This window comes from Rhea americana, unplaced genomic scaffold, assembly GCF_003343005.1.
Source record: "Rhea americana isolate MKP2758 unplaced genomic scaffold, rheAme1 scaffold_14, whole genome shotgun sequence".
NCBI classification, from domain to species: domain Eukaryota; kingdom Metazoa; phylum Chordata; class Aves; order Rheiformes; family Rheidae; genus Rhea; species Rhea americana.
Window position 1 is genome coordinate 5,031,385 of NW_028185483.1, and position 72,089 is coordinate 5,103,473.

A 72,089-nucleotide genomic window follows, 5' to 3' on the forward strand; every position below is an offset into this window, starting at 1 on the left:
ATGAAATTTTAATTTTTGTGTATYTAAAATTGACGATAAAATTTTCAGCATTTTTAATAGTAGACTCTGTTCTGACCTGTCCTAAGTGTTAATTTCCTTTTCCATTTAGCAACAGAAAAACCGTTTACACCCAGGTAGTAGGCAATCAGTATCTGTGCAATATCTGCAGTCACTTCCCCTTCCACCCACAACCTTTTGCAGGTAGTGAAAGAAGGCTGGAGTGAGTGCTGATAGGGATCTGGTGTATTGGAGCTATTCTGGGGCTAACTCTGAGAGGCAATGAACACATAATTTCTCTTTATTTGTTGTGATACTCAGAAAGTTACGATTAGCCTCGTACTGGATGAACTGTGGAACCTGACAAAGCCCTACCTTGGGAAATGAGTGAGCCCTGCAGCTTGCCCTGGCTCATTTTAGGCAGGGCCGTGGGTCAGGTTTCTCTTTCAGAAGGAGTAGCTTTGACAAGCTACAGGGACAAAAGCTATGTATTATTAAATTGGTCAAATGAAATGTATTGCATTCATGCACTTTTTTTTTTTTTTTTAGAAAGACGAAGAGGTCACACATTATAACATAAATTTATTTCTGAATAAATTGCAACATTAAGAGCTACTGTACAGAGGAACTGCATCACACCGTTACAACTCAGTCATGATATTTGTGCTTTGTAGGATAAGTAAACATTTATTCTATCACAGCAAAAATTTGAATACTGACAGCTAACTAGATTTGGTTTAAAAATAAATACACTTTCCCATTTACTAACTCAAACAAAGCACTTTCAGTCTATAATACTTGGTGCTTTTTATTAAGTTTCAGCCTCAGAAATGCTGAGCACTCAGTTACCACTCGTGTTAGTGGGAGTTATGGGTATTCAGCAATTCTTAGGAATAGGCCCAGTGACTGCATGGTTAAATTTAGTGTGTAGAATAAGTTGACCTTTATCTTGACAGTAAAGTGACCTTCACTGTTTTGTATGTACTGCAGAGCAGATGTAGAATTAGCCGTATTATTTCATCTCCTATGTTAGATTTTTGACTCTCTGATGATTTGCATTTCTTAACAAATGAATGGGAGGGAAGCATGCAAGTTTAGGAATGGGTTTAATGATAAAATTGAGAATATATGGCTCTTTGTCATAAATTATTCAAAACTACTTCAAAATCTCCAAAAATACTTAGTGCAAAACGATAGTTTTTTTTTTCCAAGAAATATTACAGAAGCATATACTGTTATATGGAAAATAAAACATCTCTTAAATATTTTATAGGGAAAGGCAGGCAGATTTTCTATTACATGGGTGCGTAGAGACAAAAGATAAATATATTTTCAAAGAAGCAAATCACAGAAAAGCTTTGATGTGATAAGTTATATTTATCATTAAATTCAAAACCAATCTCTTTGGCAGAGTCAAAAGAATGCATCATTAAGTGCATGAAACATCTCAACAAGAAGATACCATAGTTATATCTTATCAAACAGTTATATAAATGTTACAGTAACGTGAACTATCATATATAACCCAAACATTTAGATCCAAAATGAGTAATTATGTATGCTGAAAGATGTTAACAATCATTTTGTTTCCTTGTAAGTTATAAAAACTAACATTACTAAGGTTTTTATTTATGCCAACACAATTCTCTTTCTGGATATTTATTCACCTTCTCTTATTAACAATTGATTTGATTAAACTGAAATTAAAATAGTATTTATTTTTCCAGTGCTTTTAACTAACACATAGTGCTTTACATAGAAGCACTTTATATAACAAATTTACTATCATTACTCCCTCTTATCAGATAGGGACACTGAGGCACAGAGGTGAACTGGCTTGCTCTGGGTCACGTGGCAGATCTGCGGGGGAACAGGGATCTGAACCCAGCTGTCCCGATCCCCAGAGCTGTGCTCTGGGATCTACCAGTTGCAGCTATCCTAAATTGCACTGCCTCCAAGTGAAAAGGAATTCATATTTTTGAAGGGTATACTTGAGAGTCTAGATTTTAGCTCCTTGAAAAAAAGAAAGGAATGGGCAACAGCTATGGAATAGAATCACATGGAAATAAACTGAAACATTTTCACATTTTATATCACATTTTATTGTATTGTCTAACTGCAAACATCTTAAAAAGTTCAAAACTTTTTACCCCTTGTAAGGCTGTAGGGATCAAAAACAATTATGTATTTTTGTATTACTGATCTAGGGATCTAAGTCTTCCTAGGCATCCTGGAACACACTCATGTTCTAATAGACTGTACAAAGACTGGTGTTTTAAAACTGCATTTTGGTGTACTATTTAAATGTCAGCTGGCTGATTTAATCCAATTGATGAAAATGGAACATTAGATATTAAATTAAGCTTTTACTGTATAGTCCATTAATTCAAAAGACTAAAATTCATCCCCTCCTAGTACAGTACATCCTATAGCAGAGTATGTCGAGAGTCTCTCTTGATACAAAAAGATACGATACACCTTGATTTCACTTTGCTGGGTGTATAGTTGTGGAACAGATGTGTGCCGTTTCTGTAGAGTTTGTATATCTTTGCCCATTTTATTCAATGATGTTTGGAAATCAGAGCACTACACAAACCACTGCTTATTTAAACTGGATTAAAACAGGAATGCTGAATGGGTGAATTTCTTTAACCCAATTCGAGAAGCCAGTCAAACAGGCTTGGTGTCATCTCTCTGCCTTCCTCACTGAGCTTGCAGTACTGCACCACAGCATGAAAGATATCCCCCACTTTCCAGGACTTCCGTTGAACTAATTGCACAACATCTAAAAACTAAATAAAGAAAACAACACACTTAGGATTTGGTCAATGTTGTGTTTAGTTTTTGCTAAGTGGATACATGCAAACTGCTCTAAGACCATCCTTTGTAAGTGCACTACTGTATCATCATGCAGTGGATGCACATCACAACAGAGGAGCATAAGGATTTCCACAGGCTCTCACAAGACTAGTCTAATCTCATGGCATTTTCTGAATTAGCTGCTCTCATCAATTATTTCTTATTTATTGCAATGAAAGGGAGAACAATGCAAGTGAGCGTGATAGAGAATTACAAATTTCCTCATTATCTACAGCTCATTATCAAAATAATAGAAGTGTGACTATTCATTTTTTTAAAAAAGCATTCCTTCTTCATTAGTTTTAGTTGTATTTCTGTTATATTAATTCCTCTATTTCCTCATACACATCCCATGGAATTTTAAATACTCTCACAATACTAGTGAGAGAATTCTGGGTAAACTTCCTGCACATGAAGATGTTTGTCACAGTATTGGCTGAATCACAGAGAGGATCTGTTCTATTATTTTTTTTCTTTTCTTTTACCCCCTTATAAACAAGGGGTTAAATACATGTTCTTAAGCAGCTGGCAGAAATCCTGAATTTTGTCCACTTTGTACTTAATAATGGGCTTCACAATGTCATGCATCTGGTCCAATTTTTTTTCTGAAGCTTAGCAATGAAAATCAAAGCTTTTCATTTCCTTGAATTTCACAATCAATATCTAATTAGCTTGCTCCTTCTACATTTCCAGTTTTAAATCATACAAGAAAATATTGTGTCTCTCTAGTTAGTGTAGCTGTTTGCTATTTACATACTGAAGCCTAAACTTTTAATATGTATTTTAATGATATTTAATAGGCAGACGATTTCCAAGAGCACTGTTGTAGGCAGGATGTGCTTCATTATTCTCTAGTGTATTTTTGCAATTGAATTAACTGTTTGCCAAAGCACATGGGTAAAGCTGACAGCTGTTTCTTTAATTAGATGCAATTTGGACTGTTGCTGCTGAATGCATTTTAAATTATGTTTATGATTCCCAAATGCATGTACTCAAGAAAAATCAAACAATATCTCTGCTGCTCAAAATGATCTTCCCATAGATATTATTTTAAAAGACCAAAATACTGATTTGTAATACTTTTTTAATTAATCTATTTGAATACCATGACACTTTTTGAAAGCCTTAAAGCCTAAGTCATTCTTGCTGACTATGGAAAAGGGGCAGCTTTGGTCATCCCTGAAATGGTGTAGGTGGCATCTGATGGTATCTACAACTGAGCACTAACTAATCATCCTTGAATAGGTAGTGTCTGTTTTTCTTGTGGCCATTTTGGACTTCAGTGCTGCTYTTGGTGCTCCGACTTGGACTAATACTTCAAAAGGGTTTTCTGTTCTGCTAGTCTGTCTCTCTCTTTGGAAATAGATGCTGCTTTCAGAACAGTGACTGATCTGTGACGTCTGCCACAGATCAAGAGAGCACTGGGACACATGCTCAGCACTTTTTATTGCAGCAGGGGTGGTGATTCATAATTTCTATGGCACGATGCAAAATATTTCGGTCAACAAATCTCATTTTCCAAGTGAGAGGTGTCTGATTGCAAATATGGCTCCTGTAGAAACACTGGCTGGTCACTGCTTGTCCTAAAACTGTTTCTTAGGGTAACAACAGTACAAGGATATGCCTACGTGGATGGGTCCACCCTGACTGTCCTTTGAACTTTCAACCAGCTCTGGTGCAGAAGCCTTCTAGTCTTGTTACATGCCACCCTGAACCTGAGTTAATAGGTTCTCTTTATTTTGCAGTTAGTCTCTACTGTTCTTCTGACTGGTGGGTCTACTCCTTGTTGAGCAGCAAGCTCTTTCTGCTACCATAAAGTGGCTTAAATTCAGTGTATTTGGCCAGAGTAAGTTTCACTTAAATACAGGAGGAGCTGTGAGGTGGCTGCTGTGCTCTACTKTATCCCCAGCTGTAGCAATTTATGAACAGCCAGGTAGAAGTTCAGAGCTGCCTGAGGCAGTGTTGCAGGCAGAGGGAGATCCTCCATAAGGACTAAGGAGTCTCAAAGCCAGTGCAAAGCCCCTCTGAAATTTTAAGTACTACTTATGTCTCATGTCATAGTCTGTTGTTATTATTATTGATAAGTCATCCACAGTAGAACTTTGTATGTGTGATGTCTACATTGAGGTGTTTTTTTTAAGCTACATGTTTAAACGCCAGGTAAACTGTCTGTAACCCCTCAAATGCACCTATATAAAGGATCTTTTCTATTAATTCTGTCTTTGGCATTGCTAGCTGATCTGAAAAAGGGAACTCTGTTTCACCAAAGCATGTACCTTTCTTTTTGGCTATATTATTAAAAATTTTCTTTCATGTGCCTTAAATTCTGAGATATTTAATTTTCTCCCTCTCTAATTAACAGCTGCTTTGCCATCTCCCTGTAATGCGGTTCTCTTGCTGGTTTTGCATGTTTTTAAAACTCAAATACAATCACAACTGCTACTATGATTTAAGTGATTTAATAGCATGTGCAATCCGGTAGATACTACCTTTTCAATTCTGTTTTCCTGAGATTTCTTAAAATAGATGGTTGGAATTCCAAGCTCAGAAGCAGCTATCCACTGAAGAGTGGCTCGCAGCTCTGCGTCGGGGCGTTCTGGTTCCAGATCAAAGTTGATCACCAGTAGGTCCTTCTGACAATGGGCTGTTCCCACTGAGAGCCCAGAAGTACTTTCTGGGGGGAAAAAAAACCAAAACCAAAAAACCAAAAAAACAAAAACAAAAAAACCCACAAACCCGTTACTGGGTAGTTACTGTGTAATTGTTTTAGTTTCAAATTCTAATCTATAATTGATATGGTTCAACTTACCCTCTATATTTTCTGTCTGTTCTTTAAGGAAAACCTTTTCTTCTACTAATTCACTTAGAAACAAACAACAACAAAGCTTATTAGTGATACTTAGGAACAGTCTACAACATTGCTTCATGGTGGATAAACTTCTCCCCCAATGTAAGACTTTTCACCTAGAAAACTGCAAGAAAAAAATGTACAGAAGATGAAACAGGATGAAATGCTGAATATACTACAATAATTTCATCTGTAAATCAGGAAAAGCCTTGGGAATTGCACAATGTTACTCCCACAATAAGATGAACTGCTTGTGCTATATGCAGTGTGTATTACACTTCATGAGGATCTGTGTATCTTCACAGTTTAGATAATGCGAAAGCAAGAGGCAAGGGGGAAGCAATAAACTTCCAAGGTGTGCATTTTGCAATGTTACAGTCTCTGGCTTCATCTTTTTTCAGTCTTGCTTGCTTTCTAATTGTGTGTGTCATAACTAGCAAGGACTTCGACTACTGCTGGTTTTAAATATATTAGCTGTTTGGGTAAATAATCTGTTTACACCTTGTAAAAATTTCAGAAGATCTTCATTTCCTATGTACTACCATTTTTCTTGTTGAACTACAGGAAACAAACTCCAGACATGCAGTCACTGCTTTATGTTCCCTTTCTGAAGACTGTATCCATGTACACGTAGCAGAAGACTGCGAATTTGGTGGTGATGACATAGCTATTTCATCACTCCTGGAGGGGAYAGCACTTACAATACACATTTTCAGACTCTCCCATTCTGTCCTCAGTCAAGAGGAAGAGCGTAAGTGTGACATTACGTTTCTAGCATGGGAAGACACTGCTCTTATCACCCTCTTTTCAGGATTTCAGAATCTCCCCCAAGGTTTCAAAGGATCAAGATTATATATACTTCTATAGTGGTTGCTGCCACTATAGTAAAGAGGAAAGAATTAAACGGCAGCTTGCAAGGTATGGTATGTCGTGACTTAGAATCTTAGGTGCTTAACAACATCCTTCACATCAGTACAAGCTGCACTGAGTGGTGCTCTTGCCTTCCACAACATCTGTCCTACCAGGATCTCCAGCCTATTGGTTGTCACCAGAGAATATCCACTGGTAGTGCACTAGGGTTCAAAAAATTAACTCCTTTGYCTTTGGAAATACAAGGAAGAGGAGTCATCTTTAGGAATGTGTGTAGGAGCTAGTACTGCCTACTGGGAAGACAGGAATGTTTTAACAAGCTTAAAGTCCTAATCAACAGCTGAAAGAGAATGCATGTAACTCTACAGAAATATGGATGCCTACATTGCTTACAAAAAAGAGCTTTTAGAAAGCAGGGTGRTATGTTGCTATAGTAGAATCAAGTAACAAGGTGTGAAGATTTTCTGTAGTCACTGACTTCACAAGGTTCTCATTTTCTCTGCATAAGGTATAGTACACACACGTCTGCAGTGGCCATGCCGTGATTGCATCAGTCGGTTTACCATTCAGTAGCTGGCAGGTTATACCAAGTTTCAGGGTACCAGAATCTTTAGGCAGGTACTTGCACATCTCTTGATAGCTTTACTGCTATTGAGCTATTGCTCAATAGCTCAGAAACAACAGATAAGGCCAACCTTGGGCCAAACTATTGGCCCATCTTGAAAAAGAATGTTGCCGCTTTTTTTTCCCTTTTAGCTTAAACTAAGTGATCTTTCTTTGCTTGATCTTACTTGCTGTTACAGTAATGTTTTGGTGATATCTGAAGTTATTTACAAAAAGTGCCCACAGAGTGGGAAATGGATAGCTCAGCAAACTGTCTTTTAGGCAAAGCAGTTGGTGGATCCTTATTCTCTTGAGAGGCCCACCTGGGTGGGCTTTCCCATACTCTTTCACTCTGCAGTGCCGTCGCTCTGCACAAGGACACATGCATGTGAATTTAGTTTTCTGAAAGTGATGGCAGGTTAAGCAGCAGGTGCAAAGCAGGGCTTGGCACATTTTAGATRGCATAAATGAATTGCAGTTAAAAACATCAAATCTCACTTCAGTGACTACTTACTTAATCATAGGAGAAGATGGCATGTTCTCCTGATAAATTTCCAGGTCCATAATGCCAAGACTGCTAGTTGTACTGCTGTTGCCATTGCTGACAAAGCAAAAGTTTAAATATTAGTGCCAAGCTGCACCCAACATGTCTCCGTACATATTTACTTATTTACGTACAAAGCAAAGTGTGGGGATGTCCCCAGTATGCAGGGTTCCACAGAATCAATTGTGCTCAACAAATGGTTCCCAGGATGAAGGATACTAATATGTGCAAAATAATGAAGCTTTTCTTAAAATAGTTCTAGATGAATCATGTATCAAGTGATGTTGTGAACTGAAAACAACGGTGGACTATCTTGTTGTGAATAGTTTATTCAGTGAACATTTGGCCTTCAACGGAGAAAAAATCAGCATGAGTCCTTGGAAAGAAAGACTGTCAAGCATAGAGATGTCCTGGAAAAACCTGCAGAGATTCAGATACCTCTGAACGTGGTGAATTATAGCAAGGTAGTTGACTGCCCACTGCATACTTACCTATTGGGTTACTCCCTGCCCRTAACCAGGAGCAGTTTCAGCATATGACATCATACCCCCAAGTAGTGTCAGAAATCTGACAGAAAGGTRCAGCAATGGTCCCTTACATTTCTGCTACTCTGAAAGACTGAGATTTCAATTCATTTTTTTTTTAATGGTGACCCAGTGCTCACAGGGACCAGTAATATTCAGAAGTATTCTTTTTGGCTACTTCACAAGAAGTGTTGCATCTGAGAATATATGGAAGGAATAGTACTAGCTCACCTTGTGACATCGCCATAAACTAGACAGTGAATGTTTGTGTGGATTTCATAAAAGTCTGATAAACAGGTTGTGAATTTACGAGCTACAAGCTGATTAGCACCAACAAATTCTGTGTGGTAATTAAACTTGAACCACTTAATTTTTACTAGAAAAAGATTAATAATATTTTTCCTCACATCAGAGGCATTGACTAGATGGTTTCTTTCTTCATCAGGTTTTTCTAAGTTAGCATCAGTACCTAATGCACTCATATTTGCTGCATCAATTTCTGTTTCAATGCAGAGCCAAAAGGCACAATACACGAGCGCTCCCAGATTGAGTTTGTTAAAGGTTGATACTATACGTAATGGGATGACCAGTCACCCACATGGTGAGACAAGTTTCTTTGACTGTATTTTAAACTAGCCAATGAGATGCTCTGCCATGCAGAGACTCCTTCCTTTCTCTGCTTCATTATCCTACTTTCCCCCCCCCCTTAGATTCAGAATACCCAAGAGAATGACGTAATTAATTAGCTATGGCTACACTAGAAAAACTTAATTTAAGGGCACATGAAGAAAAAGTCTTGCTCCATGTGAAGTCGTGAAAGGGCTAAGGTCAAACTAGCATCACTTTATATAAGCTCTAAGGACTAGATGACAGCTTTAAACACCCAACCTGACTTGAGTAGGGACAAAAAGCAAAATACTGCAATGTTAGCAGTGGAATTTATGCCAACTCAGGGAGAACTCTGTCTCCCGTGTGCCAGCCTGCTCCCCTGTGCTAGTACGAGCAGAAAAGGGCTCTGCCCCTGCTCTCATTGCAGCGGTACCTGTGGGAACAGCAGTCTTGCCAGCCTCAGCCAAGGAAACACCAAAATAAGTGTTATGCAAATAGTAACAAATAATGCAAATTAAAGATCACAGCAATTAACTTGTCTGATGGCCCTTTTGCTGTAGGGCTGTGAGGCGCTTGGGTGAYGTGCAGTAGTTTTTTCTTTGAATTTAGCTGCTCACCAAGGCATAGACCTGGCTGAGAACCAGAATACGGCTCCCTAGTTTTAAAAATGAAGAGGTGAACACTGTAACTGAGCTTTTTTTGCTGCATTCTGAATATACCTTGAGCCACTGCCCCGCATTCCCAATGCATGGTAATCAAACCTGTGGCTTGACTGATTAGACTGTAGTGTATATTGACCACCGGCAGAACATGGGTACCTCAGGGATCTCTCGCTGAGCTGCAGGTAGCTACTTGTGTCGTCAGGGTTGTCCTCTTCATTAGCTAGCTGGGACCAGCTGCCAGTGCTTTCTTCACTGCTGCTGTGATGGGTTGGAAATTCTTCAGCTGTTTTTGTYTCTACTACGTTTTCAGCATCTGGTCTGCTCTGAGTACTGTTGCTGGTAGGGTGAGAAGGAAGGCACATTGATAATGTAAATAAAAATACAGGCAAATAACTAGTATCACCAATCTTCAGGAATTGCTGGTCATTAAAGTCAATTAAGTTGCAAAATTATACATTTGCAAGAGATTGGATAAGCTTATAATTCATGCACAAAGTCCACTTGAACATATGGTCTGGGATTCCCTTTAAAAACAGCCTTCTTACGGCTGCTATAAATAAACGCAAAACAAAATTAGCCTTCTACTGAAATATGCATAGAAAAGGCTTAACTTGTTCAAGCAGCTTTTACCTGTGCAAAAAGAATTGCTCGCTGCATAGGCCTATTCCTTAAAGAAGTTTAGTCGCTCGGTGGTCGAAATGGCTGGTGTCTGCTAACGCCGACTAACAGCACTCGCTGGCACTCGATTCCCATCCTTCTGCTGGGTAACTTCCTTGCCAAGGCTTCCCCCYGGCTTCTGAGGACCTTTTATTTCTATTTCACCACTCTTTATCATTAGGTACGTTATTAATGTAAACATTAATAAAGGATAAAGGCTAAAACATGCATTACTCCTTGCCTGACTCTTCTAATGTCAACAATAATCCTCAGCACTTCAGTGATGCAGCATTTTGTATTTTCAGAGTTCTGCACGCTCTTTTTTTGTCAATACTTTCAGATTTTTTTTTCCGATTTGCGGTATACAACAGTAGTGTTAAATTTCAAAAAGTACAATTAAAAATGTATTAATCAAGAAGYAGAAATGCAAAATATATATTTTATAATGGAGTATGCCAGCAGAAGAAGACAATATAAACATATTTAGAAGTGAAATACTAGCAAATAGATGGATCCCATTTCATCTCAAATGAGATCTGCAGGATCTCTGAATGGAGAATGAGTGCCTTCCAGCGTGATAGTTATTTTCATATCCCTAACTCAAAATGACATGAAKAATACCAACTTTTTGTGCAGAGCCTTCACTGGTAATGCTACTTGTTCTTTTATTTCTGTTTGTGTATGTTTCCCTGAATTGCTTAAAATGCATTTTGCTTCATTTAAATACAGCAGAAACACTCAGAAAACTTAATACATTTTAAACAAAATGTAGTGATTTTAAAAAATACAGGGAAAAAATCTACAACATTAGGCATTTATGGCAACACTGAACCTGTTTATAAGAAGTTAGAAAGTAAATAAAAAAAACAAAAAAAAAACCCCAAAAATTGTTTCATCATGCAAGACCAGAAAGCATCTCACTGACTATTTAACACACTAAAATCGTCCTCACTCTCTTATTTGTACACGGCTGCAGAGTTTGAAAGCAAACAATATAACAGCCAGTGAAGGTAAGTTCTGCTGAAGTGCTGCAAACRGAGCCTCCCCCAGCCCCTGCGCTGGTGTGCTCTGCTGCAGGCCAGGGACATTTTATACTTTCTTTCCTAACAGGACTTTTGCAGGCACCCACATTCATRTACCCTTAGCTTCCTGCACTTCTCTGTTAGCACTGCAGATCCAAAAGCAAGTTGAAGTAAAATCAGGAAGTATTGAGAGTCGCAAATCATCAATGAATTTTTACCTTCTGTGCTTCTTGGTAGCTTTCTTGAAAAGGAAAGGTGTGTTGCCTAKGTTTGGGATGGACAAAAAAGCATAAAGGTATGCTTTAGGCAGTAGGAACCCAAGCTGAATTTGCAACTCAGACTGCCTATGGTGGCCATATGGTTGGGTTAAAAAAAAACAAAAACAAAAACTTCATAATTCTGCATACTTGACATCTCTCTCTCTCTCAGATAGATCATTTTATATTTTGTTTTATTTATTACAAAAACTATTTATATTAATATTTATTACCATAACTTTTCAGAGCCAGWCTGGACTTTGTAAGACTTAACAGGGAAATTCAGAAATGCAGGCAGAAAAGAATGTAATATAAAAAAGCCCCTTCTCAGATGGTAAGAAAAAGGCAATTACACCACTGCAGCAACCAAGATCTAAAGCAAAACTATAGTTGTGTTATATTTACTGGATGGTCTGCATTTGCAACTTTGTCATTAAAAAATGTGTACTGGCAACCAGTGTCTAGCTGAAGGCTGTAACATCTGTAGACTTTCACCTATAGCTATGGCTGAGGAACTCTGTCCTCAGTTAGAACAAGAGATCACGCCATTGCTCCCAAATAAATTAACTTGATTAAGAGAACCCTTAAACTATATCACTGTGGATATCTCCTTTTGCCATGCTCTAACTGTCAGGATACCTTCTGAGAAGTTGCTGCAGTAATGCTAGATGTAACAGAGAGAAAAGGTACTTATTTGCCTGAGGGCTTCTGATCTAGCAGGCACTTAACACCTGCCAAATAACCAGACCTCCATTCCCTGACCGCTCCGGCACAAAGCTCATCATCCTAAGTAACGTAAACCCGCTATGAAACCAGGTACCAGGGCACCTGGTTATCAAGATGCTTTTTAATACAGGGCAGGTAGCACCTCGTATTTAGTTCAAAACATATATGACATTTTGGGGAGTTTTCTTTGCATTTTGGGGTTTGTTTGATTCATTATGCAATTACACAGTAGAAATACATCAGACTGTGAGTTCCCTACTTTGAACAGGCTGTTGGAACATCTTCTGTGAATCTGTGACTGGACTGGGTCTGATGCGTGCCTGCGTGTATGAAACAACTCTTTTTCCTCATTGAAGACCTTTTCCCATACCTGTATAGCTTTCATTTTTTGCTAATGAGTATATCTATCTGCCTGGTGTTTTGCCTGGAGTCCTGTCTGCTTCTATCTACACTAATAAATAATTTCATGTGGTAGAAGCGAGTCAGTAGATCAAAGCAACTGGTGCTGATGCTTTTATATCTGTATTATACCTATTTTGGGGGGGGTTACTTCAGCCTAGGCTTGGGCCAAATGTCCATACTACATGTGGTTCAAATTGACATGAAAAACCAGTGGAAAGYGTGTCTTCCCGTGGGGGGTGAAAGCCCGCTTGGTGCGTGCGTGGAGCCAGCTTCTGGTTTAGATTTCTCCCAAAGGGATCTAATTGCACTCTGCAAACAGGACCGAGGCATGGAAATGGGGACAAGCTGTTTCAGAACTGCACTGCATCGCCATACCAAAACGCTAATGCAGGTGTAGCCTCTGGGTACTAATTCTGATCTACCAATACTATTACTTTAAAATTCCAAAAGCCATTTCAGGAACTCTGCACCAAAAGCAGAGGAAAAGCTGATATTTAAAGGGTTCATAAGCTGTGCGGAAAGTAACTTTATTTTCAAACAGTCAAGATTTCAAACAGGCAGATTTCTAAATGTGTCTTACTAAAAGCAGGTTGCATGTGAAGGAAGAGGAAGGCTAGTGGGGGATAGTCAGCATGAAATAATAGAGGCACTATGCTAATTATCCACCTAATTGCTACCACACACAGGGAAGTACATGCTTTCTCTCTTCAAGCAGAGCATTGTCAAAAGCCAAAACACAGCACTGTATAGAGTAAGAGGAGCTACAAAATAGTTCCTAACACTAGCACCTGCAATCTTGCTAGCACTCTGAGATAGTGGGGTGCTGCGATGCTCCAAGTGATTGGCTTTTTAGATACCATTAAAGTAACAGATATGATTAAAAAGTGCAGTTAAAAATAGGCAATGCCTTGAAGGAGATTACTGCTCTTAACATCCATAGCAATCCTCTACATCTGCAATCCACTGTAATGCAGCAGGGTTTTCATTTTTCCTTAACCAAAATAAGCTGCAGCTTTTTCAACAAAAGAAGCAGCTACAAGGGCAGCATGGTAGGTTACGGTATAAATGCCATAAAATGAAATTTTATTCTTTTCTCSCTCTGCATTCTGCCAAAGCAGTCTTGAATCAAAGGAGGTGAAGAATGTTTTTAATAAAAATTATTTAGTAGAAAAAAAATTTACTTCTTGTTCCAGACTGTAAACACAAAGTGGAATTTCAAGTTGTAAGAAGCCTTGCCTGCTTTCCAGGTACATAAACACATGAATAAGTACAGTAGAAAACTAAAGGTAAAATGGCAGGAAAGGAGAAGGAATAGCAGGCTATTTTTTGTTTTACAATAAAACTGATTTTTTTTTAAATTATTAGCCAGTTGCATCCACCCATGCCTATAGCTGATGCTTGGTAGAACCACCACCACTGTTGCTACGAGTGAGTTAGTGAGATTTTTTTTTTAAAGCACAGCTTCTTCAGTTGGACTTTGAAACACCTATTAGTAATTTGAAAAGCACTGGACATAGATGGTGCCATCTATGAGAGTCTGGAGAGCAACACAAATGAGGCTAGAAAGTTCATACTTTTTCAGACTCTCCTGTCTTGACTGTGGAGGACAAACATCTGTACGGTAAAATTTACTCATCTGTGTGGTATTAGACTGGGACCTCATAACAATAACATTGGCATGTTCAGTGCAAATCTGCTCCAGAAATCAGTACTGCAATATATGACTCAGTGATTTTATGCCATTCAGAACCTGTAGTGAGAAATTACCCTGATTATTTCTCAAAAAATGTTTATCTCCTTGTCTTCTTCCTTCATCAAAGTCGTTTTTACTAGGAAGTTAAAACAAACAAACACTAAAGCAATGTGCTGGTGGTTTTGTTTGTTTGTTTGTTTTTGTTTTTTTCTTTTTTTTTGTCACTTACCTATTTGGTAGGGAACTTGAAACCATGTGCTTCCCAGCATATGCTTCTGGAGGCTTTTCTTTGCTTATCTGCTCCTTTTCAGAAGGCCCACATGAAGTTAAGGACTCTTCTGGTTCATCTCGCTGATCAGTTTCTATCTGAATTAACGGCACTTCCCTGTGCTGACTTGCAGGGAGGGATCYGGGGCCCCCAATAAGCCCTTTTTTCTCATCCAAACTTACTCCCTCCCCTTTGGGTTTTGACTGAATCTGAGTGGCACTGTGGCGATGCTTGCTTTCCAGCACGTGTCCTTGGCTTGTGTAATCAAAGGAATCTTGCTGGACAACAATGAAATTTTTACCACTTTCAACAATATTTGCAGCCAGTCTGTTTGCATATTGTTCCACATGTGGTGGAGAATCACTGTGAAGCTGATCTGCCTCTGCAACCTCTGCCTCATCTGCTATAATTTTGTTTTTGCGCATTAGTGATTCAATAGAGTTTGCCCATGTCTCGTGAATCAGCATGTCTGTTATCTGGTCAGTCTTGCACCTTTGGTACAGGCATGAGTCAGACTTGCAAAGACCTGAAGAAGCCACGGTACTGACTGGCTGTACACTTAAGGAATCCTGGCGATGACGGGCAAATCCGTCTAATGAGTTTGCTTTAACTGGGGTATTTACTGTTAGTCTAGAGCCTGATGACCTGCTGTCAGGCATGGAGGATTGTCTAAAACAGAAGGGTGTTCGCAGAGAGGGTGACAGCAAACTGCCACACCAGTCCATTGAATTCCGAGGGGAATTTGCATTATCTTTGTTTTCCTTTTCTATTTCTCTTAGCATATACCTATAGAATTCTTCTGTTATGCTTTCAGTGCTGGACTGTTTAGATGGACAACTTGGTTTTACATTAAGATGACCATTTTTCTTGGCTACCTGTTGCAAAGCAGAAGTTAAAATGTTGTTTGCATTCTTTCCTGCATAGTAATCCAGTAATAAATCAAAGCCTCTTCCTTCATTTTCCATCTGATTCACCATAAATCTTGAAAATTCATCTGTAATGCTTTCACAGCTAGACTGCTTAGAGACAGAACTCGTCTGGCTTACAGGCTGACCCAAAGCGTTCATCAGGCCTAGGGTATGAAGAGAGCCTTTGGAATCCGCATCTTCCTCTGGTATGCTCTCGCAGCTCGATGCCTTGCCTCGACTCCATCTTTCACAGTGCAGCCTGTTCCTGGGATGGTTTGGACCTTGCCAGAGGCTATCAACCACAGAAAGTTCAGTGAGGTTCATAATCTTGGCAGCCACTTCATTTGCAAAGATACTGACAGAATCTGGTGCATCCTCAAGGTTTATAGATTCATCCACTACTCGATTCATCAGTCTTTCTTTTAGCTCGGGATGCTCATCTGTTTTCCTTTTGATCTCACTAAGTCTAGGTGCCCTGTGTTTCCGAACAACTGAACCGTTAGGCTGGGTTTCCTTTTTCCTTTTCATGGTTCGGCATGATAAACTCTGGGTGACCAGATATTCATTGCCTCTTTTCCATGCACAGAACCAGGGTTGCTTTCCATTTGAATTTTCAAGACAAATGGCAGCTATTTCTGTTGCCATAGAGACCACAGTTTCTGCCAATTCTTCTGCAAAATCTGTTATACAATATTTGTCCCTTGAATGTTTTACCTGTAGTACAGGCTGAGAAGGGAGTAAGACGTGGTTTCCTACTAAAGACAAGCTAACTTGGACATCATTATTTAGCACAGCATCACATGTATGCTTGGCCTGGTTTTCTGCATTTACAGTGGCATCGGAAGACAGTCGTTCTTGGACACCATGCTTGCATTCAGTGTCTGTAAAGACATTCCCTCGGTCTGAAAATGATCTGTAGTCTTTCTTCTTTTGATTGTTACTCTGATTTGGTGACTTGTAACAGTCTCGTGTGGTTCTTTTCAAATATCTCTTCTTGGGAGATGTTTTTGCAACAAGTGCATTATGCCCAGTAGCTCTGCTTGTTGGTCCTGAATGCAGTGGGACATTTTCCCTGCTATTTACATCTCTCATATCACTTTTCCTAGTGCTTGTGACATTTCCAAGATCACTGCTAGCACTAGCACTGTAAGAGGTATGCAGTGGCTTACTAGCAGAGTGATCGAGAGGCCTGCAAGGTGTTTCATGTGGCGTCGCTTGTGTTGGCCATCCTTCTGCTAATGTTACTTTCTCTGCTTTTATGCCCTCAGAAGAGAGAGGAGAACACTCATCAGCATGTCTTACATCATTCATCTTCTTRCAAGTGAAATATATCACGTTAAAAAGCAACTCATTTGCAGTCTCCATGAAGATGTCTTGTGTACTTGAGCTGTTTTCTGAATGCGGGTGTAGCTGTCTCTTCTTCCTAACCTCTTCAACAGAATGTCGTAGAATAATGTTGGATAAGTTTTGTGCAAGTTCATCCCTCATTACTTCATCAGTGTGTGGAATTCGTGGCTGTGCTGCTGTTTCAATGATTCTTCCATTTATGGACTCCATAAAGTGCCCTACATTTTTATATGTATTAGGCTTTGTCAAAATTATTGATGCCTCTTTGAGAAGGGTCTCTGCAATGCTATCATTCAACTTATCCATGCTGCTTCCTACAGCTATGCTACAATGAAGAGTAATAGCTGCAGAAGTCTGAGCAGCAGACAGGAGCCCACTTGAAGTTGCAGGGTAGTTATCTTCTTTTGTTTCCCCCAGACCGCAGACTGCTACAGCGCTTGCTACTTGAGTCATGCCACACAGAGCAGATGGAAATGAATATTCTGTGCCAGCACAGTCATCAAGTAGCTGTGAAGACACTGTCTGTAGCACTTCATTATCAACTGCTCTGCTTTTAGAGTCTGTGGCTTCTTGATCTCTTCTGAATTTCTCTGCAGCTTGGGGACTTGAAATAGTTCCAATAACAGTAGCTGCACATGCCAGAGCCACTTCCAATGCACTCTGGTTTTGTCCGTTTGAATGTTCTTCCTCAAAGTAATCTGAAACTTCTGCAGAACTTTCTGATTCAGTCCAGTGGCAAAGATTTGGGAATGCAGATCCTGGCCATTCCGATACACTCTCACAGCTATCTGGACTTTGCACTATGACAATCTTTGGAAGTTCATTCCATGATCGAGAAGCAGTTGTATCCTCTATCTTACAAGAGCTTCCTACGGAGATGCTAACAGCAGCCTCATCAGTAAAAGTGGGTTGAGACTGTGACAGTCTAATAAATGCATCTTGCAGAACAGATTCRGCTAAATTTGTGGCATACTGACCTGTTGTCACTTGCTCATTTTGCAAGGGAGGATCAGCTTTCCTAACACCTGCACAATTTTTCACATCTGTCTTACTGTCTTGTTTTGTGGCTGGGCCATACAGAGGCTCCAGCTCCTCTTTAGCTGTTTCAGTTAAAGACACATCTAACACATGCACTGAGCAGGAATTTCCAGTCTTGCTAGCCAAATCATTACTACTGAGAGATGATGTAGCTTTTCCAGCTAATTCCTTCTGCCAGAGTATTTCCTGGGCTGACTTATCTTCAAGTTCTGTCTCCTCAGCCACAACATTCACAGCTTCAGAGACTCTGGTAGCTATGTTATCTTTATTAATGTAGTTCCCATCAAGAATAAATGGCAATTTGACTTTTCTGTAGTAGGGATTTTCAAAACCCCTTCCTTTACTTTTTTTGAGATCTGAAGAAAGTTCAGAACTGTTTAATTTCTCATGACCTATTAAAAGAAAAACAAGACATTAGTTTTTGCAAAGCATCTTGTAACTTTGAAAAGAAAATGGCTGCATAACTGCGTATCTCTAAACTACTGCGCAGCCATCCTTGTCTTTGAACAACAATTTAAAATATGAATGATTATGTATTTTCTAAATTACAATTAAATATATGCATGCATTAACATCAAGTGCAATTTATGTGAGCACTGCCATGGCTGTTTTGCAGTATGAACACTAGCAAAATTATGCTTTGTCTCATTGCTTTTACCAGCTTTATATTCATCAGCTTCGTTTTCATCTTCGAGGTGCTCAGATGCAGTGAGGAAATCTTCTTCTATTGAGGACACTGAACAGTTTGTGTCATCCTCCGGCTTTAAGACATTAGCTTCTATCTGCAGCTGTCTCTCCTGAACAAGCTCAAGTCCAATCAGAAACTTGTTTATTTCGAAGATGATGCAGCTTGTGCTAGTTTTCCTGTCCCCCCGTGCACACTGAACCAAGCAGACATCTGCCAGCCAAGGACACTAGAGGGGAAAAGAATCTCGGAGAGTTATTTAATTAAAAAAGAAAAAAAACTTATTTTAAGCCTCCCTCTCTATAAATACCTCAGGAATGTTCTACTGCGAGGATGCAATACAATTTGTCATTTAGCTGTTCGTAACACGGTGTGCAGTTACATATATGCTGAAATAAGACCATTTGGAATGATACTGTCCGATATACAAGCATTTTGGTAGGCAACCCTGTTGTATCACAAGGCTATCTTTATTTTGTTAAAGTTATCAGGTTGTTTGTTTTTAATGAACTTGTTTAAATGACGGAGCCTTATCTGCCTTTAGCTATGTCATGTTGAGCTATTTGACATACTGTTACGAAGGCCCTTACACCACCTGGTGTTACCTGGGTATTGAGGGAATAGTTTGTGAGCCTGAATTTCTCTTTGGGATAATTTCTGTGGCAACACTTGTTTGAAGGCAGCCTTGTAAATAGCGGCTGTTGTTCAGAACAGGTCACCTTCAGTTGTTCTTACAGACCATTTTAAAATACTGTATTTTAAAATTCCTGTATTTGTGCAAAGCCCCATCATCTCAGCCAAGTGTAACTCTCAGCCGAAACTGGGGCTCCGCTGTGGGCCGTGCAGAGCATTTGGCCACAGAAGCAGTGCAACAAAGCAGAAAGTGGGACAGAAACTGAAAGGAAGGAATCCTTACCCCTGCTTTACTGATATTAAAGCCTTTGAATGTTTATACCACCACGGAGGTAAGTCAGTGTCTCCGCACGGAACCACCTTTGGGGATCTGGGGATCTGAAGCAAAGCCAAACGTCGGCAGCTTGCCATCTCGTGCTTTAACTTGGGACCTGCCGGATGGAGGCAGCTTTGAGTGGAAACCCTGCTGGATCGAGGTGCTAGATTTTAATCTATGCAGAAATAAGCCCCAAACAGGCTGTACGTTTGCATGGTACCTAGCATAACGTAACCCCAGCCCAGATCTGTCCCTTCGGGTGGAAATGCAAGSCACATCTCACGTAATAGTGTGGGATGAGTATTACATGGGAATAACGTGTTTTATTAGCTTGCTCTTCCTTTCCAACRATAAATCATCTCTGAACAGAAAACCAGATGCATTAGTCTGTCAGAAGTACACTATAAAAGATGGATTTTTGGACTAGCTGCTAAGGAGAGGTTGCTGAATCAGACTCGAGCGTACACGGTGCTGTGCAAAATGTTACTAAATAACCAGATGCAGTCCTAAATGAAACTGCAGTTTCCTCAGTCCACGGTCGGCGGGGTTGTGCTTGTGAAAATGGCCCACAGGGGGAAAAAAAATCAAAAAATCCAAACCTCTGCAAAACCGTTGACGCTCCTGACAAATGAAACTCTCCGGCAAGCTGAATAATATACAGATAAACAGTGCAAGCCCATAAACCTCGCTCAGCCTCTACGCGGAAGCTCCATCTACTGTGCAGGAGGGAAATTTGGGTTAGTTCTCACTTGCATCACGCTTGCGCCCTCTTTGCGAAGACCGGCAGTCCGAAGGGCCGCAGTCGATCGGAGATGTGGGCAGCTGCTCGTTTGCTCAGGCTCAAAGCAGCCCTGTGCGCACCTCAGTGCCTTCCCGGGGCCTCTCCGGAACCCCACTGCTCCCACCACAGGTTTGAGCGTTATTTTAAACCTTTCTAAATTCAGCCATTAGTCACGAGCTGCAAGGAAGCTCAACAACCAGGCAATTTCCCGCTTTAAAGAGGAGCACACGGGTATAACATAAAATTCAATGATCTTTGCCCCACAGCTGTTGTGGGACCTATTTCATGAAGATTTAGATGCACCAGTTAATTTCAGTGGAAAGGTTTTCTGCTGTTTTCTGCAGCAGATGGTACTGGAGATACCTGTTCATGTTTTTTAAGTTTGCTGAGAATATCTCATTTTTTTACTCCAGAACAACTCTGCATTTTTAATTAAATTGTTGCTAATTCACTTCTGGATAAATAAGGTCAGAATCAGGCCCAAAATACTAAGGAATATTCATTCTATCTGCTTCATACAGACATGAACAGAAAGGCATAATGTATGATAAAAACAAAAAAAAGCTTTTGGTTGTAAGTAGTTAAGCTTCTGGAATTTGTATATTAAAATGCTCTTAAGCAAATTATTTTATTTATTTCCTCTCTCTATGTGAGCAGCAGGAATTCCTGGCCTACAAATCACAGATATGGAACATTTCACATGAAGTAACAGTAGAGAAGAGGTTTGCATGAGAAATTTGCCTTAAACTCCTTTAAATGTTAAATTTGAATTAATTKATTAATTACATTTTAAGTTGCACAAAGCTAAATGTGGTATCAGCTCTGATACTATTATTAAATCTTAGTATTTTCCACTGGCACATTCAGGCTTAAGGTAGCCTGCAGGATCTTCAAGTTGCATCATCAGCTCTTTCGTGAGGTGCTCGCGTGGGCGAAGATGGATTGGAAAGGAAAGTGGGAAGTAGCAAGACTTTACTTAAAAGAGAGTCTGCAGAATGTGTGCCCTAATCCAGCCCTGTGTATATAAAAAGTATTACATCTTTCCTGCAGCCCCCATCTGTGCTGCCCTTCTGACTCCCGCTAGTCTTGGGATCCAGGCTGATGAATCATCTGTGCCATCAACGCCTGCCTTCCCTGGAGCAGCAACCSCTAAAACGGCTGAAAGCAGTATCAGCTGCCACCCAGATGTCCACAGGAGAATCTCTCTCCTATCTTTGCTCCTCCYTCCACTTAATTTAGACCTTTCATAGACAGCTAGGCTAATTTTTTGTGTTTGCCAACACCTACCCAGTTCTTAAACTGGTATACGGTCTTTGCCTTCAGCTTCTCTTTTTTCAGTTTGCAAATTCCTTCCTCCTCAGCTGTGATGTGATCTTAAAGATAAGCGTATGGTTCCTACCTGGGGAACTTCATAATCAGCCTGAAGATTTCCCGATGTTAATCCRCTCAGCAGGACTATTTCATTTTCCTTTGGTGGCTGTACATTCATAGAGCTGATAAGTTTGGGGAGATTCGGAGAGACGCTGATCAATCTCTGCAGTATTAAAGATATGTTTTGCTCTCAGGTAACGRTCTCCAAGTTGCACAGTTGTATTCACAAATATTACAGTAAAATAGTTACAGGCATTACTTCAAAAAGCTTACTTAAACTTACTACCTTGAGTCCATCAAAACCTGGCAGCATTAAAATACACATGAGACAATGACCAGAGTGACAAGACAGACTCCAGTAGGACAATCTGTCACCCCTTACGGTGTCATGTTCTAAACAGCTTGATTGTCTTCATGCGTCAAAATGCTTGGCCTTCCTACCATGAGTCCCYAAGAGCCTTGGAACACTAGGTATGCTACGTATGCGGTTTTCTACAGCAGAAAAGATGCAGTAAGTATAATAGAATGGGGCAAATCTTTTATTTTTTGTCTAGGCACACGATAAGCAAGAAACTGAAGAGAGAGTTAACCAGAAATTGCTGATCGAATTAATACACTACTAAACCTGGAATAATAAAATGTAATGCGCAGATGGAATATCCATTTCTCAGATGCTCCACTGGACGCTTTCCTGACCTTTCCTTTGCAATGGTACAACAACTCTCTATCTGTTAAGTATTTGCTAGAGCCAAAGATGATGACAATAATAATATCAATGATGCTTTGTAACACAGGGTATTTGCATTGCGATACTGCTAGGAGTCCCCAGTTATGTGCCAGGACATGTCTGTGCTCCACAGCATACAAGGTCAGACCAAAAGGACAGYGCCTATTCTAAGAACGCTCCCCATGCTTTTCTGTCAAGGATCTAACGTGCTTTATGAACAGGGAACCACAGATGACCCCTTACAGGGGGACTAAATAGCACCTCCACTTTATACACGAACACAGCACATCAAATGGCAAAGCCATTAGGCGAATGCAGACCTCTCGCACCCAACGCTACGCCTAGCTACTGCGCAATTCAGTAATACTTCACTTTTTCCTTTTCATCTTCAAAATGATAAGCTTGCAGTACTGTAATTTTTCCTCAAAGTGAATTAAATTAGATATAATAAAACTTTCTGGCTTTGCAAATTTAATTCAATTTTGGGGAACAATTCACTTTTCAGGAGACTGATCTTCAGCTGAGACTAAGTATTTATATTTGACATAACTAAATTCAGTGCTTCAATTCAATTTGACATTTTAGTATAGCACAAAAAAAACTTCTCATCCTTTTCTTTTTAAATTATAACCTTTCTGTTATCATACACATTTCTCTACTTATCTCTATTTTCTACTGCCTAAATTGCTACATTTTATTGGATTTCTTAAGAAATCATGACATTTGTGCATCTTTTACTTCACTCCCTTCCCTTTTGTTTGGAATACAAAAGGAGGAGTCTAGAAAGACAATTCTTTAACACTTAAAAAACAATTTAACACATTCCAAGGTCCAATGGGTAATGTGAAAGCCTAACAGAGAATAACAATACTTTTCACTAAAAAGCTATGTATTTCATATGAGCAATGCCTATGCTAAAATACTTCAATTCCTTTTACGAAATACTTTCAGTATATTAGTGTGTTGTATAAAATTGAACTTGCTCACAGCTGATACACACACACCCAGTGTGGTGTATAAAGATTGTGATGGGGCAACCATCCTCTTAGAGGGGAGGAAGAACACGCAATACCTGCACTAACACTGAGTATTTTATTCTGCACACTGAAAACTAAAGGAAGAACATCATCCTCTAGTCATGCCTAACGAATACATTAACTCTGCACCAGAAAATACATTTCTTAAAATGAGGCCAAACCTTGCGGCTCATCGATACCAGCCGGYCCGTGTGCATCTCAGGAGCGGGACGCAGCCGCGTGCGTGCCGGGGTGCAACACGTGGGAGCCGGCAGGGCTCTGCTGGGAGGGAAGAGCTCCCGGCTGCACACAGCCCACGAACACCGACCGCACCACTACTGCAGGGCTGACAGTTAAAAATCACGCAGCTGTTTTCAAAGGTGACTTGTGCTTGTGAGAGAGAAATCTAATTTCCAGGTATTATAAAGAGGAACTGCATAGAAGCTAGTTTAACTTGGCTTTACACAGATGTTTAGTGTTAACCTACAAGTAAGAAACCTTTGATGGTTCCTCAGTCCTTAGGACTTGCTATAGCTTCTGATCCTTAATAAAAAACAGTGTAGCAGTGTAAGCAATAAAACCTTTTCTTGTTAGAAAACAACCTTATGCTTCTGTGGATTCAGTAACRTTGAACCTTTCAATCTGTTCTGCACAGTCAACCCTCTGATTCAACAGAAAAATCATTTGCAGCAAAASGCTGTAATTATTTTTGATATTTGAATTTTCACAGATCCAGGATGTGGAAAATAGYATGTAAAAGCAGCTCCTATTAATTAATGACCTCCAGGAGGCAACTAGGTCCCAGTATTGGCTGTCTTCCCATGAACTAAAAGTGGTCCCAGCAAATTAACCTTGATGTTTGACTGAGGAACTCCMTGACTACTGTCAGGAGATCCCACCTTTGTTCACATACCATACAACACTGCTGGCAATATGGCCAGCTGTAGGTGCCAAGCAAGGATAATGGAAGTGGAACCGATAAAGGAAGATGTAAGCTCAAAACCGACAATGGGCCATATGTTTAAAATGTGACTTCCTCCTCAGATTTGAGGATCTTTTGGTATGTATTTTAAATAGCGTGTATATGATGTAATTTGTTTTTGTGTATTTTTTTAAAAGATCCCCTTTTCTCTCTCTTCAAACTATCAGTTAAACAGGTGAAGCACATCTTTAGTTCGGTTTTCTCTAGTCTCTTCTCCTGACCACACAATCAAACCACCTGGAGTTTAACTCATTAAGACCAGTCAGCTGACTAGGACCTAAATGGGTGGAAGAGGCTCAAGGGCTTTTTGGCAGTAGGAAAGAGAGACCTCACAGCTTTTTTTTTTTTTTTCAAATATAGTTCTATGTTAAATTAGATAGTTGGACATATGATACATTGATGTTCACATCTCTGATGAAACCAAAGAAGAAGTCTACTTGCAAGATAAACACCGTGAATTTACAGGCTGCAATATTCTGGTAAGTGTGTCTGGGCTAGGAATAAAAAAAGCTATAAATCATGAATTGCTGTTTAGATAAATTCAAATTCCCAAGAGGTACTATTGTGCTTGTTACCAAGACCTAAACTGTTACCTGTTTCACTTGCTCGTCACTGCAATCATCTCTGTTTGCATCTAAATTCACAAAACAAACCTGCAATGAGAAAAGAAACAGTAGCTTACAAAGTCATACCAGAGCAGTAGCGACCCTGTTAAAGTCAATATAAATTTCTATTCTTAYAGCTGAAGCTGTGAAACCTTTTTCTAACACTGGAGCTGCAGAAAGATTAGTATAGAGAGAATAACTGAGTAGATATTAAGTAAGGAAGAAAAAAAGGGACAGAAATAAAGAGTCATGACTTTATCTGTTCTGGCAGTTAACTKGTCTTATGCATGGCCAAATATTGCCAATAAAATGTAATGCAAAAGAGATGAGAAAAGATGGAGGAAATATTAAAAATGGACTTGATCATATATCGGGTAAATTCTTCACATGTTGCTATTCCAATGAATGCCTCTTCTCAGATGCTTGTTATATGCTTTGTAAGTGCATGTGTTGATATATGTACATGCTTTTAGTTGCTTCTAGAATTTTCTCTGTATCACAGAAATATTGTGGTATTTTTTTTTTAGCCTCTGAGTCAAAGGCCTGATTCAGCAAGGCTCTTGGGCTCACACCTGGGGAGAGATGYGCGTTCAGTGTTGAAGCTGAATAGGACTGAATAAGATAGGATGAACACACATTTATGTATTTTCATGAAAATGAAGCTTAAATTTGCAATCTGAAATCAAAAGGTATTTTCCCCTGAGCAAGCATTGCCAGATTGCTCTTCTTTTTCAGTAAGATTAGTATTACAAACTTGGTGATAATCTCCCTTGCATGACTTGCCTGTTTTGCTCAGAGGTATAATCTAACAGRCACTGCAGAGCACAAACTACCTTTTAAAAATTTATTGGAGAAAGAAGGAAAAGGGTAGTTACTAGAAAAGGGAAACTAAAATTAACTAAGCAATTCCACTTATGATTATTATTCTTATTTTACTAGGAGTTTGAGTTTATGGAAACTTTTTAAATGTTGGTTTATGACCCAACACACAAACAGAGGTTTTCAGCAGCGCTAACCAGGTGATAGAGAACAGTTAACTATCTAGTAAATTTACATGCAATTCATTGGAAAGTACTGCTTTTAGCTAGGACAAGATTTTTTGCTCCTTATCTAATCACTATCTACCCATTTAGCTGTACTGAGATTAGCTTAAACAGAAAGCTGAAGTCTCAGAACCATTTCACGTCTGAAGAATTTTCTTTCCCACGTAACTGAGAGGCTGCGTTCTCACTTTCAGAAACAAAGTCCCTCCTCCAGCTTTAGTTCTGAGTTAAAAGCGGGAACTCCGAAACTGGGCTGACTGTCTTGCTGCTGGGTGTTGCAGAAATCTCATGAGAAGTTGGTGGGAGTTTGCTGCTGTCTTGATTCAAACTCAAATCTGATGCATATTCAGGGCTGAGCTGAAGCCAAAGCTTGATTCCAAATTAACTGCAGATCCAGACTCTACCTTCTAAGAGATGAGTCCAATTTTTTTCCTCTTCACCTAACAGTGAATGCTTCTTTCATTAATTCCATATAAAATATTATTAGGAAAGTAAAATGCTCTGACTTACTCCCTTCACCAATATAGTTGTGAGGCATCCCAGCTCACGCTGCATGCCTGCTTTCACCCCAAGACAGCGCTGATTTCAGTTTATATATGCACATACCGTATGTACCGATTATGACCATCTGCAGTAACAGCCAGCACAGCAGATGGAAAGATCCAGCCAGGCCTCCCATGATGAACGAAAACCCAGCCCCCTCCCAGTCCAAATAGAAAGCTTTTTCTCCTTTCTAAAGGCTTTATGGTTTAATATATCTTTACATGATGACAAAAAAATGTTTTCTGCTATTTTACAATTTACAGAAAAATACTTCTCTGACAACGTCAGMCATCAGAATTTGCCACTGTCATCTGCATTTTATGCATGGTTAACTTTTAAGAGGTAGTTACAGAAATGTCAAAGCTATAAAGTATTAAAAATACCCTCTACCAATACAGTGCTATAGTTACATAATGTCCTGAACATGTTGCAGTTAATTATACAGACAAAAATCTCTCTTACTTTCCACTGGGATTTTAAGTGTCATCATCCAGGCACTAGGTGATTATTACAAAGCATTAGAAAATTATGCTCTCGACTTATTTAACACCCCTCCACACTGAAATTCACAGATGTCCCCAGCGCTACGTGTTCATGAGTACGCAGGTACATGAGGTGTGCGCGCTTAGGAGATCACTTGGCGAGCGCGGTGGGAGCTGGCCGTGTGTCCCCAAGCATGCTTGCTTGCCCTGAAGGCACGGCTGGGACTGAGGGACCTTCCTGCCAAGCTCATCTGTCAGGATGGTTAGGTCTGCGGGGTGTTTCTGTTTTTCTTCCCCTCTCTTCCACTGGGTTCAATGCRAGAGCTTTGCAGAAAAGCCTGCGCGGGTGCAGTTGTGTCTGTGCGCGTACGTGCTAGCCAAATGCTTTCTTTTCTGGTAAACCTTGTTCTGCCGTTTGCTGCCTACCTGTTGGTATACTGGCAYGCATCCTGCTTGCGTTATACGCTGCCACTCTTAAAAGTGACATCAACTACATCCTAAAAGTAGCCATTTCCARGCTACCAGCTCTGTTTCATGGGGTGTAGATGGCATATAATTCTGTAATACCTCAGTGGAAGAAATAGTACTAAGTGCAGGAATGTCCATTATTTAAAGTCATACCCTGTTTCCTTCATCTATTTTTTTTATTTTATCTTCAGAACCCAATGAATTTATTATATAATGCCTACAGCAGCACTGAATCTAATTTCCAAGTACACTTGAAGGTCCAGATTCCATTGGTATTGATTACACTGTCTTGTCAACACAGTCTCTTAGCATTTTCCTGTCTGTGGATTTTCCAGTCGTAACCCACAGGCAACTTCTGCACAAAAACAGTTTTGCACAGGGGAAGGGCACAGAAGAATTCATTTACTTTTCGCTTTCCTTCCGCCATTTACTTTGCGGATAGCCCTCCTTTGAGCAGGATACTGGACTAGCTGACTGCCTTAATCATGAATTAATTCTACAATTCCCTGCGAAGATGCTCTGCACTACTGGTCCATTCCTGGAAACCCACTGTAAGGCTATCTGTTCTGGAGACACCTCCATTAGAGGTGCTCAAAGAGCAAAGACCAATCTGAAAAACCTCTATTTTCTGCTTGCTTAATACAAATTGTATTAAGTATGTCACTGCCTGGTATTGGTTGATGAACTTCTAATAATTACCACTGAGACCTCCATCAAAACAAAGCAAAACARCACTATAGGGGAATTCGTTATCTGAAGGAGGGGAGTGCTGCACAGACGACGAAGAAAAGGCCAAGGTCAGGTCAGTAACAGCAAGCTTCAAATTAATTCTGACTTTCTTCCCTGAGATCAGATGCAAGTTTGTATATTTTAGCTTAATTTAAATAGAACCTAACCTTGTCCTAATCCTAATTTTTAAGTGTCGATCCTTTCCCGAATACCTCCCCTTTATAGCAGCTCACATCATTGTCTTCTCCCTGCGACTATYTTTCACTTTCAAAATATGTTTACTCTCCTCTGTTGTGCTAAGCTACTACCTGGAAACCATGCAGGAATGCAGAGAGCGCTACGGCCTTTTTGTTTGTTTATTTTGGAGGGAGAAAACAAAAACTTTAAATGGCATTGCACAGCACAACTCCCCCCCGCCCAGGTTCGAAGCTTACGTGCTGAGATAGCCACGACAAGTCTCCTGTTAGAAGCTAACGTCTGCTTTGGGGCCAGTTCTGTTTCCAGTGCAGAAATACTATTTGCTCGAGTGACAGCAGTTTTTAGCCTGTATTGCGGGAGAACTCCAGGGACTGGCGAGAGGTTTACAGAGCAAATTCTCAAGAAAAACTGTTTTCAGGASCTGAACTCTACTCTTGACTCTGACTGTACAGAAACTGTGCAGGTACCTCAGTTTCCCCTGTCGGCAAACTGAGAATACTACTACTTAAACAAATTATTTCCTAACATGTAGTTAATTTAAAAAGCACCTGATGTGCTATACACACAATACATCGTACCCATTGACAGGCAGAGCGGTGGCCTCAGGAAATCACTAAAAGCGTAAYGTTTACTGCTCTCACACCTCGAACAGTTGAGCAATTTCAGGTTGTTTCACAGTACTGATGCAAGCAAGGAAATATATGATTGCCCCCATTTGCCTTACTGCTCTGTTCCAGCTTGTATTGACCAACCTTGGCATATGACATTTTAATATTCCCTAGATTAAAAAACATGCAATGTTGGTAACAAAGGAAAACTGTATCAGAGGTAATTCAAGATTCCTCTCATTACAAAAAAAAAAAAAAAAAAAAAGTAAATATAGTAGTGTGATGCCTATTTCAGCTTCATGGTATTTTCCAAGGCAAGAGACTGCCCAACTCCTTTCCTGTTTGTTTTAGGAAGCACTAACGTCTCTTGATCAGCTGTACCAGCCCTTGCTGGTAAGGAAGGGCTTTTTCTTTGTCCTATGAAATATAATTTAGCTTTTCATAAAATATTTTTTAATAAAAAGAAAACCTGTTCCTTCTCCAGTCCCCTTTCCTATGACAAAATACTAACTCGGCAGAAAGAGTATAAGGCTGGGCTCATCCTGCCACAAAAGCAGTGGCTTCCAGCACAGTGCTATAATGGCTAAGAGCTGCTAGCAGGTTTTGGAAGAGAAACAGCTCTGAGATGCTTGGTCYCTTTTCTGCCATGAAGCCTGAGCTCTTCCAGCCTCCTCTCTTGGAAGAGGCTGAAGTGAAAACCCGCTAAATTCCTTCACCAGCAGTAGGTTCTCATGGGATAATAGCTGTCCCATGCACCTAACTAATATAGTCACTCTTGTAAGTAAAATGAGAGCTACAGTCTTGCGTTCTGTGCTGTAAAAGCCTGTGATCAGCACCTAAGTGTAAGTGCTGCAGGAGCTGTTTACCTTTTTCCATAATATCTAAATATATAAATTATGTACAGTCCTCCAAAATACATCTCAATATCTGTTTTAAAAGAAAGGAGAGAAGAAACAAGACTTGAAAGTTAGGACTATATGGAGATGGCTTACACAACTTTAATTCTACCTCCTTGCATGCCCCCATGTACGCAGCACAGTGACTCTCTAGCTGATTCACTGAGCAGGAAGACTGCAGAAAGGCACAGAATTAGGAAGAAGTAAGAAGCAACAGTAAATCTGCCGTTTTCTATTGTTTGAATTCATGATTTTGCCAGCTAAAGGATGCTCTTTCRCATGTTTTTTTCTGTTCTAATCTCTCAGTGGCAGTCGGTGGATTATGGCCAGTAAACACAGTATCAAAATTCTGCAATGGTGCCAGAACAAAATTCAACAGGCACAAATGACTCTGCTACTGCATGTAGATCTTTTCATCAGCTTTGGACTAGGTAGCCCAGGGTCACCAGCAGGCTGGGTTTGGTGCCATGCGCCTTGGCATGGGCTAAACACCTCCGTACTCATTTGGACTGGCAGGGAAATCCTGCAGAGCTCATTGTGCTCTGCGCTGTCCTGGTTCAACTGCTAGGATSCAAATCTCGTCCGGAGACGAAGCTTGTAAGGGCTTTGTCTTGAGTTTGCCCTGTGTTCCTCTCTCCTGTCTTCTACCACAGGACCAAGCCTACTTTGACATGCAAAGTGCATGTCCTCTGACAGCCCAGGAGCATGTCAGAGGAAATACCTGCTTTGGGACTGTAATGCAAGCTGCCTATAAAACTCATATCTAGTGTCCTGCAAACAGGAGCGAAAAAGATAATTAGCCCCAGGAGAGACTGTAGGAGGGGAAAAAAGAAAACTCTCTGAGCAAGTGGTTCCTGCGCGTAAAAGGAGGAAAAAAAACAGTTAATCTGTCTAAGCTTGAGGAGCTGCAGGATACAACTGATTGCCCTAGGAATCTGGAGTAGCTGCTCAGTCAGACAGTGGGKTTTTTTAATGTATAACCAGCTGATAAGGATGCAGGCCCCAGAGGCAAAGCACCGCGGCAGCGAGCGTACCTCTGCGGCAGGGTAGGCAAGTCAGAACTGCGCTGTCCCTTCCACCTTTGGCTTTCCCTGATGGCACTCAGCAGTTATTTTCTTYGCTTTAAGTGTCCCCTAGCTAGCATCTGCTATTGCCAGAAGTCCAGTAGTGGGAGGGGGACAGCATCCTGTGTGACAGGGGAGCTGCTGTCTCCTCGCTGTCCCGGTTTGAGTGATGCAAGTGTGACACTCTGGCAATACAGCTGTTTAATAAGCGTATGACTATGCTTGTTTGCACCTTCCTTTGCTCCTTGTGCCCARTGAAAGTAACATGCATCTTACATTAATGCAATGATTTTTAGCATGGTTGTTTAACATTATCCTTTGAGCAATTAAAGGCTGAGGTTTATTTCCATGTTGCTTCCCCTCCTCATACAAGGAGAAATCGTTGGTTCTCAGGATGTGTATTGTTTCTTAAATGCTATTACGCTACTGAATACTGTCTCTCTTTCTTTTTAATGTAAAACTATGAAGGTACAGTTTGCAAAAAGGGCTGTGAAATCTTACAGCAACTATGACTGTTTCAACAGTTGTTTTCATGAATTTAATTGAGTGTCTGACTTTATTCATTTCTGCTCTCAGGAGTAACTCTGTGATGTGATGTGCAATTTGGAAACRGAGGTGCAGTTTTTCTTTGTTACCTATCCTAATCTTAACTTCATCCATGCGAAGTAGAAAAAGAATACAGATATTCTAAATTTTTATTAGAGCAAAGTAAGGGTCTCCTGGCGTTAGAAAGATAGTTTAAATCACCATAATTTCCCCACAGCACAATAACCAAATACAGTTACTCCAAGTCATCGCTCACTAGAATGGAAAGTGTCTATTTTGTAGAATGGTACAGCTGCATGTTGGGTTCCCTTAGGAGCTGAAGTCAGCGRAAGTCCTAGGAAAAAAATACTGTTTTACTCCAAGCATCTTCGAGACAAAGCAAATGTAGCCCACAGGAAATATCAAAGGAATGGCAATATGCCATATTTTCTCCTGAAATTTTCTGTAAGCTTTGTCTCTTTGAAAATGACCAGTGACATTTACATATTTTTGTTTTACATAAGGATGACATAAAATGCCTTTTCTAGCAGATTCTAACAATGCAGCCATCTGTCTTTTCTGTCTGTGTGACAAGTTAATTTGTTTTGATGGTTATCAAAATGCTGATCCACAAAACTTCCAAAAAGATCCATGCATTTATTTTCACTCAAAATATTTCTGCCAATGTAAAGGTCAAATAAAAATAATCACTGTTCTTGTGATACACAGCTTGCCTGTAAAGAACCCTAATTGCCGATGTCACTGTCTTTCCTTAAACTTGCAGCTTCTTGAATCCTGTAATTACAGTAACGTTTCAACTACTGTTTATTTATCTAGAAAGACAGGCAATATAACTGTAAAATGATGATTCTGGAATGTCATATAAGAGTGCCCTCTAGTTAAATATTAATCAAACTATCTCATAATTTTGGGGATCCTAAGGTTTTTAAGCATCAGGCTTGTAGGGCTTGCATGAATATCCTAGAAGTTCTTGCTTGTATGAATTTTCTGGGATGCTCGGGGCTTTGATCAGTCCACTGCAATCTGTTACTCAAAATGAAGCTTTCGTACCCGAGGCCACTTGGCTACGCCTCTCAGAATAATTTTTACAATCTAATTACRTGCTGAAATGGCTGCTCTCAGGTTTCACCGTGACTCAGTGGGCTTTGGGAAGTTGTGGCCTCACAAATTTGCAGTCTTGGGCAAATTCAGTGAATTTGATGGAAGCCTCATTATCGAGGACTTGGTTACTAGCCAAATGAATATGCACATGTCAGGTGTCAAACTTCACATGACTCTGCACCCAGCAAGRCCAAAGGCAATATCCAGCCTGATACTCTCACTCTTTGCTTGTCTGTCTCTAACACTGAAAGGTTTATGTTTCTGTGTTACTTTTGATCCCAATCTGTAAATCCAGATGGTAAGTTTTGCTGCAGAGAGAACAAAAAATRCAACCACTGGTGTGTGACCATGTTAAGGCACGTACCTATGAAACCCTGTGTCCATATCAGTCATCTTAAATTACTTCTTTGCTAAGCCTTATGCTTACTGATTTTTTTTTCTTTCTGTACCCATTTAAACGTCAAGTGCAATCTTAGAAGACTAGACAAAAGAACTGGGACAGTTAACAAAGCTGCGAAATCTGATTTCAGGGCTACTCTGAGTAAAACATTAATAAATCTAAAGCAATAAACCACTAGTGATGCTATCATTTAGCTTTATTTAAGTTAATCTTGTCTTTTTCCATTTCCTGTATTTCAAGATTGTTGGCATGGAAAAACTATGGTTCCATCAGACCATTTCAGGGCAYGTTATTTCCAAGGAGGATTTGTTTCTAAGCAAAATAATGAATATGGATCTGAGACCACTTTGTGTGTCGCACAGAAGCCAGCCCTGCTGCTTCTCCTGCTTGCCTGGACCCCTCCTCAGCAGAGCAGGCCAGAGCCTGCCCCTAAATACTGGTACAGCCTGAAACAGTAGGTTGGTGACAGGGTTGCTTCAGAAAGGCAAAGATAGAGCCTAATGAAAAAGTATTTTTAGACATTTCCAGGAGAAAGATTTCATGGAAACTGTTGAAACTTTCACTGGATTGGTGTGAAGTTTGAACTGTCGTGGTTAACTATAGCCTAGACGCTGTTACATATGTGCATTAAGGAACACAAAATGTTTAGTCGTTTGAAAAAAAACAACTTATTAAATAATGAAACCAAGGTGAAAGACTGACTCCCTGAAGTTTCAAATTTTCATTCGTCTTGGCAGCCTCTGCCCAGGCCACTGTTCATAATCCAAGAAATGTAACTGCCTACAGTTATAAAGCTGAGGAGTTAYATTTTTTTAATCTTATAAGCAACTAAAGTGGGGAGTTATTAGTCTTGGATATATGGAGAATATTTATGGTATGTTAGCAAATGAATGTTCAGATTTCYTGGACGGCTGAGTATTTGCCTACTATTTCTACAGCACTATTTGGTATACTGTTGCTCTAACTACTATAAAAATCAATTATTTTTTTCCACAAGATATACTTGTATGTTATGTAGAGGCAAAAAGAAGATGGATTGAGGAAAAAAAAAACAACAAAACTTTAATCTCCTTATCTGTGTATGTCACACACTTCCATAGTTCACTACAGCCATWTTCAATGCTTGAGAGAAATGAAGTATATGTTGTTAAGCCTAATTTAAAATTGCAAATGATTCTGCTTAAAAAAAAAGAAAAAGAGAGAGAGAAAAAGAAAGAGAGAGAAAATATTCCATAGCAGTCACTATGGGAGAATGATTGGTCTCAGGTTCCAACTGTACCAGGTTTCTGGGGTGTATAACTGAGCAGGCATTATCAAGGCTTAAGTACATCAACCAGATAGACGGAAACAGTAAATTTTGTGTTATACAACTGGGTATGAGCTCTTAGACCAGAAACTAAAGCAGAAATATCTGGAAAAAGTGTGTTTTCTTTAACTGACTGAGCCAGTTCTCACTTGTCTCTACTATTCAATAGTGTTTATCACAGCTCCTAGGGTGATATGCAATATGATTTATTTCTCCATTTCATAGTATAATGTCAGTGTGCATAATAGCCTGCATTTCTCATTTTTATATCTACRTATAAATATATATATAAAATTATATATATTGTGCAGTGGGGCAAGTGTGCTCCATGTTGCTGTCCCCTGGGCTTCAGTTCCTTCATTCTGCGCTACACCGGGGAGAAAGGCAGGAGGAGGTGGTTGTTCACAGTGCAGCAGACCAGCTCAGCAGCTCCAAGGTCTGAAAACCCAACCCAGAGAGCGCGATGGGGATATAGCTTTACTAGGGGTGTCTCACTGGCCAGTATGTGTGGGGACCGAGAGTGCAGTGAGTAGGTAGCGTAACAAAMGCTTTTGTGCTTACAGGAAATTAGGTGTCTGATGGGGGGCTTTGACTGAACTCAGTCATATGATAAATATACATCAATCTATATTATTAAGGATTAAGCTTATAAGGTCTAATTGATTAGGATAAAACCTTGTACTTCTCYCTCTCCCCTCAAGCCCATTCTGACTTCAGTGCTTTTTCCTGCTCCCTGTGTCATGAGATTGCTAAATTTTTAAACTAAGGTCGTCACGTTTTCTCCGCTCTGAAAAAGAATGCCTCGTTCTTCCCTTAACAGCCTTTGTATACAGCCCCCAAAGACCTAGGTATAGCTAATTATTGTCACAAGCAAGAAAATACAGCCTTATAATGTAAGAAGTCTGGTGACTGTTCTTAGCTCCACGCGCTTCGACGTGTATCAGAGTTACGCTGTGGATATCTCTAGATGGAGTTAAAGTACGAATAAAAATGTCTGCTTACTCTGTGACTCAAACAGTGGATTCTTTAGGGTGCTTTTTTCACACAAAACAAACTCTTACAGTACAGCTAGTGGTTTCCACTGCAATTTAGAAGATAATATACCCCATTCTAAACGCTGAGTTCCCAACACATGGGAYAGTCTCTAAACACAGCAATCCCCTGATACAGCCTTCAATCTACTAACTTCTGTTAGTATGCTTAGACCAAGGCCACGGAAATAAACAATTAAGAATACAGTAACATGAAAGCAGAAAAACAGAACGATTTCAGAGGAATAATTCCAAAAACAGAGGATTATTCCAGAACTGGGAGCACTGCCCTTTGCTTTATGGTCCCCTCTCAACAGTGTGCTCCACACGGAGGGCTGACCATCCAGCTTCACCAGCTCCATCTTTTGCTGTCAGCTTTGTTCCTCCTGTGGCTCGTCAATCTCTATTTTCTTCATTTCTGAYTAAATAAGCTTCTAAAATAAAGAACATACGCTTGCCAACGACTTCAGTAATTTTTAAGCTGAACCTTTAAGGACTGACCTCTGTTTCTGCTGAAGGAGACTTATATAGCATCTATCTGCTCACAGATGCGTTATGAATTCCAGGGCTGTTCTGCCCCAGCTGTTAGACAGGTTATAAATAGGTATAGCTCTGAAGCAGCAAGATTACTGGGAAAGGATGAAATATTACACATTTTTGTTCTGATGAGATGCTCTGAAAAATGGTCAGATGAATTTCTGAATGGTTATGTGAGTGCTAGAATTAACAAAGCCTGCTTACCTACATATTAACACTTCAAAGTTAACTTTTCAGCATCCTGAGTTATAAGCTCTGACTGACACTTTTGCTTCAGTGAAGTGTTTATGAATTTGTTGCCTTGTCCTGTTCCTCTGCTGTGCAGCAAGGTGTGAGTTCATGCTCAGCTGGTGCACTTTACAGTCTCCCAGCTCTACCCATTTTCATAATGCTTGCATGATCTTTTATCTCTGTATGCATGTGTCAAATTAGGCAGAGATCAAAAGTTCAAAATCTGTTACACAGCCCACCTGGACCTCTTGTTCTCTTAAGCTATGTCTCTGTTGGAAACAAAGCTCTAATCTCCAGCACGCAGAGTGGTAGCTTAGCTTGGCATGTCAAGCACGTCAGGGGGCAGATTCTGCAAACTGCAGAGGAGTTGAAGAATATTGGTGGGGCAGAAACATCAATTCCTCCATCTCCCTCTGTCAAGACTAGTTGGCAGMAGTATGTTTCCTGATCTGGGCAAGCCACCCTCCAACCCCCGCCCCCCCTTTTTTTTTTTCTTCTTCTCTTCTTCTCACCTGCTTCCCACAGACCATCAGGGCTTAAGATTCAGCTCAAAAAAAGCTGAAGCCCAGTGCTTAACTTCTGCTGATGATGTCTGTTGCTGTAGGAGGTTAGGTTTGAGATGGCTCAGTCAAGTCATGCTACTCCTCTGCCGCTCTGAGCCTCCTGAAGCCATCAGGGGAGGCTCTGTTGCCAAATGTGTCCCTGAAAGGAGTGGATCAGTAGGTCTCTGCTTTTGTAGAAACAGGGGGTTTACTTTGGTGCTGCCCTCTTTCTCTCCRCCTATTTTTAAATAATTCCTTTGTGTAAGCACTGTTTTTTTAAAAAAGGACATCTTTTAGGTTACCATAAATTTTTTTTTGAAAATGAAATGAATCACCATCCTTACCATGCTTGCAAAATGTGTTGTTCGGTTACATTAGAAAGATTCACCGAGTCAGTTAATTTGACATCTTAAATGTATGCTCTCAAAACCCTAAATGCCACTGCATAATTAGAAAGGAAGGCATGATTGAACTTTGAAATTTCCTTTTTTCTCCACTTCTCCTTTATTTGCTCTCCCCTCAGCTTGGATTTGCTCTTTCATCGCTCTGGCTTTCATCGAGCCTGAAATTATTGCTATTGGTAAACAGGCAACCTGAAACCGTAATTATGGTTCTTCAGTGAGGCTGTAATCCAAGGTAGTCTAGTCTCTTGATTCTTAAAAAAAATATTTAATCAAGCTAATGTTAATCTAATTCAACCAGTCTGTCAAACTATTTTCATGCACACAAATCCATAGCTAATTTGGAACAGTGTTTTGACTAACTACAGGTAGTTTTTTTGGCAGATGTAGGTCTCGCTCTAGTTCAAGTCTGATCTATTGATCTCCAGAATTCAGTATGAAATATTAAGCATAAACAGATAAATGATTTTTTTCTCTCTTACAACCTCCTTTGACCTTCTTGGAAAGATTTATTTTCCCCAAATACTCTGTTTAAGAAGCAAGCTAGGAAATTGCTCATGATGCATAAAGTGTTTTCAAGTGGGAGATCATTTTGGTGGATTTTACAACGATTTTTTTTCTAAATGCTCAGAAAAATTACTTAGAAAAATATGACTGCTCACATTGTTACATTGTTAGTTGAAAAGAATGTGGAACATGTCACAGCCAAACATCTGCTGGCATTTGGAGCAGAGGGCCACTGGATCAGAATTATCAGTTCCATTTCTAATCCCTGTATGTGAGGCAGAAGTACCTGTAATCCATTCTCTGAAACTCTGTATTCTAAGAGCCAGGCCACATATTTGCTGAAATTGTGGATGCTTTTTTACTGAATTAAATAGCACCAGACAGAAACAAACATCTCTCCATCCAAGACAGTCAGTTAGATTTTTAGCTTTATCAGTGCTATTTTTAAGTTCTGAAGATTTAAAAAGCTGAGATGTTCAGTCTACAGTTATATAAATGCAGTTTGTACATTTAGCTGGTGAAAAAGTACCTGAATAATGCCCTTGAAGTTTTTACAGAAAAACTGTTAAATAAAGCAAGAATTTCCTAGCTTCCAATTTATCACATCTGAAATTACATATATGGAAATTAAAAAGATGTTTGAATTTTCTTTTTCTCCTAGACAGGGTTATACTAGGACAACATTTGCTTTCCTCCTGGGCTACTTTAACCTGAAGCTCCAGAGCAGCTGGGTCCAAAGGATTGCTAGGCTCCTTGCTGTGCTTTCCATGGCTGAAAGCACCATCCCTAATTTGGGCTCATATTATAATGCGACAGAAAAGAGCTCAGATGCTCCTAAAATCTTGATTAAAGTCAGGGCTTTTGTAGCTCCCACTTTCTTTGCAGAAGAGCAAAAAGATGAGAAATCTTGAGATCCTTTTCCTTTTGAAAAAGGAGCTAGAAACCTTTGCTTGATTGAGCTTGTTGCTATGCTCAGGACTGGTAACTTAGAGGTAAATTAACTAATTTCAGAAACACTGTGTGGTGGGATTCCAGATTTCTGTTGTTTTCTGACTTATGTTGATACTTTCAGAAAGTACTTTCAGAAACTTTCTACAACCCACAACCCCCCTGTCCTTGGTTTCACATAGATGGTGGCAAGTGTTTCTTAGCTAAATTAAGAAAAAAAAGTCATATGCTAACACTATAATGGTAAAATGGATGCTGTAGGGATAGCTGTAGATAATCTTTCAGTTCAAAGAACACTTGAACATWTAGTTTGTATGAACAAGGTTCTAAAATCCAAAGTAAAACAGTTATGGCAAAACACTGCAGTGCAATTATGTGCAACCTGCAGTGGAAGTTAGACTTCACACTCTTAACTATTAAGAGGCTGGGACTGGGACTCAGATGTGCAAAGCTACTCAGAAGGAAGAGTTTCCAACCCTTGCATGCTCTTCACTCTCTCATACTGTTATTGGGGACGTGTTTATCTGTGTAATAAACAACCGTTCATTTTTGCCCCAAAGAAGCTTCACTGTTGCAGCCAGCAGAAGACTGAACTGGAGCAGAGGCAACTGGAACAGCTGCCTGAGGGCAGACAGATTCGCGCAGGCCCGCTCACAAATTTCTCTGCTGTTTAAAGATGTAACTGTGCAGTCACATGCACTCTAACGAAGAGCACGAGAATATTATTTGAAGTAGGAGCGTGTGTGTGGCTTTCTTGTGCATATAGTTTCATAATGACTAATGAGCATCCTCATTCAGTTTCTTTTTTTTTTTCTTTTAACTCTGCTTCTTTAAAGTAGCTTCATGCAGAGGAGTGAGGCTTGTGACGCTGATTATAAAGCATGTAAAGGAGAAGACACTTTCCTGCGGTTTCTGGAGAGACAGATTCCAACTGTTTATAAACCGCCAACTTAAATTTGCTGAGTGTCAGATGATATACTATGGATAGGATACGTTCCCCCATCTTTATTTATTTATTTTTTTTGTGTGTGTGCATGTGTGTTTTTCAATTTCTATTATTTAGCCTTCTGTTGCTTCACTTCTGAAAAGCTTTAGAAAGCAGGCAGGAATTTGTTCCTACCTTGGTGTGCCATCACAGGATGGAAGAAAGCAATTGTGTAGTTTCCAAGTGTTTCCCTTTCCTGAGCATAGAGATAAATTCCTGGAGAAGAAGGATGTGTTATAAGGATGGACTTCTTTTTATACAGATATGAGATTCTTGGTAGAAAGGAAATAAGGAAACTGAAACATACCAGTTGTTGCATATACGTTATTTGCTTTTAGATGAGAATGTTTTTTTCCCCCCCTCACTGACTAAATTTTGGTGACTTATTTTCCCTGCCACTGGCTAAAATCACTTCTATTTGGAGTTGTTAATGGTTGTAACTAACATGCACAGACCAATTCTTTTGGGAGATGGGAGACTGGGAATAAGTAAGATAAGGGAATCCGTATGTGGTAAAATTTGTTCCCTAATATTTAAATAGTTAAAGAGGATCTTAAGTTGAATAAGTCTTATGAGGTGTTTGGAACAGCTTGATAGTAAGTGACTCAGAATAAAAAAGCATCTTCTGGAAGACAGAACTAATTATCCATTAAAATTTGAATGCAATGCCTGTCTCGCATTAATTTCCATGCTTGCCAAAAGGATTCTGGCAGAGAAACCTGCTGTAAAATGTAGAAATAAAAACATTAGTTTGGAAGTACTAGAAGTGCCATGCAGCTGCTTGCAAAAGGATGTACACAAACAGAAATGCAAGGCAGCAGCATCACATAGGCAGGAGAATTTACAAGCAGCAGCCTCAGAGTACAAAGAACCTCAGGTGCACCTTCTGTACTGTAATCTAAATAACTGAAAAAGCTTCATGAAAGCTTCATGATAGGGACTCCTGACCTATATATACCAGGAAGGTTCCTGACCTCATCAAAGTATGATTTTATACTGAAAACCAGGAAAAAGTTCTTCCTTAGCAAAGAAGTAGGACCATGGCACTCTGCCAATAGTTTGTCTGCCCTCGACTTCAGTAGGACACAGAGCATGTGGGAACACAGCAACTTGTGGCTGAGTATGAGCAACCTGTAGCTGATCCTGAGCCTTCCTTCTGCCCCACAATCCTTTGTATGATTACAGAATGATAATTTAATTTTCTAGCTATGAGTGGAGAAAGTCTTTTTCTACTTCCTCCCCTCTATTTTCATTAGGACAGCCACAAAAATCACATTATTCCTTTCAGACTGTAAAATCCAAGTGTCTCTTTCTGGGTAGTGTGTATGTGCTATGAAAATAACAATCATCCATCTTATTTTTCTGCCTTACTTTCTTAGTAAACACTTGTCTTGACTTTGAGATGGACTTTTAGATTGTGGCTGAAGAAAAATAGGGTAATGGCTTTTCAGCTAAAGTAGAAACAGTATGTTGAACTCTACATCCTTTAGTACTACATAGATATTACATGATTAGTTCAATTTGTGCTTCTCTCAGAGCTAATGTAGCTTTTGTACAGATGCAGAACATGGGCTAAGTAATTTTGCCTTGGGATACATCAGGTTAGTGGTACTGGAATGAATGCTAACAGGTCTCTGGTATCCTTTGCTTAGCTCATTCTTGCACCGCGCTCAACCCTCATAGTTTCCCATACGGAAACAAGACAGCATATGTGTAGGCATTTGTGAATTTATTGCTCCTCTTTCCCATGAAAATTTATAAGCATCTCTGGTGCCATCATCCCTCCACTGACACTTCTATGCAGTTTGATGGGARTGCTACATGGGACAGATCATCTACACCTGAAATATGCAGTACATGTAGATGTCAACATCTTCAGAAAGACTGCATTGATTTGAAAGGTTGAGCAACATAGGCAATTCAGCAGCAGCTAGGTGGGCCTATACCATACTTTTTCAATAGTGTTTAGTGCCAACCCACAGCTCAAAGGCAGGAACAAGGTAGCAGAAGTCTYGGAACTTGGCAACTCGTAAGTAAGGTTAGCCTCTTAAATCTCCTTCTGCCCCCAAGTAGGGCGAGCAGGAAAACGGGGCTGGGAAATAGTACTGTGGAAATGGAAGTGCTTGAGCATGTCTCCTCTTTTTTGCTCTAAAACCCCGTATACCTCACTGTTCTGACACATAGGGTTCAGGAGTCTTGCTTATGTGAGAATCTGTCCCATGAGCCGAACAATTGCTATCTATCACACAGATGGGGTTTCCAACTGCTCTTTTTGCAAGCTATAGTAGACTGTTTCCAAAAGAAGTCAACCCAGTATACACTAACTTCTGCGAGTTACTTAAATTCACATAAGTAAGGTCCTGAYGTGACTCCTAGCTGATATATCTCCCCAGCCTAACCACAAACCTTTTTTTAGGGAATACTGGATGTTKTCAGAAGGATGTGTTATGCTACTTCTAACACAACCTTTCTCCCTCCAGCATTTTTAGTAGGAAATAGACCTGAAATTTTGTCCCAATTATTCTTCAGAAGGTCTGCATCTCAAAGGCCTTGATGAATTTATGGGCCTTGATATATTAGAGACTGTTCCTATTTTAATGGCCAGACTACATTAATGAATCATCTGGAGTCATCTCTTCATAATTCACGGCTTCAAAACCAGCTGTGAATGTTTTCTTTCCATTAAGGCTTATTCCTTTGGGTTTGATGTAATTAATTGTCACTTATGACTTAAAGAAAATATGCCAATAAATATTTATGTCATATGCACCATCTGCTTTCTCCAGTGCCCTGTATAAGCAATGTTTAACATTTCTATGTGCTTCACACTGTAATTCATGTTAGAGGGAGCCTGTGGTTATGACAGCAGCAAGCAGTTATAGATGTGCACTCTGGAGGCAGGACAAGCATCTCTTTCCTTGAGAAAGAAGACCATGGAAACACTGAATATGACAGTATGAAATGCTGAAGGGGCCACAGCTGCATTGCAAAGCTTGACCCTCTGGGTATTGGACAACCCTATTTATAGCATTGTCAGAGTGAGGCTGGGCATGTGGTTCTCTTGCATAGAGATATCAGAAAAACTGCTTTGTTAGAGTATCACTGAGGGGCAGAAAAGAAGATGGAAGATCTAGACAGAAGATTAAAGASTGTACCAATCTAAAGTTGCAAAAGAAAGGAAAGCTTACTATCATTATTCTTCTCTCACAGAATTCAAAAGCTATTTTTGACTACTGCATAAAATATATCTGTGGCACTGAAATGCAGAAGTACAACCCTCTAAAGGCATATTTAATTTCTACTTGAACATTAGTTCATATATGAAGATATCTTTTCCTGAGCCAAATACACTCAAAAGTAAAAATTAACATATTTTAAAAATTATACACGGAATCCTTTCTTCACAGAGGCCAGCACTCCTGAACTGGTGTTCAGTCTACTTACACTGTGCTCAGTCAGAGAGGGAGCACAACTGGTAAAGAGGAGAGTTTCCTAGTTTTCCGTGTAAGCCACAGCGGGGCCCTCTGAAAGGTGTAATTCCTTCTCAGGGCAGCATGAACACCCACATGTGCCTGAGGAAGGGCTAAGACTCAATGCCACAATTTAGCCTGCAGCTGTTGATTCCTCCTCCTTGTCAGGATGTAATTAAGGTATTGCCACGCTGAATAGGAAGATGGGACTTAAAACTAAAAATACTTCTACTAATTATGGCTTAGATCTGGAAAGCAATGACTGGATTTTGATTTCTGAAACAGACAATATTCTTCTGGAAGATGCCTTAGTAACTATTGAGTGAAAGGTAGAATAAATATTCTTCCGTAACTCTCTGTCTATCCGACAAACTGCTGAGTGTGTGACTGCAAGGAAGGTAAACATTTTTGCAGGGAGGGTTGCTGATTTTATGTGGACAAACAGGCCTTTCCTAGGTTTACTAGGAAATGTCATTCTTCTCCAAACACCATAAAACAAAATAGTTGTTTTAATTATGGTCACTATTCAGTAAAGTATATTTAGGGATTTTTTTTTTTTTTTGAAGGATGCCTGAAATCATACATACGGTTCTGACTGAAAACAAACCCAAAAGCAAGCAAAAAACCTCCTTTGGAATTCAACAGTACACTTTTGTATTTTGCTTATGGAGAGCCTTCCTGGCTACAACCAATCCTGGGAAGAAATACCCTTTCTGAGCTCCTGTAAGACTAGATTTTTACCCTTTGATGAGGGCTATCCTTTGAGGACTCCGGAGGACCCATCGGAGGTATGGGCACTGATTAAGAGGACAAAGCRTCCCAGTGCATAGATTTTCATTCCCTGATCTAGCGACTGCACTGTTATTAGCTAGTTACCTGGAAGTCACTCTGCATTCAAAGAAGCTARTGTAAAATATAAATAGGTACATTTGTATCTAAACATCCAAAGATATGTAGTGCCAAAACCCAAAAGGAAAGACTTGGGTGAAGAAATGGATTTGATTTAAATGAAAGTGATCTTTTCTTCCTCAAATACACCTTGTCAAGGAACCTCCCTTTCTGCCTGTATTATTGTTCAGTTTGAATCAATTTGTCAGAGCTGTTACCTGGATGTACCTGTTCCATCCCTTGAATGAGTACTGATGTTTGTCTGACAATAGGGTGTCAATATGATTTAAGGAGGAATTGGCCAGAAAAGCTAATGTCTTAGTTTCGTATTTACTTTTCAGGTAGTTTTTCTCTCTGACTTACTGCAGATTTGTACAAATGCCAGGGCAGTGTAAAAGATGAAACAGGGGCTCGGAGAAGACGTGAGACCACAGAAGCCCTGATTCAACCAGCTCAACCTACTGTGTAATGGCATCTTTAACCTCCCTCTGGAATTTGCTTAAAAGCTGTATGGCTAAACTGCCTTAAAATTGGCAATGCACAGGCATCTGCCTAGGACAGGCAAGCTGGGCAGTGTTAAGGTAAGGAGTCAGTTCTGAAAATGCAGCTGCTATGAGGGTGTGACGGCATTCCTCGGACCAGTGCAAATGGCAGGGGTAGGACAGTAGGAGCCAATGATTAATTAAGCTTTGGAGAATATTTTAATAATACTGAGTCCATCCTAACTTTGGGCTGCTATCCTCTTCCCCTTTCCTTCGCTCTGGCCATGTATTACTGCTGCTTACTTGGGCTGATCGAACTAATACACGATTGTGTGTGTCTATGTATATATCTTACATTACAAACATACTTTTATGGAGTTTTATGGTGTGAGCGCTTATGAGTGTTGTTAYGGAACGGGAGTATTTGCAAGTGGAGAACACTTGAAGGAATTGCAGGATTATTTCAAGAATGCTTTAAATCTTTAAACCTTTTATTGAAACTGTTCTCTCACCCATATCCCTGCAAAGCTAGACTTTTTTCAGCTATAAGCCATGAAGGACTTAACAGCCCTTGACACATCGTGACTCTTTAAAAGCTAGTTCTTTGGTTATACCAAAGAAATGAATACTGTATTTGGTTTTGTTTTTTAATTGAAGAGCTGGGAATTTCCTCCTTCCATAAATATCACTGCCACTTAACGGTATAAACTTTCTGTTTCTAGTTCTCCAGGATACTTTACATAAAATTTTGCAGCACTTATGTAGAAGAAAGTTTTTCTGGTGCAGGTCTGGAAATCCTACTGCCCCTCACATGGAAAAATACTGCTTGGGAAGGAAAGGGTATATTTTCTTAGAACAGAGGTTTTCAAGTGCAATTTTTGGTAGGCTGTCATGTAGTGGAAGGCCTGTCTCCTATCCTCCACGCTGGTCATGTGAAGAGGGAAAGGGCATGATGATGCATTTCATGAGAGTGTGCGTTCATTTTGAGAGAGGATCCTTCTTCAGTGCAAATATCACTTCCAATGGCTTTTCTCTCTGCTACTGACCACTGGTCTGGGGCATGAAAATCCAGAGAATTTCTGGAAATCTCACTGCACCTTTAGGTAAATGAATGCCAAACATCTTACAGAACTATARCTCACTCATCTGTTTTGCACTCTACTTGCTTTCCAGATCGCTTTTTTCCTTAAAAATACCTAAAAAGATAAATGAAGATTCATGTATAGTAGCCTGGCAATATCACCCTAATTGTGATGATGCWTACTGCAAGGGTATTGATGGAAAAGGAAAATATCAAGTCGGAGGATCTATTAAGAAGACTCCTAAATGACTTTTCTGTGGGCAGTATTAAGACTTTGTGCTTTAGGAGAGTCTCATACTAGAAGAAGAAACTAAGTCATCTGAAAAAGGAAGAATTTCTATTTCTCTACTTAACCATACATGTTCAGCATTGTGGATTAAATAACCTATGTCTTTGGAGGGAAACGAGGGACAGTGCAACTATCAGTTTTTTTTTTCTAAACAAAGTTTGTTCAAAAGCAYGTTCAAAGCTGAGAACATTTGATATAGGCCCTATGAAAGAGATAGTTGGCAACAGTGGAGTGAGCATAGATATGTATGTGTGAGATGATACCTGCCCACAAGTCTCTTTGTGGGATAAGATTGTCACATTACAGATATTTTCATCACACTTGTAAGTCATTTTATGCAGCTTATGAATGATTATTTCTCATGAATCCATATATTTTATTCTATTATGTGGACTTTGATTAAATTCTCATTCAGCATAAACAAACAAAGCAAAGCTTCCATAATTAAACTATCTTTAAAATTTATATCATCTAATTATGACATTAGCACAAAACTATGTATCGTAATCTGCAGCAGTAAATTGCTGCAAAACAATATCACTGTTAATTAAAGTAGGTTTAATTTAATGTTTAGTAATTATTCAAATATTCTCTGAAGAGGAAAAAAGATGAACTGCTAGAGCATTCTACTAGGTATGTTCACAGTATCAGTCTAGAGGAAGRAGCTCTTTGAGGGAGCTGTTTAACCTTTTTCAGCAGATGGCATGGCAAAATCTGATAAGTTCATCTTAAATAGAAAAGGTAGTACACTTCAATTCTGGGATATTTTGAAGAGATGGTAAGATGCTTTATTCCAATACAAACAACACTGCAACTTAGGAATTAYCTCTGCTCTTCCCCATGGTGCCTTCAATTGAAGCTCTGAGAACTCTCCTTTAACTGTTCCTTCCTGATTAGCCCCTGCTGAAAGTCTCCTAGAAATTCCTAATTACCTAAGACAGTTAGCCCTGGACTAAATCCCAGTATATCTCATCTGATTTTGTAAATGGAAACACAAAGAACTYGGATAAAAAATTACTCCTTACTCATGCACAGAAAGCGGAAAAAGAAAGACAATCTTTCAAATTCTGTTCACATCACGCTCATTCATAATATATACAACACTTCTATTGACAGACAACACACCAACAYATCAGAACTCTCCAACGGAGACTAGGCACTGCATCTAGCTATTCCTTCTCCTCACGATTTCTACTGTCGATCCTTGATGACCATAGCCATTGGAGAGATTCTGGCTATCTACCCCCAGAACCTTATTTGCTCATAAATACTTGAAGCAAACCAGTAAGGTTAATGTCACTAGAATTATGTAACATAATTGGTCCATGAAGAAATACTAGGTCTCTTAAGTTGGATAAGAAGGGAAGAGCAGTAAATAGAGGGGCAACATAAGATTTAAGTGAAAAGACTATGTGTATGAATAACAGACCAAGAGTTTTGAGAYGGATTAGGAGACTGACAGTATTTTTTTTTTTTATTGGTAGAAGCAAATGACAAAGATCTTAAAGCAAATCTAGCACACTGACAGCCATTTCCTCCTTGAAAGAAATGTGATGTTTACTGGGCTTTGAAGGACCTTCCCATTATGGCTAAGGTCAAATTCCAGATAGGCAGCTATGCCAGCACAGTAATGCTGGTGCAGGAGCTGCATTTAAGCTCAGGCCAAGGCCCCAGTGCTGCTGTTAGCCCTGCCTTGGCACCAGGGATTAACCAGGACTCAGCTACTGCCCTGCTCAGGGCTGTGCAATGGGGCTGCTGGTGGGGAGGCCGCTGCCTTGCTGTGCCCACAGCACCCAGCTCCCCTTCCTGAAGGGGCGCCTGCCCCGCTGCTTCCCAATACTAGGAGCCAGGCTGCATTACAAGTATGTTCCTCAGGCAGTTCAGCTCCTCTGTTAGGGACGGACTCCTGAAATCCCTGGGAAACTGGTAACTTCTGCTCATCTAGAGATGGGGACAGAGCAGGTTGAATAAACAAGTACCCATACTTAGAGCATCTGCAATCCCTAAGGGCTTTTTCAGGGAAGCTGTGGCACCTCCATTTTGCTAGCTATATACCTCYTCTTAGGTAATGACCTGATTTCCAGGTAGCACTATAAATACAAATTCTTTGGAACGGGTCTTTGCAATGTGTCACAAAAGGGATATTTGTACCAAATTATACCATAGGCACTTCTGCTAATTCAGCAATTAGTATTACTGCAGAAGTTACTCATTAGTTAGGGATAAATTTGGGAGTTTTACGGTAACTATTGTGAGCAGAACTGAAATTCTGCTTGTCTTTCTGATTGACTAAGTCACAAGAAAACAAAGGACAGAACTGTAATTTCAGGACCTACAGTGCCCTTCAGTTAAACAATTCATACAGATGCTCGAATAAAAGCCCCAATTAGAAAATGAAAAGCAGGTATAGAKAATTTGGTTCCCCATCTTATTTATGCCCATGATTCCAGTGCTGTTGACCATCAGTACTTGTAACAAGCTATCACCAACAAGGAAGTCTGGTAGCAACATGCTAATGTGGGATTACATATGGACATACTAACAATTCTTTTATCATGACAGGGAACCAGAATTTGAAATACTGAGTAGTGAACATATCGTGTGAACATGCTCATATTTTCAGAGTCCAGGAGAAAATTTCCAACTTAAGCAAATATGAAATATAGTTCCTCTGACAATTAATTATTTTCATATCATAATGGCTATCTTTTCATTAACCAGTTCAGAGATTAATGGGCCATTATAGATATGAAAACGCCTGTTCTGCTTAAAAATTCTCCCTTTGGAAAAGCAATCTGTTGTAATTTAGTTAAATTTTTAGTGTTTTAATAAATTAATGTTAGTATACTTGTGAGCATATGTAGGACAGCCATGAGTCTATTTTTATTTGTACTAAATGTGCTAATCTGTAACTGGATATAATGAATATAACATTTATGAAAGCTATGTTCATATGGTCCTGTTGCATTTATAGTTACAGTAAGACTAGACCCCTTATAACTATACATGAACTTTTCCAAATGAAAACTGAACGCTTTATAACTAAATGTATTACCAGATGTCTTTGGAAAAAGCAGCCGTTAATGATACAGTACCTTTGAGATTTTTTAAAAAATTCTTTTTACTTCTTCAAACCAAGTGGTGACTTTCAGGGGTGGTTGGATTAAAACATCTCTGGCACAATCAGTAAAGAGTGCGTAATATTTCCCATGATAAAGAGGGTAGAATATTTTCTGCTAAAGGTAGTCTGGTTTGGTGGCTGATTGAGAAGCTGGGGAAACTATTCCCTGTTTGTGTCTTTCTCCCTCCTTATTCCTGCAGCCTCTACTCGTTTAGTGTCAGTCATTGGAAAGGACACAGAATGAAATGCTTTGGAAGGGTCTCAGAACTAACACTTAATCTTTGCACAGTAGTAAGAATTTCTTGTTTCCTGGTTTGCTCATTTGCTCAACATGGCCAACTGTACCACTTAACTACATAAGGCAGGCAGAGCAATTCTGGAAAAACCCTGAGTGTGCTTACACTCTGGTCTACTTCTCAAGCCTAACAATTAATATCAAAGCTTTTCAGCATACTGCTTAGACCTAGACTTCTACATTATTTGTGTAACAGGCACATAAATTAAAATCCTTTCCTTACTTTCTCTAAGATTTAATCAATCCAGAATATAAGCAAAACTTCAGTTTTGCTCATAACTGTTATCCCAAAAGAATAACTTCCAGGGACAGATCAAGAACTAAACTTCCAGGCCACCGAGCATCTTCTCTCTTAGTGTGAAGAGTAATGTTTCAAAATAAAATTTAACCTCTCAGCTTCTAAATTAATGGTCTTTCTATATGGTATTTCAAATTTCATTTGATGTATTATTGGACATTTCAAATCTCATGAATACAAAAATTGTTTCAACATAATTTCTTTTCTTCTATAGTGTAATTGTGTAAATTGCAGAGTCAACTAGGTACTAAAACTTTTTTTTGCAGATTGCAAAAGGTTTCTGTTTGTGTGTGTGTGTGTGTGTGTGTGTGTGTGTGTGTGTGGAGTTTGCACTATATTCAGAAAGCAGCACAAGGAAAGCTGATTGTCCTGTAGTACACCATGCAGGGAGAGAGAAGGCAATGGAAGATGATGATTTGGCAGATCTTGTTTCAAACCATATCTTAATATTTTTCCCATGGAAGAAAGGGATCTGTCAGGATTTTGTAGTTTAGGATGGGCATTAGGATCTGTGGGGCAGTTCCACATCTTGGAAGCCTGTTGGGGTGCCTTTGCCCACTCTCTGCCTATAAGCAGCACCATCTTGTTGCAGCAGCAAGAACTGTTTTCTTAGGCAAGAGCTTTGCCTCATTTTTCTTTGACAAACACGAACAAAAAGGCAACTATCATCTTGCATGACTGCTGTGGGAAGCTGTGGGCATTCTGTGAGATCTRGTCTTTGGCTGCAAACCCCCATCTGAGAAACTCCATTGGAGACTTGGATGAAAAGTCTTTTCAGTACTTCTGCCTCCCCTCCCACATCTGCAAAATGGTAGAAATAATGCTTATTTTCCCTACAGGGTGACTGACCAGGGCTAGATGAAACCTGATTTGCATTTTCAGATGGGAAAAAAAAATGTTTTAGTGGCAGTATTATGGAGGCTAGTGCGTATCAAGCAGTGGTCCTGGCTRTTTTAAAATCAAATTTGAGCACAGTCTTTTCTTTGCAGCTCCATCCTACCCGAGACAAATACTGAACTTTTCCTGCTATGTCTGAAGAAACTTGAAGAATAAAGTCAAAGCTCAAAATATCAAAAAAGGTAAGTACCTCATTCATTTTTGTATTAGTAGTAGTACTATTCATTTGCTCCAAGAAAATAAGCCTTTTCTAGGATGTGAAATACTAAAGCTAAGTGACTGTTGTAAACATCTTTTGCATTAAAAGGAATCCTTCCCTATATTGAACAACAAAGATACCACTAGATTACCCTGCTCTTGTAAGAACCTATCCAGTATACTGTTCAGGTGATAGCATTTCAGCCATAACTGAAAAATGTTGTACGCTTCCGAATACTGTCAACTTTTTGTTTGAGAGAATACATGTATAATGCTTGAAGACCAGGAAATTCCTCCTTATGTCTAGTTCTGGGAGTCCTGGGACAGTATTAGCACCCCTAAATATCGCCCCTTAATATCTCCTTCCTTGTTCCACCCAGCATCAACTAAAACAGAGACACAGATGAGATATTTAGAGTYTCACCTTACACCTTGTGTGGCTGCTTACGAGCACACTTTGGTTAAGTTGTGTACTTTGTTGATTCTGTCCTGTGGAGACTGATAGTCCAATGGACAGAATGACAGTGAGCCTCTCCCAGCTTTGTGTTTTAGTGGCAGTATTATGGTGGGTAGTGCGTATCAAGCAGTGGTCCTGGCTATTTTAAAATCAAATTTGAGCACAGTCTTTTCTTTGCAGCTCCATTCTACCAGAGACAAATATTGAACTAGTTCCTAACCATGACATGCTCTAAAATCACATTTCCTATGTTGTCTTTTCTGGACTGTTCTTGGTTCYTTAAGAAATGATCTTTCCTTATAAATAAGAGCAAGTGTAACAGAAGCCTAAGGGAACTAGCTGAGCCTGCTGGTGGTATGTGTGCTCCTTCACCAGCCCTGCTAGAGGATATGACCTCTCTGCTCCCTGCTCTGCCTGGGCTAGCAGATTGGTGAGGGTTGGGATTACACTGGGTATCACTGGTACTGTTCTTAGCACCCTGTCTCACCCCATAGGCAAGATACGAGGCCTCCAGTCATTGCACTGTCAGTTCAGTTTCTTGACAGCAGGCATCTGAGTTCACAAGCTACAGCTGAAATATCTGTGTCCTTGAGGGACAGACTCTACGACAGTTCTCAGCTGGTTTATAGGCATGAGCGGTGCTGGAAACCTTTAGGCTGAGATAAAACTGCTCTTTTCTTAAACCCTTGTTGGCTCAGTGGGGTTAGAGGGTAACAATCAAATGGGATCCCAGTAAGGATCTGCTCTCCTGAGCCCATCCCCAAATAAAAAAGCTATTACAATCATAGCAAAGTATTACCATCCAGTTTCATGTAGATAGCGTATAAAGCAATGTTAAAACAACTCCTATTTATTCATACACACACTTAACCAAAAGCTATTCTTAATTTAACTGCATTATAACCCATAATACTSGGATTTAAATTTCATTTCAAATGTAAAATAATTCTGTTGGAGTTCTCCAGCAGCTTCTCCTCATCTAATATGGAAAGAGTTTTCTCTTTAATTTTATCTTTATGCCTTCAAGAACATTTAGAAGCCTTTTAAACACCTGCTCTTTCCAACCTGCCACTTAAAAGTTATGGCTTAGAATAATTTTCTCTTTGGCCTCTTTTCCTCTCTTGTCAGCTGTAGACTATAAGCATAATAAAATATGGAGTGCCAAAGTCTGAAGGCTAAATGTGGGGAAATGTCTGCAGTAATCTTTATTAATGTAGTCTGTACAGAAATCTGTATGCATTTTTGCTTGGAGTGATTGCTTTTAACATACAGCTGGAAATTACAAAAACTATAGACAGATTACTATTATTTCAGTGCCAGAGAGTCATCGACTTTTTTTTTTTTTTTTTTTTTTTTTTAATTTAACATGTACTGTGGTTGCCCCCACACCTACCCAAATAGCTCTCAATGGACTTTTTCCCAGAGGAGACTATAGTGAGTACTTACTGAGGCACAGTTGCTTTCTGACTTGTCTTCCAGAAAGCCAATTTGGCATGGTGTCCTCTGATTCTGCAGCCAGTAGTCTGTTGACTCTAGCAGACTGTTACTGCAGAGAATCTGTTAAAATAGTTAAAAATAGTTAAAATAATTTAAAAATTTACTTAGTCCTAATGTGCTCTGGGAGCCTGAACTCTATCATGGAGCTCAAAGGGAATCTTGCCTACAAATTTTGTTTGGGACAAGATTAGGACCCCTGTTCCTTTTGGACCTATCCAGTTAATGCAACTGGGATGCAAGTGATTCATACAACCCTTAAAGGATTAGGAAATTTCCTTGAACTGAAAGTCCTTCAAGATATTTTAAGGAAGATGCCTACCAAAACATTTGTATGGGAAAATATTGCTGGGAATTTTGTTCTGTGTTAAAGTGATAAACGTAGCTGTTGGCAAAACTAATTATTTAATTATACCCAAGTGTACAAACTTGCAGCCTTTATGATTTACTGTTTTTCTTTCCACAACAGACCAGATCTATTCATTCTGCAAGCAGCCTCATTTCTGGGGCTGCCTGGGTACAAATTTTTTCTTCTTACACATATTTTTCTGTTTTCTAAGAAGCTGATGGTAGTTAAAGACCTGCTATAAAGAGCACTGAGCTTGGTCAGTACCCTGAGACTAAAACTTTTATTTCATCTCTCGGTGCTGCTGACTCAATCCCACAGCATAAGGACAAGCTTTGTCCAAACAAAAATCAAAGTGGGGCTACTAGTATCTGTAGACTAGAAAGAGGCAAAGCCAGTTCTGCAAGTCTGAATTGAACTGAATTCCTTATCTGTCCCCCCTATATAAATATGCACAATGTTCACGGGGGTCAAATCTCCCTTTTAATAAACAGACCTCTAATATGTTACTAAAACATACATGCAGCAAGTTACATTTAGAAATTACTGTCTTCTTGAACACGGCGTAAGATTTCTTTGAAATGCCTTCACGTCTGAAAGCAACTTGTGCACCTGGACCGGCTGTGCCCAGCCATGACCAGGAGCTGCGCTGCTGTGACTATGGAGCCAGAGTAAGGCTGCTCCTCTAACCACGCAATTTGTGGGGGCAGAAAGAGCCATATATGAAAACTGGCAGGCTTGTACTGTCTGTTACAGGGTCACAGCAAAAAACTCTGCAACAAGTGAGGAAGACAGCTGACAGCATGAGCAAGCACAGTCTGCCCTTTCACTGAAATGGTGAAGACTGGACTAACTGACCCTAATTTTATTTAGGGAAGAAAGTGGAAGTGGGAGGTGTGGTGGTACCTTGGGTTTAATTTCTACACTGTTAGACTGTGTTAACACTGTAAAGGTTGTTTATTTTACCTGAGGATTCATTCTCTGGTTAATATGATGCCAAGGATAAATAATGAGGATAGGGAGGAAGAGGAAGAGGAGGTATGCACATGCGTAACGAGAGGGAGCTCACTGCCTAGCCMACAGAGAGGGGCACTGACCTCCTGGAGGAACTGAGCTCTCCGCAAAATCCCTGTCAGCCTCGTTTGCTCAGTGAGGTTACTCACATCATTCAGTTTACGGCATGTATTTCAGTTACTGTGATAGTCCACTAAATTCATCTGTGGACCACCAATTGGACGTATTTTTTTTTCACATTCTGCAAAATCCTTCCATGAAAAAAAGACACTCAGTGTAAATAACAGCAGGGGAAGAATAGTAACAGCAATGATTGTACCTGTAAAACATTTTATACGGCAATGTTAACAGGAGTATTTGTGCTAAAGGAGGGTGTATTTTTACTCGCTTTTCTGRCAATTTCTGCATTACACAGAAACAGGCTCTGCTCTACCTATTTAGCCTTTACTTTTAATAATTATATTTCGATATATAAAGTTGTCATATCTGGAAAAATCTAACCACAGTATTTTGCTTTCTTATTGCATATTTTGCTTTCTTATTGCATATTTTGCATGGACAGGCCTTTGTTTTACTTTAGAAATACTCAGGAACACTTGACCTGTATGCCTAGATCCATTGCTTAGGAAGAACCTGTGAGGCCTCCTCATTTCTCATGGAAGATGACTGAGTGTGGAAAGCTGATCTAGCCAGCTGACACAATTTTTTAATACTCAGGGACAATCCAGAAGTAAGCTTATTACCACCCACAGACTAACACCCACTCTAATTTTACCTCTCTGGCAGAAAGCCAGATAGACAGCTAACACTGCATTCCCAGTATCATTCCCCATTGATTTCTAAATAAAAGTCAGCCGCAGATGATGGATGAAGTGATAGWGAACACCACATCTCGTAAATCTGGCATTCCTGCCGTGCCGTCTGCAAGTTACGGGCTTTGCACCTTTCTGGTGTTTGTCTTCTCTTTACCATGCAGAAGAAAGGAGCTTTATATGCAAAGACCCTTTGTACTCTAGGCCTGGTGTGGGATTTCTACCAAAGAACTTCACAATACAAATGTATTTAGGGGTCACAAAATACTCATTAAAAAACACTGTGCCCAAAGACTTTGTTCTGAGAATGACAAAGGCTTGTGAATGCTTCACATCWACAGCAGCCTTTTCTTGGGGACTGCAAGCTAATCTTGTTTACCAGTTCAATGACTCTGCACTCAATAAATTTTATAACCTCCTGTCTCAGCAAGATAGATTTCTGCCACCATAACTAACTCTGAGACTAGATGGGGAAAATAATATATTCCATATCCCATAGAAACAATTTCCCGTTAGCATTATAAACCTTTAGTCATTTTTTTGATAAATGTTTTCAAATGTGAAAAACCATTATAAACTGATGGGTAAAACACAGAATCAAACATTTCTTTTCCTCTTTATATACCTGGGGTTCCAAAAAATGCTAAATTCTGAAGCTTTTATGAAAACGCACAATTGAAGATACACGCATGCACACGTGCGCACACACAGACACACTATATATATGATTTCAGACTTCATCTGACAGTAGATCTTCTCAGCTTTATTGGTTGAAGTTATAATCACCTGTTTGACATAATTTTGCACGCACAGGAAACAGTCCTTTTAGCTGAAATCGCTTTTGTTTTAACAAGTAGATGCATTAAATTTCCTTAAAAATCAGAGCACATTTTCTTCAGCTTTAATCACTTTAGAGTTTTCTTCCCCAGATCTCAGTCAGTTTCTGAGAAATTAGAGTAGACATAAATAATTGTGTGGAAACAAATTTCAGAAACCCTGGGTACCCCTCTTTGTCTCATGACTTGGTGTGCATACCTAACTTCTCATTAGAACAGCTGGGTCATAGCAGATGATTACTGCAGCTACCCASGAAACGAGCTGGGTATTCCAAATTTCACGTAGTTTCCTCCTGTGGGATGTCTGACACCTCTTGGCATCTCTATCTCCCTTTCAGGGGATGTTTTTTTCCAGAAGCAAATACTGGTAACACAGCGACAGAAGAAATAACAAATGCTTCAGTCAGGCCATAGTTGTCAAATTTCAAGTCACTCCAAGAGGGTTTATAGATTACTATGTCTTACAGTAAATTCTTACAGCATCTTTTCATGACTTTGAAACTGAGGATAGAAATTATTGCATGAAAGCTTTGGAGAACATGTGATTTTTAGCAACCTTGGGGAGATGAACACTGGCAAGATGATCATCTTCCTGAGCCAGATTCTGCTCTCACTTGTGCACAAGCATTTCTGTGAGTGAACTTGAGAATGTAATCAGAAATGTGAAGAAAGGTGCAACACAGGAGGTCTGAGATCATAATTCTCAGTAATCTGCATTTGAAGGAGTTAGGTGAAAGAACTAAAACAGGATACGCTGTTGAGCGAGCGGAAGCTGGTGGAGATCACACATCTAAAGAATACAAGTAGGCCTAAAGTCACTGGGAAGCCTCTGGAAATTACTGAGATAAGATACTTCTGGGAAATGGAGACATGCAGGAGTAAGTGGGAGAGGCCTCCTTGCAGATGACTCTGCTTTTACACGGATCTGAACAGTGCCTGGGAGAGGGAAAGTGACATTTGGGGCAGCAGGGACAAGGATGGAGGGGTAAACTTTGGATGAGTGTACACTCTACCTTATGAGATGTGTGTTTCTGCATTTCAAGTATGTTCATTATGATCATTACAGGTATGCTATCCCTCAAAACCTTCCCACTCTAACTTCTAGAGAGGAAAGACAATCTGCTGACTGCAGTAGGAGTACATATTCCTGTTGTCCAAAAATTTGCATATAGAAACCATATGAACTTTTGGGCATATCTCTCTGTGTGTGTACATTTGAACTTCCTAAGATATTCATGCTTTTACAGAATATCCTGAAGGAGCTGTCCTAAATTAACAGGGCTAATTAACTTCCCAAATGCAGTGGGAGTGCAGTTATTCCTCAGAGATGCAACACGACCAATACGTTCTGATTGCCACTTTTGCAATTAGGCATGTCTTTGCAAAATATACTGAGCTGATCTGTATCAAAGGATAAGAAATCTTAACTTGCACTGCTTCAGCTGTCAGTCAGCATCCTTCTTGATTACAGTCTACACTTTCGTGGTGAGTATCACTGCTTGCCAAAATTTCCTCCTCCTGTCTTGTAGTTTTCTTCACTCTTACCTAATTGAGACAAGTTCTGGGCCAGCTCCTTTGACATACGTCCTTAATAATTTTTCTGAATTCGGTGATGTTTCTTCTGATTTATAATGRTACAAGTTAAAGCAGAACTTGATTCATTGACCATACTTATGTGTAACAGCTGCACATGCTATACTGCTGTATATCTGGTGCAGAGTGGGATCATCACACTTGGAAAACAATTTAGGATGAGTCTGCATTGTACACTAAATGTGAAATCAGCAGTAATTCATGGTTCTAAAAAAAAAAAAAAAAAAAAAGAAAAAAATTTTCCACTCTTATATAGAGTCTCAGCCGTCAGCATTACTCAGTGTGTTGTGAATCAATGAACTAAATCAGCCTCTAGCACAATGTAGACTGGAAAAGTCACTCTTTCCCAGAGGAAAATATGGCATACAAGTTTAGTGTAACAGTTTCCTGCTCCCAGATTTAGATCAAAAAACATTAATACACAGTAAATCTGTATAACCAAGATGACATTAAAAAGGCTCTGCTCCACAAGTGAAACATTTGCATCTTCATGGCTGATAACCTTAATTGCCTTGGTTAATTACTTCTCATCAAAAAAGATATGAAAGTGGGACATGCAGAGTAAGATGAGATATGAAGGGGCGCCTCTTCTGCATTTGTTCAGATTGGTCTGTGTGGCAACAGACCGTATCTCATATGGTTCCTGACAGGAGTCATTCATGCCAAATACTAGTATTCAAACCTGCAAGTAAACTATTTAACCATTTCCTTGCAGTAGGAATCCACAGTTTTTCATACCAGCACCAGTTATTCATCTACCTTAAAAATCACCATAACTAACATAGGATTAAAGAGAAGGTAATGGCCTCTTTTGATGATTCTATATCCTTTTCCACAAAAACAAATGCAAACACATTCTGTGACAGTGCTGTAAAGAAGCCCAAAATATCCTGCTGTTTGTCAGAAGTGTTGGCAGAAATGAATCACTTCTTTTAGCATGCCTAGAATCATAAAATTAACTTGTGTTACAATGAAAAGTTCAAGTGTAAGGGATCAGACAGGTGAAGCAGCTCTAAAATATGTGGTAAAGGCTAGCCTTTATAATTGTTCCAGCTTGGTCATCTTCAGAAGCATTGATCACTTTTAAACATAGTTAATATAAAATTATTTCAATGATTTTACAATTAACAAAATTTCTGAACACAGTCAATACTTAGCCCCACCTAAGGTGGTTTTCAGAAGGACAAGGAAAATAAATCTTTATCTTCTGCATGTTTTAGCTTTCTCTCTCTGTATATATATATATTTGTGTATGTATGTGTGTGTGCGTGTGTTTGAAAACACAAATGGAAAGCATTATTGTTTTTGATGGAAGGAAAAGAAAAAATAGTAAGTAAACTGAATGAACTGTGAAGCTTTGTAATATATCTGTGGCAAAACAGACGCTTTATTACCAGCTCTAGAACTATGCCTGTGGGAGACAGTAGAGCTCTATGGGTTATTGCAAAGTGAGAGATGAAAGATGGTCTGCCATCCTCAACAGCTCTTTGACAGTGCCCTTCCCTTAGACCATGCCACCGCCATCTGACCCAGGGAAGCAGGCATGAATGGAAGCATACAGGCTCTTCACCTGTTGTACTGAAATACCTATATGCAGAAACTGTCAGTCATGCCTGGTTCCACCTAATGACATATGGAGGCATTGCTTTTCTCTTTTTTGCCATGTCCTCTAAATTAAGTAACTATATACAAACCCATCAGGGCAATGGAAACAAAAGCAGTCAAACTATATTAACTTCCTGGGTTGCTGAAACCCAGCTAGTCAGATAGCAGGGAAGGCAGAAAAGCTCTGTTTCACTCAGGACACTACATTATGTTGAACTGAGAGAAGCAAAGTTCTGAACCTTCAAGCTTGCAGAACCTGCAGAAACTTGCACCTATTAAAGAGCAGCCCTGAAAGTATTCATGCTATGTATTACTTCTATTTCCTATTTTCAGATAACAAAGGAAAATAGAAACATTCAGGCAAAGTTTTCCTCTCATATATATAAAATACATTTTGGTGCCAGACGAGCATAGCCCATGCGGCCAAAGTTGCAAGATACTGCAACAGCACTCGGACTTTATTCTTCTGTTTCAATCGTTTTTTTTCCTAGGCATTACTTTAATTTTGTATTCCCAATAAATGTGAATGCTAAGAAGCAGAGCTATAACCTGGGATATATCTATCTTTGAAAGTAAAATAAACTTAGAAGTTACCTTCTTGCATGCTGTCACAGAGCTTTCCAAGATGCTTCCCGAACTGTCTGTGCTGCTGCGTTGGTGCTCTAGGACTTCATACATCAGTGGAGATTCAAAGTTGCTGAAGAAAAAGAATAAGAAAAGAAAGGGAACTCCAAAAACCTTTCCAGTGACTCAGCTACATAAGCAATTGAAATGATACCAAAAATATAGTTTAGTAAAGAGATGTAAATTAACCTAGATTACAAGAAGTTCTCTATAGTCTCCTTGCTGACATTACTATTCATTACATTAATTTCCCCTTTTTACAAAACTACTATCCTGAGCTGTCATACTGTGAATATGAAATAGCAGTCCCATGCTTTTTGAAGACTAAAGGATAGCACTTAGCCGCCTATAATTATGTCTGCCTGCCTTGAATAATACAATAAAGCACAGTACTAGCTTCTTTTCATAAGTAAGCAGATTGGAGCAGCAAATGAAATGCTCGCTGCGTTAATTCGGCTTGGTAGACAGCATATAAAGAAATGCTTGCTGTAGTTCATCCTCATTATCATCTGCCTGGATAGCAGAAGTTAAGGAGCAGTCACTAAAACGTTAAAAAGAGCTGAATTCCGTAACTGAGGCAGAATACCTTGATATAGTGTAGGTTTACAGCAAAGGTAAGTCTGTTCTGTTTTGTGAGTCAGTTATACACAGCAGAACTATATTTACTTGGGGACTGTACAGACGTGAAAGTCAAAACCACAAAAAACAAGCTTCCCCAGCCGTGTGCAGCCGGTACCCCTCCACAGATTGCTTCGGGAATAATTTAGGCCAATCTTGTAAGATCTCCCTCTATATAATAATTGAACTGCAGCAAGCTTAGTGAAGCTCTTCTCTCTAGACATGCTGTGAGACCTATTAAAAGCCGACTAGGGTTAAAGGCCTGTTTCTCCGGAAATGTGCTAGGGAAAGGAGTATCCTATACCATCTGCTTCTGCGTGCCAGGCTGGGTCTCTAGAGTGCTTTTAATACRTTGGAAGGCTACGAGAAGATGTGGAATACATGGTGATAAGACCATAACAAGTGATCAGGTTACCATGGCTTAACTAATAATCTCTCACTGGCTCAGCCTGGGTAACAGACCAAGCACAATTTCCTAGCATGAGACAATTAGAAAGTAAAATGTATTTTCGTAAGTCACCTTCACTGGACCTTAAGCCAGTGTTTTGAGAGGAGGCTACTTTCAGCTACTGGGCAAATCCACAGTCAAATATAACAAGCCTATCCTTGCCTCAAAGATTCATACACGTATATTTTGCTTGATACTGTTTAGGAACAGATATTGATGCACCTACTTGCATTGATAAGTAAGTGACTTGGTCAATAAGGATTTGGGCAATAGGTGAGGTGCTGTTCCATAATTACCAAAAAAAAAAAAAAAAATCAGTGTGTGCTAGAATTAGAACAGTGAATGGGAAACATAAAACTAACTTAGCACTTACTAATTTCATGGAGGGAAGTTTTATGAAATGCACGAGAGGATTGAATACAGATATAAAAATGAGATTGGTATATTGGGTTTACTTGAAAAATGTGATACCACTTAATATTCTCTAAGATATCAGCATCATTTGTATCTAGAAGGAAGGGGGTTGTTTACAAAATACTGCTCCTCTGCTCAGATCCTATAGACAAACCCTAACATTTCTGGGCAGTAATTTGTCTGACATTAGACAAGGTAAAATAGCACTTTCACAGGTTATGCCTGTATAACCTGTTCTTTAACAGAATGCGGGACATTAAACCTATGAAGTCATTCTGGTTTTGTATCTTCATTAAAAATAAAAACATCACACTCAGCAGGCCAAATACTGTCAAAGTGAACTGCCCTCCTTGACAAGTCCACATTTAAACTAGGCATAGCCTGTGCACTAGGTACAACTCAGTACTCCCTAAAGAAGCTTTATATAAGTCTTTTTATAAGACGTGTCACTTCTGCAATCTAATAGCAAGTTACAAATCAAGCCTGACCTTCAGGYTGAAGTGTAAGGTCCAATATTTCCTCATGCTCTTCACTGAGAGGAAGACTGAGTAGTTTTGCCACTGCTCTGCCCTACAGGGAGTTGATATGTTGATAGTAACTCTTTGCTATCACTTACAATGTGTGCAGGTAACTGAACCCATGGTGGAGAAAGTGTTGGTGAGTCTAAAAGCAACAAAGATGAGAGCGTGGTCACTAATTGAAGGTCTTTTAGGACTTTAATTAAAAAGTACAAGTAGAATAGCAAATTAATGCATAGCTTGAAAAGGCATTTATGGAGTCATGTTCTGGAGTATTAACAAATTTGTGTTATCTCTGGGTGACAGCTCAGTACAGTGTAGCACACTGCATGTTCCATACAGCAGTACAGTAATCTTTCCAATCATAAGTAAAGCAAAAAAATCTGTAATATCTGCTCGATCCTTTAAAAACTGTTTTCTTTCCAAAATAAAACCACTTCTCATTTGCAAGTATGGAAAGGTTAGTTAAAGGTATGTGATGAGTGAAATAAATGTACACTGCCATTATACATTTTGAATGAGAAAAGGCCACATCTCAGATTGAAGTTCAGGCAACTAAGAACTATTATGAATGGAGCTACTGAAATCTGGTAAACCTAAAATTCTACTGTCAGCTATCACAATCCTCTGAGCTGTATTTCATGTCAAACTGGCTACTCAGAACACAGGCAAAATCAGCAACTGTGTTTCCCAGCACATGCCACTATACATGCAGGAGTCTCTGCAACCCTGACAGAGCTTCTTGTCTTAAGGTTCATGGTTCCTGCTCTGTAAATGTAGAACAGAACCTTTATTCTCATGCTGCATGCAATTCAAACCAAGGGTAGTGCTACTGGTGCAAACTCCATCCTTGTTTGCAAATAAGTTCATCCAGTCAGGATTCAACAGATACTGAAAAGTGGAATAACTTTAACCAAGAAATGCTAAATTATGAGTGCTATATTTGGAAACAATTTTAGACTCCACAGCCTATTTTTCAGTGAGCTTATGGTTGTGCAATTTCTAAAGTACAGAGAAGCACACATACCCACATGTTGACCACCATTGATGGTCAGCCATGTGAACACCTCTAGGTATCATTCAGAGTAGATATGTATTAGTGGATACTAATTGGTAGAAAACGAGCACTCGGCTGATTATCTTCAGATCAGGTATCCAAAGTCACAAAGACTCTACAGTCTGAGTCTTTCATAGCCAAGGTGTAACATGTACCTCCAGCTTCACAGCTCTTTCAGTCAATATAGAATTCAGGTTTGGCTTTTCATCACCTYTTTTTCAGTTATCTCATCTTAGAGTAAGATCAAATTTTGTTCTTCTCTTTATTCTCTGGGCTCCCTTCTAAGCTGTATTTTTCAACACACATGTGATCTCTTAAGAGAAAGCCTCCTCAGGCCATTCAGCTCTGCCACCTTCATTCTGTAGCAAAGCCAGTAAGATAAACCTACTTTTCATTAACTCCCCAGGGAAAAGTTATTCCGTCTTCCCGAAGCTGTCTGCTCTCATTAGCTCCTCAGCAACAGGAAGCTGAAAGAAAGTGCTGCAGAGATGCAGCCATGTCATTACCAAATGATCACTCTGCAGTCACACACTATACTCATTACTACAGCATATAAAGAGTTTACAAAAAGCTCTAGTCTTTTTCAAGATATCTGAAGCAGATCGGAGTCCCATCACTACCACAAGACAGAGCAAGCTGTTGAAGACTTCAGGTCCTACTTCTCACCATCACTCAGCTCCCCTTTATTATGTGATGGAGAGATTCAGAGAGATAGCTCTCTGAATCAGAGCTATCACAGAAGGCCATAGGCTTAAAATAGCGTCTCTGTTATAGGGTGGTTCATTTAGGGACTACAGAGAGTACAGTGCTTACTAGAAGATGCAAATCTCAGTAATATCTACTAAAAACGTTCTGGGTCTTATGGGAGAATATGACACGCACTTTGTCTTGGAAAAAAATTCTCCTTTGGTGATAAAGATACTAATTTACAATTCATCTTTTTAAACTGAAATGGGGAACTCAGACCATGATCCAGGAGTGAGAAGAAGTATGCCATTTACAGGATAGTATTTCCATTTATAGAAGCGTCTCTACAGTTGCTTATTGGCCACCATGTGCTGTCTTACTGATACGTGAATTATGACTGATACCTTTTTCCTACATAGCTAAATGCTTTCATTCAAATGAGAACAGATTTCTTGGAAATTAAAGGACTGTAGCTATGAGGTTTATAGCACTGACTGTAACAAAAATACATCCTTTATTACAGACCAAAATGCAAAATAATAGCTTCTATTTTCCTACATTAAATAATTCAAAAASACTGACCTTGGTGACTCAAGACTTAATCAAAAGAACACAGCTGCTYCTAAAAATAATTATCTTTGCAGATGTGGCAGATGGTGCTACATCAACTAAGAAGAGGTAATTTAAAGAATTCCCCAGGTTACCACTAAAGAAAATTAATCTTGTGAAACAATATCAGAAACCTCAATTTCCTACCATCTTGAACAAGCATAACCAGCTTCCAAAAACTTGCTGTTCAATAATCGTTCCTAAAGAGCAAGTTCAATAAATGACCATTAYATATATTTTTGAACTAATCCCATTATAGCCTATTGCTTTGCATCTTTTCATTATTGTCCCTAACCTCAGCATTTTGAACATACATAACATACTGATTCATGAAAAAGTCTTGATGAAGTAGGCAAACTGAACAAACACAATGATTTTTCTCAGTGCAATTAACCTTACGCTACAGCTAGCTAYATTTTGAATATTTTGCTAATATTTGTGCTGAACACCACCAACAACAAAGATAAAAAAATAGTTTTGAAATAGAATTACATGACAAACGAAAACATGGCAAAGTTCTTCAGAATGTTCTTACCTTTACACTCACAAATAAGCCCAACAGCTACTTACAAACTCTAAGGAAGGCAGCTGGCTAAACCCATACCCTAAGCAAGCAGCACTTTTGAAGGGCATACAGTGTTCAAACACCATCTCCTAACTTCAAAGACAAAAGCCTTTTTGAAGTGAACAGACTAGTCACATTCTTCTTTGAGCTACCTTTCCAATTCTGCAGTTTTAAAATTTATCCTTGCTTGTGAACAGGTCAACAGAGTCACTAGCAGTAAAATCTTTAGATATAACACTGTCAAAGTTACTATTTTAATGCATAGAATTGGTTTGATTCAGTCTGAACCATGTGTATACTTCAATCAGAGCACAGATGGTTATTCACACAGAGGCTCTATAAATACCTCAAACAAATGTCTTTCTGATTTTGTTATGGCTTTGGAACCCATGTGCAGAATATAATCACTGCCAATATCAGGGTCTGATCTTTTAAGTTTTCATAGACTTGTTTCAGGCTCCCTTGGCTATTACTGACTTCGCTAGCAACTGAAAATACTGAAAACTTCCCCTCATCATCATATCTGATTGTCTAYACAGTCTAACAGGTACAGGGTTGCTAGTTTTACAGATGAGTGTACTAAAAGAGTAGAAGTTTGAGTGCTTCATACTCAGATTGTTCATTTCATTATGTCTTCTATGTATTTTTCATTCACATTTGAGTTTTATCAGAGTAATACAGCTGCAAAAATGCCCAGTCTTACGGGTCTGAAAAACAAGAGCAGAGAAAAGGCAAACTATTCTACAGGGAACTAGACAATAAGAAAAGCCTTCTCTTTCCACGTTCACAGAGCCCTGAATGCCCTTCATCCTAATCCAAATTAAAGGAAGCAAACAAATCTGGAAGCCTCAGCAAGCATTAGCAGAGCTCAGCYTTGTTTCAAAACACGAATTAAAAACATTATAAAAGAACAGACAAGTGTTCCTGAAGAATAAATGTAAAAAAAGAGCAAACTTTTATATGATATACTTAAATTATTTCTTCCTCCCTTTATTTGATTGACTCCTTAAGGGAGGGATAGCAGTGTTTTACCTGCATATCTGACTTAAACTTCTTCACATTTCATAGCTACAGCAGGGTATATTCAGATGAAACAACACAAGAATCAGAGTTGACATCAGGAGCTGAATGACAGGTGATTGAGGATTTTTTTTTTTTTTTTTTTGATGGTATAACTATATTTCAATAGTTTACCGACAGAGAGCTGCCTACAAAAACCGGGCCATAGCAAACAGCTGAGCTGTATCCTACCTTTTTCCCAGCTGTTGCTGGATTTGCCATGACTTCAGAGGGGAAAAAAAAGGATGTTTGTTATGCTGGTAGAAGAACAGCTACTTGCTAKGGAAACCTTCAAAAAAGGACAGGTTTGTACCATGTTCAAAAAAAGACTACTGAAAAAGCACATGAGGATCCAGAAGATTTCTTCTGGGGTCAGGAATCAGGGACAAAACRTAAGGCAAAATGCCTACGATAGCATTTAAGATGTAGTATTGGTAATGATCCTTCTTGAAGGTTCCTGATTTGGATGACTTTTTTTAGAGGTATAAAAAGCAGCTCTGGACACCATCCAAGGTCTAATAATGAAGGAAAAAAAAAAAAAAAAAAAAAGACTGAAAAAAGACTGAACCTGAGAAAGATTAAGGAACAGTCCTTCCTCAGGGAGAATTCAGGACTGCTCCTGATGCAGATGGACAGAAAAACAGCTGAGACTGTTTTTCTACCCTAAAAGCAAGGACACCATATTCAGTACTGGAGTGCTATCAAGATGGGAAGGTAAGGCATAACTGAAGGGTTGACTTCAGGAAAGGTAAGAAATCTTGCTGAAGGAGCGATTCTTTAAACTATTTAGTCTGTATGTATTTAACTGAAGTGGGCAGCGCTAATCTGGAAGACGCTTTGAGAAAGGATGAAGTTTGAGTCCACTATACCCAGGCACAGATACTACAGAATGCGGCAGTTTCACTTCCTCTACAGCAAGGCGAAAGGCCTGCTACTTTTTAAGCCTAGTGAGTCAGAAAGCAGCAATAAGAAATCAGAAATACTCTTAAAAATATGTCCTGTAAATATTCCTTTATGTAGGTATACTGTACAATAGSACTTGTCCTTTTGCTGAAGAAAGCAAGCCTGAAGGACACAGAGGAAGCACTTGTTCTTCCTCTCAAACGGGAACACTCATGACTGTGTAGTTATTAATCACCTTATGTTACCGACACACTTGTGATGGCAATGCCTCTTCTTTGGGAAATGAATACAGATTACGTTAGTGCAGCACAGTGTAATGTACAAGTGTGTGACATGTCATCTGATCTTACTACCCTAATTGAAAAAAATGTTGGAAAACAGCTGGAATCTGGTGAAACTTAGCCCAAATTAAGAACATTACAAATGCGCCTGCAGCTCCCACAGATTTCAATTAGAATTGGAAATTCTCAGCATTTTCAAGATGAAGTCAAGGATGTTGCACATTAGCCCATAAACCACTAGTTATTTTTTTAAAGTCTGGTTTAAATGTTTCTTGCAGTTAAGAAAAAATGGCATTCTCTGACCGATTCTCGCTCTCTCTCTTTTGCTATCCACAAGTTGTCATGTGGGCTTTTAGGAAAACTAACAGAGAATGAGATAGGAGGACATCAGGATAAACTGATGATTTAATGTAGGGGATGTTAATCTTGGCATAACTAGTTTGTTAAATATTTTCGGTATCTTGTTTACATTGTATAGCCAAGTTTCACAACCAAGCTTCTTAATCAGCTTTTGCTATATTCCTATGCATTGTGTTTCTGATTCTGAGCATTAGAATCAGAGTCAAATATTGACAAAACAGTCCTCAGAATGCAACATGTGCAGCAAAATATTTCATTATCTGACTTTTCTTTTCTTAAAAGCTACTGTTTACAGATGTCAGATTTACTCATAAAAGCTTTTCGTTAATTACATTCAAGACAGATACCAAGCACTTCTGAAAGGAACACAAACGTGACAAACGTGTAACTTAAAAGCAAATGAGTATGTCATGAATATTTGAATAGAAAATGCATGTACCTAATCAAAACTTTCTAGATGTTCTAGTGTTTCCCTTTTTAGATTGATTACAAACCATTTCATTAACTTTTATAGTCTATTTGTAGTAGGTACTTAGTATTGTGTGTGTGACAGGCAAGTGAATACCATTTTCATGTTTTAAATGTTGTACTTCTGAAGCTCAGCAGACTTCCTGAACTTCTTTGTACCAGCTCGGCTCAGGAGTACTAGACCTGGCTTTGGAAACTTGACCCGAACAAAGTGCAAACTTTTCCCCAAATATTTATGGGAGAAGCTTGGAAGTTTTCTACTGTCACAGTATCACTTTTCAAGTACTTCAAAAATGATTAAGGAATTTATAGGGGGAAAGCTGTTTTTGAACAGAGGCTGGTGATACTAGAAAAAAATAGTGTTTAAATGCAGAATCTGAATTAGGAATAGCTTGGTGTTTTGGAAAAATAAGAAAACCTTGTGTATGACTAGCCAACAGACTGCAATGTCATGCTGTATAGTGTTGTTTACTATAAAATTATAAGATTATAGATGACTTCAGCATAGTGTAGTTGAGGAAGCAAAAAAAAATCCAGGTTTCTATATCACAGAAGTTAATGTTTCTGAAAACTAAAAGAAATGATAATTAAAAAAAAAATGATTCCCAATACATGAAGCTTCCCTACACACCAATAAGCCACAGAACTAATCAGTAAAGCACGACAATTTTTTTTAGTATCTTTGAGACACACAAGATAATGACAGTTCAATAAGAAAGAACAAGGAATCTGTGTGGCTTACAACTTGATGAGCTGGTGCTGTTCCAAGCCTTTGATAATATGGGGGGAGTGCTACCATAGAAAAGGAATGCAATGCCTTCTGCTGATCTGGCTGTCATCCCTCCTCCTGCCAAAAAGCCATTCTAGTCCCAGCGGTTGTTCTACCTCATGAAGGGGGTACAGTGTTATGTGGAATGGGTCAGACTGTCCTCAACCTCAACGTAATGGTGGCTTGCAGATGTTTTGGCTTCTGTTTAGATCTTTTGTTTGGACCCACCTGCCCCAATTCTTCCCTTCCATCCTCCCCGGAGAACCAGGACTTGGTTTCTGTGAGTAAAGCAGGAAGCTCTGTGGATGTCTCTCCATGGAGAGTACACCCTTCTTCCTCAGCTTTCAGAAATAACCATTAGCCAATTATAAAATCATTTCTACAGCTATAAAAATGAAGACAATTCATAGTCTACTATGTAATCCATTTCCCTGGATAGGAAGCCTACTCAATACATCTTCATGTTCAAAAATCAACTGGTCTAAGCTACTTCGTGAAGTTGTGATGCTGATCCCTACTATAGTAAACGTATTTCTGATAAACATTTTACTTTAATGGTGTCTAAAGTACTTTCAAAAGTAGCTATCTACTAAATGTATTCATTCTTCAACACCATTCTCATTTCCAGCCCTGAATACAGAAAGTTGAACTGGTTAAGAATCCTGCTAAAATTTTTTAGGTTTACAATAGTGTTCATAACCAAATACATTTTTTTGCCTTAACTAATGACTCCAGGAAAGTAAAACAATAGTCTAAAAATAAGTGTCTTCATCTAAAATATTCTCAGAAGTTTCATATTCTCTTTAATTAGTATTGTTTCTATGACCACCTGCAGTTATGTTCGTAAACTATCTAGTTAAAATGTCAGGGTACATTCTGAAATTATTTTAATGCCAAAGAATACATTCTGTCATTGCTTATTCAAAACAAATCTTATTTTAACATAATTTACATGACTGAAACATTCCTAACAATTCTGTTTTCCTACTGATATTCCACTGGAACACAAATCTTACCAATTTTGATGCTAATTAATTGGTCAATAAACAGCAACCTTCAATAACTATAGGAAACAAGGCTTCAAAGCGGACTTGTTTAAAAACGTATTTTTTTTAGCAGCCTGCTAACATTATCAAAGATGTGAACAAAACGAAGTTGCTTCCTGATTATCTAGGCTTCTAATGTGATAAAATACACTTTGTATATTTCCATCAAGATATTACCAACTCTTTGGTTTAGCTTGCTTGAATCTGTGAAACTTCTTTTCCAGGGGCTGTGTCATGTATTTAATCGGACTAAACAGGAGAGATAAAGGCAACATTCTCAATTTTTTGTGCTCTTACATCAACATAAAGAAAGCATGGGATTTCACTCTGAGAAATTATACTTTTTTTCTTTTTCTTTGGCAAGATTAATCCTTCTTCTGTCTACCTGCTAAAATCTACTGGCTTTCAACGTATACAGAACATTGTCCATGAAAGCCTAAAGAGGAACCAGATCACTGAGTTACTAATTTTATATAATCTATTTATTTTTTTTCTCTTGGTGGCATGGTGTTGATTAGTTGCAGAGCTTCTTCAGCCACTGCTCTGTAGTGAACTTCAGATTAACTACGAAACTGGTATGGTGACCGGGCTTGAAATGCTTGATCTGTTCTCCACAAGATGCCCAAATGAAGTAGGACTATCTGTGCTACTCATTGAGCTCAGGATAAGCCCTCAGATAGCTTTATCATAACCTTCAGTGGAACTGGGTGGGTATTTGCTAAACTAGTATTCTTGCCTAATGCAAATATATAGACAAGATTTTGTGTAGGTATGGATTTTTTTAGTTATCTATTCAGAAATCAAGAGCAGTTCTAGTTGCAGAGACTCTGAGAGAGATTAAATTGCTCTTTGATGCCTCTTGTTCTTTTTCTCATCTGGTCCTTGAAGATGGGAAAAGTGTTTTTATTAAAAAGATGTTTTTAGTTCAGATAGAGACAAGTTCACTTACCCCAGAGTCTGTGAATGACTCTGCAATAATTTCAGTGAAGCTGACCGTGTATTGGGTCATACATGATAAACAGAGAGGGTATCTAAATCTGGCATCTGCATTACAACACTAGTCTCAAGGCTTCTTTTTTTAGAATAAAGTAAAATAGCAGTGTGAAATTTTTGTATTTTGTAATGCAGCCTAAAATGTCAAGTGACCATAACTCACGGTACAAAGTGAACTGTACATGTCGTTTTCTCAGAGCAGGGATGTGATCCTACCTTAGCAGAGCACAGTAGCAATCATGCTCTTCCCGTTAACTTCAGTAAGAGCAGAGGCAAGCTCTTGTCTCATCATTAAGTGTGTTTACATTTTACTCTGTTCAACACTGCAAAGTCTAAGTCCTTTAGATTCTAAGGAATAAAGAAAGTATTACATGGTTAAACTCAGGTTTTGCAAAATTACTATTGCTTTATTAGTGGGAGATCACTGTCAGAACTTCAGCTGAAGAAAGATATATTGTAATACAAAGGTCTTGTGTGTAATCAAGGTAATCCACACCAAAGTAAGTGTGGTCCTATGGCCTCATTTTTTTTTTTTAAGATCATTGGATTTGGGTTATTTGTTTTTCATTCTGTCTCTGTTTTTTTCATAGTTACTCAATAATTTTGCTACATGTGATACCTTGAAAGCCACAACTTCTAAATCAGAAAATCATGTTCTATTAAGCAATTATGTACTTGCCTATGAATTGGTTTTACTTGCATGCAATACAAATTTGTTATTGGTAGCAGAATCCAAAGACATACATCTATATTATACTCAGATGCATTGTTCCATAACATAAACTATTGATTTCTATTATCTTAGAAACTAGGCTGCACTTTAAGAACCATCAAGACTTCACGTTTGGTAACTCCGCTACAGTCATAGTATGCAGACCACTAACAGAGCTCAAATATGCTACTTACATTTAAGAATGTGAGTAAATGACCATCAGTYTTCACTGGATTTGTGGCTTGTATTATGCACAGGATTGAATTTATYCGCATGTACAATGTGAAGCCAAGATCACATGAGCTTTTTATCACACTCCTTAATAGGCATGCTATCAATTTTGTATTTTTAAATATTCARGTAACAATGATTTTTGTTTTAGCTGAGGGGAGGGTCTCATTCTAGAATTTGTGTGAGGATGATGTCTACTCATCCAGTATGCAAATCGTTTCCTTTTAAAAATTCATGAGCTTCCATTTTTATTGGATGCCTACAATGGTAATATACATCAGCACTGAGAAGGAAGAAATTGCCCTGACAACRTAAAAGCAAAATAATCTATAAGCATATTGTTGGACTGTTACTCTGCTGATTTCGCCTCTTCACTTTTCAAACTGAAGTAGCATAGACTGTTATAAATTAATCTTGGGGAAAAAGGACTCAGACCCAATTTAAACAGTTCTCCAAACTAAGAGACACTTTTTCATTCTGTGCATCTTTCCAATCAAGACATTTTACCCGTAATACAAAAAAGATGCCTTAGTTCAATGAATTCCAGTTTTTCAGAAATTCATATTTTAAAACAAACTATTCCAGAAAACAAATAATTCTTGTAATGCTCAGAGGCTAGTTATCCCAAGTGCACAGAATCAGCTCAGAATAGAGCACAGAGGGTAAGTCCCAGTCTTAAATGGGACCATTTAGGGTTTATACAGGACTTGTATTGATGACTGGTTTTGAATTTCACCAGCTGGGAACTGTGCATTGCAGCATCAGGTTCTAGGTTAATTTTTTTAATTCCTTTTTATATCATTAAATATAAAGTAATTTATATCAAGATTTAGAAAGGAATCTTTCTTAGATAGCAGGCAAGAGGAATTTATTGGATGTACAATAAATTGTGATGCCACAACCAGGAGAAAACACAACTTTAACACAAAAACACTGATTCCCCTTTACGTCATGGGCATTGGCAGGACCTAGATATTTAATTTGATAATCTAGTCCATCGACAAGCACAGAGGAGGTAAGAAAGTCTGGAAGAGG

General features: G+C 39.1%; 1 protein-coding gene across 2 annotated transcripts; it reads right to left on the reverse strand.

Annotated features, from left to right (window-relative positions):
- Positions 1-1,627: 1,627 nt before the first annotated feature.
- Positions 1,628-59,386, reverse strand: SPHKAP (SPHK1 interactor, AKAP domain containing). 2 transcript variants are annotated; one of them, XM_085298613.1, is made up of 11 exons: positions 59,287-59,386; positions 52,439-52,549; positions 24,939-24,998; positions 21,649-21,783; positions 18,493-18,748; positions 14,503-18,226; positions 9,673-9,852; positions 7,692-7,778; positions 5,666-5,718; positions 5,346-5,530; positions 1,628-2,789 (listed from the first exon to the last, which is right to left on the reverse strand). In XM_085298613.1, exons 1-11 carry the CDS (start codon positions 59,368-59,370, stop codon positions 2,646-2,648), a joined length of 5,019 nt encoding a protein of 1,672 aa, XP_085154739.1. In that variant the 5' UTR covers positions 59,371-59,386; the 3' UTR covers positions 1,628-2,645. The 2 variants fall into 2 exon arrangements, with proteins under 2 accessions (XP_085154739.1, XP_085154740.1); XM_085298614.1 differs by lacking the exons at positions 1,628-2,789; positions 5,666-5,718 and having other exon boundaries at positions 5,429-5,530.
- Between the last annotated feature and the right edge of the window lie 12,703 nt (positions 59,387-72,089).